The sequence below is a fragment of the Pelophylax lessonae genome (assembly GCF_965119305.1).
Source record: "Pelophylax lessonae genome assembly, chromosome: 5".
NCBI classification, from domain to species: Eukaryota; Metazoa; Chordata; class Amphibia; order Anura; family Ranidae; genus Pelophylax; species Pelophylax lessonae.
This window is the reverse complement of record NC_138772.1, coordinates 53,823,540-53,895,628: the sequence shown is the minus strand read 5'-3', so window position 1 is coordinate 53,895,628 and position 72,089 is coordinate 53,823,540.

The window sequence follows — 72,089 nt, the reverse complement described above, 5'->3', positions numbered from 1 at the left end:
GTGACAATAGCGATGATCTCTGCATTGAAGGGGGCATGTACACTGGTCACTGCATTGAAGGGGGCATGTACACTGGTTACTGCATTGAAAGGGGGCACACTGGTCACTGTGCATTGAAAGGGGGCACGCTGACGCTGGTCACTGTGCATTAATAGGGGGCACGCTGGTCACTGTGCATTGAAAGGGGGTACGCTGGTCACTGTGCATCAATAGGGGGCATGCTGGTCACTGTGCATTGAAAGGGGGCACACTGGTCTCTCTGCATTGAAAGGGGGCACGCTGGTCTCTCTGCATTGAAAGGGGGCACACTATACCTTAATTACTGAAGGCCCCTTTCACACTTTTGCGACCTCAAAGTTACGCAATTTTTTACAGCGTTTTTTGGCGCAAAGCAATGCATATTACATTTTTCTGTTTGCGCCCCCCCCAAAAATTTTGAGCACCAGCCGCCACTGGCACTGACAGAGTCCCCCCCTTCCCCAGACCCCCACAGCTGACACTGACAGAGACCCCACCCCCACTGACACTGACAGTCAGAGACCCACCCTGCCACCGCAGAACACTACGCCCGACCGACCGTCCCCTGTCCCAGGCCCCCCCATCACAGACATCCCCCCCAGAGATACAGAGAGACCCCCATGATTACAATTATTCGGACTTACCTGCTGTGTGACTGTGTGGGTTGTTGTGCACTGCATTGCAGAGGAGGACAGGTTCTGCTCTCTGGGTTCAGTGGCGGCTGGCGTGTGGCGTCACTGGCGTGGCGGCTGGGCCTGGGACGACCACGGTGAGGCGGGCGGCGCTGGCTGGCTGCGATGGGGACGCTTGGGGCTCCAGGTCCTAGATGGCTGCAACACTCGGGGCTCCTGTGTGGACTGGAGTGTGGACTGGCTTGGCTGGCTGGCTGGCTTCTTGGCTGCAAGGCCGCAGATGGGACGCCGATACACGCGGGGGATTTTCTTGCTGCGCCTCGGCCCGGGTCAAAGAGAGGGAAGAGGAGGGGCGGAGCCTTTTTATTAAGCTCCCGCACTAATCCACCAATCAGCCGTGTTCTTGTGACTTCCCGCACTAATCCACCAATCAGCTGTGATCTTGTGACTTTTTTTCTCCCAGGCGCGATAGGGCGTGGCCGCGGCTGATGACGTCATTTCCTAATCAATGTTGACGGCACCCCGAATCGATGCAGAATCGCGAAGGGTTGCATCGCGATGCATCGATGCTCGGATTATATTCCGCAGGCCTACTGTGCAGTGTGTGACTTCAGATCCCTGCCCTCTTCCACCTGGAAGCTCAGAAATATCATCTAATCTGTGTAATTTGGAAGGCTGTAGGGGAGAGAGGGCCACAGATAAACAGGTACAACTTATGTAGGAGGTTCATCACAGTGTAATACCTGAGGCCAGTCACTTCACTAGGTATATGTAAGAGTGTATTATCACTTTTATTTCAGTGTGCACAAAGTTACAAGGATACTGGATTTGTGGTAGGACCAACAGAAAGCGTAGTGAGCCTGAAGAAAATAAAAATGAATGCAGCCATCACATCTAGGGACTGGTAAGCTGCAATATATTACATTTTTGTTCTTAGGTTTAGATACATTTTAACTCTCCAGCATACACAGTGCAGTAAGTGGAAATATCACTCAATGATCATATACTCTATAAATACAAAACAAGATCTGAGGCTCCTAAACTGTTCAGCTGTATAGATATAGATGTTGAATTCAGGGATGCTGTGTTAACCGGTTGCCGACCGCCACAAGTACATATACTGCGGCGGTCAGCCCCGGCCAGGCAAAGTGACGTATGGGTACGTCACTAGCCTGTCACTGGCCTGTGAGCCAATAGCGGGCGAGCGCGCGCCCGCGGAGGTGCGCGCCCGCCCCGACTTGTTCCCTAAGAAATCAGTGCATGTGACCGGCGGACCCGATGTCCGCCGGTCACTCGCGATCGTGCACCGTGAAGGGAGAAAGGCAGGCGGCTAATGTAAACAAAGCCGCCTGTCATTCTCCCCTGTGTAAAAATGGAGATCAAATGGTTCAGCTATGTAGGACCGTTGATCACTGTTCTTACACCAGTAGCCATGTCCAATGACAGTTAGAAACACGCCCCTAGGAACATACTTAACCCCTCCTTCCCCAATAAAGTTAACCCCTCCCCTGCCAGTGTCATTTTTACAGTAACAGTGCATATTTATAGCACTGATTACTGTAGTAATGTCACTGGTACCCCCAAAAGTGTCAAAAATGTCAGTCAAGGGTCCGATATGTCCGCCGCAATGTCGCAGTCCCGCAAAAAAAATCGCAGATCACCGCCATTACTCGTTAAAAAAAAAACATCAAAAATGACATAAATCTTTCTCGTAGTTAGTAGACACAATAACTATTGCGCAAGCCAATCAAAATACGCTTATTGTGATTTTTTTTACCAAGCATATGTAGCAGAAAACAAATTGGCCAAAAATGTTAATAGATTTTGATTTTTACATTTTTTTGGGGGGAATTTCATATAAAAAAATGTGAAAAATATTGTTATTTTTGCAAAATTTTCTCTCTGTTTTTGTTTATAGCGCATGATCAAAAAATCGCACAGGTGATCAAATACCACCAAAAGAAAGCTCTGTTTGTGGGAAAAAAAGGACGTCAAATTTGTTTAGGTACAGCGTCGCACGACCGCGCAATTGTCCGTTAAAGTCACGTAGTGCCGAATCGCAAAATGGGCCCTGGTCGGAATAGGGGTAAAATCTTCCGGGGCTTAAGTGGTTAAAGTACAATCACTGGCCACTATTAGGTACACCTATTCAATTGCTTGGTAACACAAATTGATAATCAGCTAATTTCATGATGCATTTAGGCATCTAGATGTGAAGACGACTTGCTGAAGTTCAAACCGAGCATTAGAATGGGGAAAAAATGGGATTTAGGTGACTTTGAGCGTGGCATGGTTGTTGATGCCAGACGGGCTGCTCTGAGTATCTCAAAAACTGCTGATCTACCGGGATTTTCACGCACAACCAACTCTCCGGTTTACAGAGAATGGTCCGAAAAAGAGAAAATATCCAGTGAGTGTCAGTTGTATGGAGGAAAATACCTTGTTGATACCAGAGTTCAGAGGAGAATGGGCACGTTGGATAATTAAGGAAAGGCAACAGTAACTCAAATAACCACTCGTTACAACAAAGGTATGCAGAATACCATCTCTGAACGCACAACACATTGAACCTTGAAGCAGATGGCCTACAGCAGCAAAATATCACACTTGGTGCCACTCCTGTTAGCTAAGAACTGGAAACTGAGGCTACAATTCGCACAGGATCACCAAAATTGGACCATAGAAGATTGGAAAAATGTTGCCTGGTCTGATGAGTCTCGATTTCAGCTGCGACATTCAGATGGTAGGATCAGAATTTGGTGTAAACAACATGAAAGCATGGATCCATCCTGCCTTGTATCAATGGTTCAGGCTGGTGGTGGTGGTGTAATGGTGTGAGGGATATTTTCTTGGCACACTTTGGGCCTCTTAGTACCATCTGAGCATCGTTTAAATGCCACCGCCTACCTGAGTATTGTTGCTGACCATGTCCATCCCTTTATGACTACAGTGTCCCCATCTTCTGATGGCTCCTTCCAGCAGGATAATGCACCATGTCACAAAGCTCCAATCATCTCACCACTGGTTTCTTCACCATGACAATGAGGTCACTGTACTCCAATGGCCTCCACACTCACCACATCTCATCCAATAGAGAACCTTTGGGATGTGGTGGAACGGGAGACTTGCATCATGGATGTGCAGCCAACAAATCTGCAGCAACTGCATGATGTGGTCGTGAAGGAATGTATAATTTGGTTGGTAAGAGTAAAACAAGTACAGTTTTCGAATAGACACTTTATTAAATTAGGCCAAGAAGGAGGCATGGTGTGCAAGTGTCGGTTCAGCACCTTGGTCAGCTCCATGGGACAATACCTAACTCCCTATGGAATTTCTGGAGGGACCTTTTCCTGGACAGCAGAGATTAGAGATTAGACTGACCACAATCAGACAGACACTATGGATATAGAATAAAATATTTGTTTTTCCATTACATACATTTTGAGGGTAGGCAGATTCCACACTTATCTATTCTTACACTGTAAACTGACGGCATTAAACGTATGTCTGATACCAGATCCATGACTACATCACTGAATCTACATAACTGTGCTGCTCTGGAAGGCTTTATTCCTGGCAGGGACATAACTACAGATGGTGGGGACCCATAGCAATATTTTTGCTCCCTACTGTTATTTATCTTATTATCAAATATGACCACGTATTTTATAAAGACAAAAGGAAGGGTGCACCAGCCTACAGCATTACCTTTATACACCATTTATTGATAAATTAAAACAAATGTTATACTCACAAACCAATGTAAAAACAAGCTCATCAATGTTTGGCTCTGAAGAAGAGGGGATACCCCTAGAAACGCGTTAGCCTTCGTAGACCTGCATGGCTTCTTCTCTCCATAAGAAGTTGGTGCAGTGGCCCTGGCGTACCTGTTTCTGGATTGTATTCATTACCTTTTTTTTTACATTGGTTTGTGAGTATAATATTTGCTTTATTCATCAATAAATGGTGTATAAAGGCAGAGGCATAACTAGAACCTTCAGGGCCCCAGTGCAAGAAACCATGAAGGGCCCCCAGGACCCCTGGCCGAGGCCCTTCCCTTCAAGCCTGGGGCTCTTCCCACTGATTCTGGGGCCCGCAGCAGGACCCTTTCACAAGTTCTGCAGTGGGCCCCCTTCCTGCCATCTTGGGGTCTCCCCATGGTGGTGGAATGCCAGGGCCCGGTCACAAGTGTGACCTTTGCGATCCTGGAAGTTCACTCACTGGTGTCAGTAGTTTGGTATTTTAATTGTGTTATTTTTTTAACATTCTATTTTATTTTTTTACATTTTTGGACTCTGTCCATTCAGAAATGGAAGGAGCTGGGAAATTACATATTTACCGACCTCTTCCTGGTTCTCTACTGTGACACATCCCCCGCAGCAGCCGGCAGGAGAGGGAAGGGAGCACAGTGGGGGGGGGGGGGAACGGGGGAGCACACAGAGGCCCAGAGACAGCAGAAGACAAGTGAACTGGATAGGAGGAGTGGCGGGGGCAGCATACAGAGGAACCAATCTCCTCCATTTTCCTCCTGCAGCTACAGGAGGAAAAAGGAGGACAGTGATGTCTCTACATGCTGATCCCCCCCCCCCCCCGCCGCCCCTCCTATCCCTGGAGCATGGGGCCCGGATGCAATTGCAACCCCTGCAATCCCTGTACTTATGCCCCTGTATAAAGGTAATGCCCTCGGCTGGGGTACCTTTTCTTTTGTCTTTACAGTGTTCAGCGCTGGATTACCACAGTCGTAGGAGGCTAGCAAAGCAAGCCTCCTACGTAGGAATATGAACACGAAAGGTAAAAATATATATAAAAAAGTTTGATATTTTTATTAAACACAACATTAAAAAGGAGAAATATTCCCATACAAGCAGTGAAAAAAGGTAGAATATACCAGGGGCTGTCTGGCAACTTTCGCCCAGGGGCAAGTACAAACCCGAGGTCCATGGTGCAGCAACTCAGCCCACCTTCCACTCTCTCTCTTCCCTGCCTCCTCTTGACCCCCATTCCAGGCTGAAGCTCCGGTCCAGGTACTCTCTATTCACCGGCTGAATCCGGGTTCCCAACCTGGCCAGCAGGGAGCAGTTGAGGGAAGCTGGGACAGTTGGGTCAGGGCTGCTTGGGGGAGGAGAGTCTTCAGTGGGGCATGGAACCGGCCTCTGCTCAGACAGTTTGCACCATCCATGCTGGGGCGGAGGCCTGCGCTCTGTCTTTGTCTTCATCCCGCACTCAGTAGGTCAGCAGTGGGGATTTTTTACTTCTCTTCACCAGGAATCATTTAGGCATGTCTGTGGCAGAAGCGGTGCAGCCTTATTGCAGGGAATCAGAGCGGCCCGGTAGACAAATGCCCCCCTGCCCCCTGGCCCAGTCCTCCCCTGGAATATAAATATATCAATTCGGTAAGATCAAACACAACTTGTATACCCTAAAGCATGCAGCAATATTGTTAATCTGGTATGAAACAGAATATGTTGACAAGGAGACCCCAACGTGTTTCAACACAATGTCTTCTTCTGGGGGAAGGATGTCCACAATTTACCGATGTCTGTAATTAACGTTTTTATAAAGAAAACAATTCGTATCAAGAGCTTTTTACAATCAAACCACATTTCATATACAAAATATTTTATTTTACAGTTCATATAGACATAAAAAATCCCTTACATTCTATCGCAGCATGTATAGTGATTGATTTAATTGAGAAAAGGCTGCATGTCAAGGGCTCAAGGATGGAGAAGGAAGTCCTAGACCATAATTAAGGTCACACAAGAGACAGCAAGGCATACAGGGAAACGTAATCCTATTCAGGGAAAAAAACATAAAAAAATACAATAGTGATGATATATGTATACCAGTATATATATATATATATATATATATATATATATATATATATATGGATGGGCATATCCTGAACAGTGAATCCCGTCATTGAGGACACCCACATCATAATATATATATATTAGGGCTATACCTTTCAGCGATATCTGGAAAGAGAACCCCCATACAGAAAGGTCCCCTATATCACAAAAGGCCAGAGTGGATACAATCCATAGATTAGAATAGATACCCCATCTGTTCAATAATCAAGAAAAAAACAAATAGGGGCCATAGATAGAAGGTATAATAACATAAGCCAGCATAAAGCCAAAGGGAATAGCATAAATAGAGAGAGTTTTTTTGTCTTGGAGCAACACATTTAAGCGCAGAAGGTTTTTTTTATTACTTATCTTATGACCATGTATAGAAATTGCCTAAATTGCACAGATGGGCACTAGTATCCCTCAGATTATGAAAATTATGAAACGTGAAGAAAACCAACCACACATAGGACATTACGGGTTCCCTCTCATTTATATACACTGTACACCATAAATAAAATTCAATATATTTGCTGCAATACCTCTAAAACTTTCATCCTAAGATCATTAAAAACGAAGGCCTCTTGACCTCTTTAGGGAAAGAGAGCCTTGACTGATGGAGGGCATGGCCAAGAGCTTGGATCAAGCAGGAGGCTACATGGGACACAAGGATTGAACGGAGCCTTGGGTACGGGGCTGGGCCTGAGCTCAATAAGAGGACCTTCCCCAGGGAATTCTGGATCTTTTAAGAAGAATCGTGAAGAGCCCATCCTCAGCGGTGCGGATGCTGGTAATCGCACAGCAGTGATAGATCCAGTGAAGCTGAGTAGATAACAGGTGAAGCTGAACTGACTGACCGGGACAGCCGAGTACTGATCACTCTCAGTGACGCAGGAGCGTGGGAGAGCACATCGCCTGGGTTACAGGATAAACACAAGTGGACACTGACAGACGGAAGAGTGCCTGGTGAAATCCTAATCGCAAGTATAAATCTTCATCTATGACACACTGACTGCAGATAGATACATAAACCATTTCCCTGGGATTACAAATATTGCGTTTGAATAGTGATAAGAGCTCCAACTGCCAGCGAAGACTTAGCAAGGCCTTGCTAGGAGAGGGATTTCAGCACCTGCTGTCTTAAAGGGGACCTGTTATAATAATATTGGATTATTATTAGTGAGGATTAGATATTGCTAGACTTGATTCCAGAGGTTTTCAGCTAAAGTCATAAGTTAATATATGATGCCATAAACTTGACAGTTAAAGCTGATGCTATAGTAGGGTTGCAATATCCATGTGATTCCAGATATATCTTTTCATGTGACAACACTGAAGAAATTACACTTTGCTACAATGTAGTGTCAACCTTTGTCCTTGTCCGTGATGTTTTGATGTCCAGTTTTGGATCTACAGTGGTGAATAAACTTCACATGTTCACTTACATCGGTGTGCAGTCATCACTTTGTGTTTGAAGATACTGCTGGAGACTGCGGATCTGACCTGCACTTAGATTATAGATCCTCACCTGAGCGGCCTATCTGCATTTGTCTCAGATAGTATGTCTACTGCTGGACTCTTCAAGTTGCCCACTACATTACTACAGAGTGTACAATTGAGGAGGGGTTGGTAGGAGGAAGCATGGGGGCATGTTTTGTCTCTTGACGAAAGCAAAGATTTTATTACCACAGCAGACATCCCAACCTGCAAAAACTAATTTTGGGGAGGTGGCACTTCGCGCCACCCCCCCTCCCCCCACCAATTTAACACAACTAGAGGATGATCAAATGAAATGCAATCAGTATACAGAGGTTTAATTCTTCTGAGAGATTTTAAAGGAACATTCTAAAACCCACCATTCACTTCAGTGATTTGAAGTGGTCATGGTGGTAAGAGTCAGAAACCCTGCACATGCTGGGATATTTACAATTATGTGCTGGGGGCTAGTTGCACCTCTAGCACATGTGACTTACTGCTGGCGGGTACTGCTAGTGGTTACTGCTGGCAGGTACTGCTGGTGAGTATTGCAGGCTGGTACTGCTGGTGGTTACTGCTGGCTGGTACAGCTGGTGGGTACAGCTGGTGGGTACTGCTGTGGGTACTACTGGCTAGTACTGCTGGCTGGTACTGCTGGCGGGTACTGCTGGCTGGTACTGCTGTGGGTACTGCTGGCTGGTATTGCTGGCTGGTATTGCTGTGAGTACTGCTGGCGACTACTGCTGTGGGTACTACTGTGGGTTCTACCGGCTGGTACTGCTGGCTGGTACTGCCGTGGGTACTGCTGGCTGTTACTGCTGTGGGTACTGTTGGCTGGTACTGCTGTGGGTACTGCTGGCTGGTACTGCTGTGGGTACTACTGACTGGAACTGCTGGCTGATACTGCTGTGCATACTGCTGGCGGGTACTGCTGGCCAGTACTGCTGTGGGTACTGCTGGCTGGTACTGCTGTGGGTACTGCTGGCTGGTACTGCTGTGGGTACTGCTGACTGGAAATGCTGGCGGAGAGTGAGGAGCAGCGCCGTGCTGGAGGAAGCATGCAGAGCTGATGCTTCCTGTATCTCTCGGTCTCCTCACAGGCGGAATGCATTTGCTATCACTCCAACTGTGACAGGACAGAGCCGGAACTATACAAGAAGCATCGGCTCCATTCTGACAGCTGACACAGACAGCCGGGATAATATTTTTATTATTAATATTATTATTATACAGGATTTATGTAGCGCCAACAGTTTGCGCATCGCTTTACAATATGAGGGAAGACAATGCAGTTACAATACAATTCAATACAGGAGGAATTAGAGGGCCCTTGCGCGGCACTTGCGGGTGTCAGGGAGCCGCAGCCCGCATGTGGGAGACTTTGGAACCCTGTCACAGTGACAAGGTCACTTAAACTGTTCAGGCACAACAGTCCTAAAATGATAGAAATGAAAGCTGTTCTACAGTTGTCAAGGGACGACTAGCACCTGTCTCAGAAGATAACTGGAAAATTGAAAAAGCCTGCAGTAAAATGAGCAAACACTTTTAGCAGGTGTTTACTCAGTGAGCAGTGATTGCACAGTTATCGGATTACTATTAATTTAAAATCACATTAATCCCTTGTTTTTTGGAAAGATATGAATGCACTTTTTTTTTAAAAAAAATCACAAAGAGTGTTCTGTTTATATTCTTTTACATTCACATTGTGCCAAAGCGTTATCCCATATCAGCCTTACTATCGATAATGAACCAGCCACTCCTCAGATCATACTGAGGGCATTCATGTATAAAGTTGTATGAAGTTAATCAATAATAATGAATGCAAATAATTCAATCTGAGTTTTATACCAGTAGGGTAATCCTAAATCTCAGCTGTACAGATCCCCAAACATGAAAACAACGCTGACCACCAACATCTAGCTCCTGCTATGGTGTGACCCTTGAATAAATGGTAACTCCACTTTAGTGGGGGAAAAAAATAGCAAATAAAGAAAAAATAATATAGCGTATACAATTGGGACACAAATCATATTGTAATTGAATGTTATTAAAAATGACCTTTCCTTTTCAATCTGCAGCTGTTGTAATTTTCTGAAAATGCAATGCAATATGGCCACCTGGAGCTGTTCTGTACACAGAATGTATACTGACCACACCCCAGAAACATCATTTCCTACTTGTGTGATTGGCTCACCAATTTTACCAGAAGTCTGCACCAAGATACAAATCAGATTTCTGGCATCCCCTGCAACAAAAATGTCATTTTTGGTGAGATACTCCCAATAGGAACACTAAAAGGGATGCAGGCCCAGCAGATTTCGTCATTAGTGCCCTGCAGCTGCACAGGGGCACAGAGAAACACAGAGGGATTTCTTCAGAATACCAAAAGGTAGGAATCTGCAACAAAGGTTGTTATAATCCTTGCAATGTATAGAGATCACCCAGAGGGGAGTGTTTTTTCCTCAACAAAAGTGGAGTTACGCTTCAAAGGTAGATCTTTACCACTTCTTCACTTCTATAAAATTACTCCTTCCTTTTTCAGAATCACTTCAATTTTTTTTTTTGTAAGTACTTTCTTTTATTAACTACCTCAATACTGGGCACTTAAGCCCCCTTCCTTCCCAGACCAATTTTCAGCTTTTAGCGCTGTTGCAATTTGAATGACAATTGCGCGGTCATGCAACGCTGTACCTAAACCAAATTTGTGTCATTTTTTTCCCCACAAATAGAGCTTTCTTTTGGTGGTATTTGATCACCGTCAGGTTTTTTCTTTTTTGGTGCACAAATAAAAAAAGACGGAAAAGTTTGAAAAAAAAAAAAAAGTTTTTTTGTTTAGGTTATAAAATTTTGTAAATAGATATGTTTTTTCCTGCACTGATGAGCACTGATGATGCCGCACTGACAGGCACTGATGAGGAGACACTGATGGGGTGGCACTGATGGGGTGGCACTGATATGCAGCACTGATGGGCACTGATAGGTAGCACTGATATGCAGCACTGATATGTGTCACTGATAGATAGCACTGATATGCAGCATTGGTGGGCACTGATAGGCAGCACTGATGGGCACTGATTGGCGGCACTGATGGGCACTGATAGGTGGCACTGTTGGGCGGCAATGATCGGCACTGATCGGCACTGATGGGTGGCACTGATCGGCACTGATGGGGGGCACTGATAGGCAGCACTGGTGGGCAATAATGGGCACTGGTGGGCGGCACTGATAGATGGCAATAACGGCACTGGTGGGCAGCACTGATTGATGGCATTGGTGGGAAACACTGATAGGGAGGGCACTGGGGGGCTCTCTGAGCCCTGCTTGCCATCCCTGGTGGCCATGGTGGGCATCCCTGGTGGTCATGGGTGGGCATCCCTGGTGGCTTAGTGGCACCCCTCCCCCCCAGGGCTGCACTGGTAATCAATGTTCTGATTACCAGCACAGACCCCCCCTGTGATCAGTGAGTAATTAGAAATACTCACTGAGATCGAAGCCGTTACAACGGCTCTATTTACATTACATGACGGCTGTGATTGGACACAGCCGTCATGTGATCAGGAGGGCCAATCACAGGGCCCTCCTGCCGAATGATGTTGCTCTGTGTCCGAGGGACACAGGCACATCGAGATCGCGCCGCTGCGCGTGCCCGCGGCGGCGCGATCTCTCTCCTTCTGAAGGACGTTCCGGAACGTCCATTCAGAAAGACGAGACTCCCGCCCGGCCGTATATGTACTATGGCCCGGGTGGGAGGTGGTTAAAGTGGAACTACACTGCACCTGAGCATCAAAAACCAAAAAACGCTATTTAATACATTTGTAATATTCAAAGCAGATTCCTACCTTTTGGTATTCTGAAGAAATCCCTCTGTGTTTCTCTGTGCCATATATCCATGCTTTATTTTGTTGAGAAATCACCCTACTAGCATTTCCAGCCGTGGCCATCTTGACTAAGGGCAGATGATTCATGTAGCTTTTACTTCCTGCCCTTAGCTCAGGCATGCAAGCAGGAATTTTTGCAATTGCCCCTCTAAGAGAATAATAAATGTTATACTGTGCCCCAAACCTGATTAATCCAATGTCAACAATCTTAATAATTTTCTGGTATGAGTAAGCGCTGGCTTTAGAGCAAAACGCGTTGCCTTTTATGTTCCTGTCATACCTGTGATGTGATTTTAATACTTCAATAATGTTACCAAGGAGTGCAGCAATATTCCGGACTTTTGCATGTCTCTGAATATCACTAATAATTTTTCTATTTATCACAGGTTTTATATGAAGTGTCTAGTAATAGGCACAAAACAGAAATTGTGCTGGGAGTAGGGGTATATTTTACATGCCTAGACTCCCTTTAGGTCAAAGGTAAGCTAGCCCTTGTAGCATGCACATTCAAAGTGATGTCAGGGATTCCTTCACCTGTATAACTGTATGCATTTCCACGAGCCTGCAGACAACTTTATTCATATTATTTCAGGGCAGCAGAAAAAAAAAAATGTAAATATATTATTGCAAATATATGCCTGATTTGCCTTGATATGTTACAGAAGTTTTTTTTTTTTTTTTTGTTAATGAACCCCTTAATGGCAGCTACAGTGTTTGATTTTATTAATCAGCAAGATGGGTGGGCCTTATCTAGAATGTATAATTTCCGGACATTTTGAAGCCATGGAAAAAAAAAACATTTCCCTGTTTTTTCCAGAAAAAAATTGCAATTTTTGGAAACATTTAAAAAAATTCAGTGTGGAGTAGCTTTACAAGTTAGAAGTCCTTTTGTTACACTGTGAAGGTGAAATGCAGTGTATATAAAATTATTATATTTTAAATGAAAGTACAACTTATTCAGTAAATAAACTAAACGTTTTACAATTTTATTTTTTATTTCAAATGGAATAACGAGGACTATATGTGTTAAGAACATTTCAACATTACATGAGAACAGGTAACCACCCCACTTTCCCTCATAATAATATGAAAGCTTCATGCCAATATGCATTTCCATTTATTGAAAATGCAGATCCAGAAGCATATATTGCTCTTGCAAGAGATTGATGAATGTTCTCCTGATTTTTCAACTCTGGAGGGAAAAGCTACTCACACGCTCATTGTGGTCCTCATCCTTTAATTCCATAAAGTATTGTCAATGTCTTTATTGAAGCTCTGGCATGCCAGGGTGTGTTTTGTCATCCTTGTAGCATTTGGAAAAGAATATTTCTCTCACAATATTTGCAAATTGCAGCTTTGCTCTCAGCAGAAATTGCACTGTGGAAATGTTTCCAAACTCTATGTTGGTCTCACCATTTTACTGAGAGGAGGAAAAGAAAAAACTATTTACATAGCAGGCTATACAGAAACATTTTGCTATGATGGTGGAGAACATTAATAGGAGTCATTTAAAGGTTAAAAAAGATACACTAACTTGTGAGACAAATTTTCCCTCCTACCTGTCAATTAAGGCCTGAGAGGACAGAACCTATCATACTTTATCCCAAGAATCACCCAACTGTAGGAGGTAAAAGATGGAGCCCACAAGCAAACTAAACTGGAGCCTTTCCCTGCAGTGAGTGCCCCCTAGTGGCAGAAATGCATATTTATCTTGTTTGAGAACTGCATTGAAAAGTACGGTATTATTTGTATTCTGGAATATGCTTGTCTTCAGCTGAGAGAACTTGCAATAATTTAAGACTTTACATAAAATCTCAGAAATTTTTAAGGTCTTCATGTTATATTTTGAATACCATGCCATTGATATATTACTTATCCTTGTAAAAGAACATATTCCACACTTTTTTTCCCCCCAATTTTTCCAAAGAAAAAAAATGGCTTTAAAACAAAATGAAAAAAAAAAAGTTTTTTTCTATTTTTTCCCCAGGCCTTCCCTTGCCGGGATAGAGATGCCTTAACGCCCAGCTGTCACATATGTGCGTTGGTATCCTGCTCTGGGTGTTCACACCCATGCAATCTGATTCTGGTGTGGACAATAAAAGGTTCCTGCACCTCATATAATTCGTACAGGAATGTGCTGTGATTCCGGTGCGAATTACATTTGGCGAGGATTCAAAGTCCAATCACACTTAGATGTGCATGTATGGCATTATCAGGGGAAAAACCATGACTAGACAGCTAGTTCCCCCCGATGATGTGGTGTATGTGCCGTAGAGTACCCCATAGCCTCCTGGGACCCGTGATGTGAGTATCATGACAGGAGGCTGTGGGTAGAGTGCACATCATTCTTGCCTAGCCATAATTTTGGAAGTGCCGGCAGGGGTCCCCAAAAAACCTATATCCCCCCAAACAAATTTAAATTTTGTTAGATGATTGTGGCAATAAGAAAATGTTATTAGGTTGCTAGGAAGAGTAAAGCAGGCCATACATGGGCCAAATTCCAAAATAATTTTCTTACGAAAAATGTAAGTAAAATTTTCTTTTGAATTTTGCACCATTAGTGGACTGTAGCAACAGCTGATTTTCGTGCGGCCATTGAATTTGAGTGGTCGGGCATGTTAGAAATTGTTGGAAAAACTAACAAATTTCTAATCAATAATGGGAGAATTGTGCGAGAAATATGATTGAAAAAGAATTGTGCATGAGCTGTGACCTGGAAATAAAACAAGATTCCCGTTCAACCAAAATTATTTTCTGTAGCAGCATGAGCTGGAATTGAAGGCTTGGTTAGTTGAATCTCAAAATCAATGGTGGCATCATCGGATCACAAAATGCATGAAATTTCTGATTATTGAAAGAAAATTTGTTTGGAATTCGATCCATGTATGGCCGGCTTAACCGCTTCCGGACCGCCCGCCGCAGTTTTACTGCGGCATGCAGCCCCTCCAGTGCGAACCGACGTAGGTCTACGCTCCCACCCCCACTGCTCAGCGGGGACTCCGATGCACAGGGCAGGCGGCTCCAATTGGTTCTAGATTATAAGGACTAAGCTAGCCCTAACCAACATATCTATTCAGGGGAGGAGGTTTCCCTAAAAGGGGTATTGATTCCTGCTTACAACCTCTTTTAAGTACCTTACCTGGGTCTGAGTGGAGCTTTTATCTTCCAGAGTTACTGCCGATCACGTGGTACTATGCACATGCGACCTTTTCTCCATACTCTCCAGCCCTCTTCATTAATGAGGATAGAATTAGCATTTTAAGTTATTGCTATGTTAGAATTGCTCTGTTCAGGCAAATACAAATCCTATTGGAATGACAGAGCATTTCTAAGTATTGCAGTTAGTGGAATGAGAGAAGAACAGGTATGACGCGGTTGGAATGCTTGCTATGTCAAAGGCATCTTGGGAATCCCAGATATCCCAGATACAGTGCTGCAGAGATACAGCTGTGTGTTGGACCAGGACAGGGAAATGCTGAAGGTGCATACAGCACTCTCAACCTTCTCAACAATTATCAACCTTTTTTTAACTTCAGAGGAACCTTTGAAATAATTTCCAAGTCATGGAGGCCCCTCCACCCCCCCAAGCTAAAACCATATATTTTGGGAGTCAGTGTCAAAAATGCTCCCTATGTTGGTCTGCCAATGGGAAGAATGCCCCCGCTTACAGTGGAGGTCAGGACGCCACCCTGACAGACAAATATAAAGATTATTGGTAATATGCAACTGGCTTTGCCAAATAGCGTTGGCTCCAGAACTATGCAGGCAGGGCTAAACTGTGCTGGCTGCCTTCTGAAAATGCTAGCCACCAGTAGTATGTATTTGTTTGGGTTACTAGCATTGGGTCCTCAGTCCTTAGTAAGCTATTAGACGAAAGCTTACGCAGGTTTTCTCTCTTTGCGTCTGATAGTCAAACTGAACAGCAGGGGAACATATAGAAAGTGAGCATGTGTGGCTCGCCATTAAAGCCTTTGCCATTGGTTGCCTTGGCCTGCATGGGCAAAGCACAGGTTCACTTGAAAGCCAAACTCTAGACAAACAGCTAAAACAACAATAATATGCATACAACTGAACATTTTTAGCTGCCAAAATGTGGTTCAGCCAGTCATGGAAAACAGTTACCCCATGCAGGATAACAGAGCCATTTTTGTAACCCCAATTTTTTTACAGCAGCATGCAATACAGCATGGTCACTTGCAGGCAGGTGCCTAAAATGTTATTTGTAAATTCATTTAGGGGTTAAGAAGCTGTGATGTGCCTGCCCTTTTTTGGTCTGTTGTGATTCCTGTAGAAGCACTTTTCCATAGTGGGACCCTGAAATGGGGCTAAAGGTTGTTTCACTGCTACTACTTGTTGGAAACTAACTCAAAGGTACGTGTACCACAGCATGGTACAGATGATGTAACTTCTTGTGATTCGTTATTGCAACATGGAAAGCTATAGAAATGTGCTGTGGAGCAGAAGTATTTTTATCTTTACATGGTCAGGGCTAAACCAGAGACTACATCATCATGTTTTGTCAGCAGATGCCATGGATGGAAGATGCCTTAATCAGAACTGGAACTGGCACCTTTAGCCCTCGATACTGGCCTTTACTTCCGAGCATGGAGGGGCTGTGCTACTTGAAGCCTTGGAGACCCAGAGGTGCTGTGCACTATGTGTCCAAAATGCCAGAGTAAGTAAGTAGCTGCTTGGGTATGATGTACTGGACATTCCTTTTTAAAGCACAGGAGCTAGTAGAAGAGCTCTAGTATTTCGATGAGGATGAAGATGCCAAGGCTGTTCCAGAACCCACCCAACTGGACAGTTTGGTGGATGTTACAATCAATTGGAGCAGTCTGCTTGGCTCAAAATTCTTTGATTGAGAAACTGAAGAAGCCAGGTGGAAAAATGTTGGGCAAACAGTGACTGCAGCCAATCAGCTCATGATGATTATTCCCATGTGAGTGGGCTATGATTGTATCTATATACTCATGGCTTTTTGTATGTTTGGTTCCGACTATAATCTAATTCATGTTTAATTTGTGATTAATGCCTTGTACTGCTTCTACCATGATGTTTTTACCCATGTGTATTATCTGTGATTAATTTTCAATAAACATTAGTTAATTTATATATATTCTCTTGTTTTTGACAGTCCATATATACTTGGCATACGTTATCAACCAATATAGTGACTTACCTCATTTAAAGTCCTTTTATTCTTGTTTTTCAATATGAATAGGGATGGAGGTGCACGGCATCATGTACCTCATTTAAAGTCCCAAATCTCCCCTCTTTTTGTTTAGCCAATTAGTTAATCTGGATTACAGGTACAATCAAATGAGAAATTAGAAAAATGTATTTTTTGGGGTATTGTGTAATTGAATTATGGTCTCTTGTTCAGAAACAATAAAGGCCAGCATGTCCAAATAGCTATAAGAAACTTTTTAGGTAATTAGTTGCCAATGCCTGGAAACCGTCTGGTAGGTAGAAACCTCACAAGATGAACCTGACTGACCATCGCCTACAGCCAAGACCGCACCACCAAGGAGACTCCTATAAAGAGCCAAACCATTCCATGCTGTAATCCATCCTAAAATGCCTGGAATGTTGGAGCCCAAAAGATCTCCGTTGTCTTTCTGAAACTTTATTTTCTCCTAAAGTGGAGCCTGGGAACCAAGCCAGATAACTGCAACTTAGTATAGACTCACCAATCCTTCTGCTTTTACAGCAAAAAAAAAAAAAAAAAAAAAATTCCCTGTAAAATAATGCTACTTGGGGAAAAAACAAGTTTATACTTGTTGAAAAAAAAAAAAAAAAAGAACGTTGCTAAGGCCATTTTCCATTGCCGTAGCATTGTGTGATATATTTCATCCTTTCCATTTCATTTTGTATCCCCGGTGCCAGCAGTCACAGTCTTTTAGCCAAACATTCATTATGGGATTTAGAAGAAAATAGAGTTATAGCTGAAGAAAAAAAAAATCATTGGCACCGATGGCAGTCCGAAGAGATACATTTTGGTACGGCATGCGTCTGGAATTTGAGAATAATGAGAAACTGTCACTTTTGAAAAATCATATGCATCAATCGGTTCAAGGCAAAGTATGACATTTGCTAATATGCTTCATTCTTGCTAAAAATAGGTCATTTCAGAGATACTTATTTGTCGTGTTGGGTCTTAGCTGTCCATCAAATAACATTCCTCCTTTAGGTTGACATTAGTGCAAGTTGCGGGAAGGCGTGTAATCGCACACCTTTCCGCACCTGCAGCAAAAATGCGATGCAGTTTAGGATATGTGTGTGGGTACCATTAACCCTAATGGCACCCCCACGCAGTGAAAACTGCAAGCTGTTTCTTGCAGATCTAGGCACCCCAGAGGAATGGGGAACTGCTGAGAGAGGGATAGGAGTAATTGGCGCACTTTGACAGCTCTATAAAAGTGATCAGGAGATAGTGTGCAGGGGGTGTGAGAAGTCAGAAGACTTGCTATAGTTCAAGAAATATAAAGCCGTCAAATAAAGTATATAGGATGAAAGAAAAAAGAATAAAAGTCTGCTTCCTTGTAGAAAACCCGTAGAAAACCCATAAAAATCAATGCAGCAAGAAAAGTTAGACTACCCTAATGCCTGTCAGTCACACTATCAAGTGCTTAATCATAGAGACAAACATAAAGCCATCCTTTCCCTTGCTTGTAGGTCCTTAGACTTGAATTGTAGAAGCTGTACCCAAAGAACAAACAGCAGAGGGCAAAAAACTTGTATTACCTATAGGCTACCAGCAGGGCCGCTGATAAGGCAATACAGCCAGCCCTCCTGTACTGGGCCCCATCAGTTCAAAAGGGGGGCCCAGGAACTTGGTGAGCAGGAGGGCCACTGTACAGCATTTGTGCAAACATCAATCCTGTTCTGTCTTACACTGCAGCTCTGCCAACTTCTCCTCCTCTCCCTCCTTTTGCCTGCTCTGCAAGTGGATTGGCTCTAGCACATGCGCCCCTTCCATCTGCTGTCCAGGCCCCCCTGTGTTCCCCTTTCCCCCTGCAGTGCTGCCAGCTTCCCTCCTCTCCCAGCGGGAGCTGCTATGGGCACACAGGGGGATGTCATTTACTGCCCCCTTCCTTTCCTGAATGAACACAGTGAGTGATCGGTACCAGTCACTCCTTTGTCCATTCATCACTGAAGCATACTAAACTGTGTTTACTGTGCTTCAGTTTGTGAATGAGCAGGAAGCCTCAGAGCGCTTCCTATTCATTCATCTGTGCGACTGAGGCTGTAGTAGAGATACATTTATGTCCTCAGTCACTTTCAGCAGAGGGGGGGGGGGGGGGTCTATCAGGTAGGCTGTACGTGGCCCTGGGATTTCTAACAGCAGCCTTGGCTACCAGCATCTCATCTTTCCACCACCATTGACTTACAATACACTGTGTCTCTGGAGGTGGTCATCATGGTAGAAGAACAGAGCTTTGCGTCCTGTCAGAGATGTCCCCATGATGACCGGTTATCTAAAGACTGAATTGTTAAGAAGGAGGAAGCACAGATCCTCAAAATTTATGAAGCAGGGAGCTCCGTGCATTACAGGTCCTCAGGTACGGCTTCCTCCCCAGCAAGCAGTATTGAGCAGTCAAATGATGCAGTGCCTTAGATCAGTGGTCTTCAACCCTGGTCCTCAGGGCCCACTAACAGGCCAGGTTTGCAAGATAACTGAAATACATCCCAGGTGATATCATTTGCTGCTAAGTGATTGCAGTACTCTAGTCTGCATCTCTCCAAGGTAATACTTAAAATCTGGCCTGTTGGTGGGCCCTGAGGACCAGAGTTGAGGACCACTGCCTTAGATGATCTCTCAATGCAGACATGCAGCTATGAGGCTGATTGTACAGGAGTCCCTAAGCACAGGAGGCACTCTGCTATTTTTTTAAGAGGGAATTCAAGACAAAAGTTGAATCTTTCAGTACACTGCTTAGGCCCAATAGAAATTCCTAGATGTTCTACATAACTTAACTTTAAAAACTGGAGATGTCACTGAATATTGGGCAGACCCCATGTTGCCTTTTAAAAATTATTCTAGCATTCAGTTTTACTAAAATAATTTCATGATACAAGGGTCAGAGCTTCTACAATAGGGTGCCAATATTCAGATGTACCCATTGCAACATGGTGGGTAACCACATCCTTGGTCTCTAACGTTTATGGAACAAACGTTTATTTTCTGGCTGGCACTGTCTGACAACTATGGGAAGCTTCCGCCACAAAGTCTTCTGAGCACTTATATTTTTATCATCACTGTTAAGATTGTGCAGGATATATACTGTATGATACCAGTTACTCTACACATAGGGTTTTTCCTGGAACATTAGCTGCGCAGGTGGTGAGGTAGGAAATATGCGGTGACAGTTGTAGGATTGTGTAACAGCTGGCAAACATCACCTCGAAAAGGGTTCACTTCACTTCTCAGAACTTCTCTGGAGGAATTGTCATTAAATTGCTCTGTTTGATAATATCATGTACAGTCCATGTTCATCTAACCAGGCCTGTAATAACTTGCTTTCATTGTAGATTACATTTTTTTTTTGCCAAAACATTTTTTTTTTATTGAGAATAGTACAACATAAAGTATACAGCGTACAAGACACAATAACGGTCAGAGATGTATAGTAACTAAGTAGAACTACTTCACTACTGTACTTAAGTACTGAAAGGCGGTATCTGTACTTTCCTAGAGTAGAATTTTTTTCTCCTACTTCCACTTTTACTTCACTACATTTTTTCAATGATTTCAATACTTCTACTCCGATATTTTTTTTTGTGCTGCATAGTTACTCGTTACAATTATAAAAATTACCACTGCCAGAACAGTAGATGGCAGGTTTCATGAAGCTCAAAACATGTGTATTATCAGCGCATACGAAAATAAATGCTACTGTATGTATAAATAAAAGCTGCATTTGAAATAATAAAAAACAATATGATGTTCAAACTTTTGATTTCTTTCTTTAATAACTACATAACACAGTACTTGTACTTTTACTTTCAGTACTTGAATAGCAATTTTTTTTCAAAACTACTGGCACTTTTACTTTTAGTACTTCAGTAGCAAAATTTTTTAAAAAAACTACTTGCAATACTTAAGTACAAAAAATGTTGAATACTTTAGTACTTCTACTCAAGTCACTTTTTGATCGAGCACTTCCACTTCTACTCAAGTCACTTTTTGATTGAGCACTTGTACTTTTACTCAAGTATGGGTTTCGAGTACTTTATACAACTCTGATAACGGTCTTCTGGTACAAAGAAGTTGGGGTCTTTAGAAATACAACTATTGAACAGAAATGAAATAACGAAATGATAGTGACAATGTAATATGAAGGACATAAGGAAAAGAGGGGAGGAAAGGGGATGTGGATTGAAGGGAAAGAACGGGGAATTTGGGACTTTATATGAAACTCGTGCCATTGAGTCTCCATCCCTATGTATATGAAAAAAATAAGAACACATAGTGTTCAAGAAAAATGTGGGACTTTGCATGAGGTGTAACCAGTATAAACATAATGATAACAATATCACATATACATCTGCTGGTAAGCATAGAGAAGCATAGGATTGGTCATTATGTGTTTATTAAACTGTACATGGCAGATAATATTGAGTACAATGGATACGAGACAAATAAGAGGGGACATACATAAGGTACACTTGAATAAATAACATACTAAAACCATAACAAATGTTTGAAAATGATGACAGGATAAACCAAAAAATATGAAGTAACAATGAATGTTGATGTTAGGATGCATGTTGAGTATGGTGGAAAAATTGGAATGGCCTCCATGGCTCGACGCGTTTCGTGAATTATTGGGGTTTTATCTTTCAACTTTTTTGCACTAGGTGTCTCCTTTTTCCAATTGTTCTAGCATCACTTTTGGTATTATAACATATGCACCGATTTATGGTTATCTTATCCTTTCTCACCGACTACCTTTCACCCTTTTTGGATCTATTGGTGCCTTTTGGTCCCAACTTCCACACATATATTTCCTTGCTCACCTTGGTCTTGGGCTTAATGACTCTAATTGTATATTTATGGTCTCATTTCCAATATATATTTCTTTGGTACCCTTTAATCAGATTGCTACCTATTATCCAGCCCAAGACCCACCCTTGGCCATTCACATCACTCTACTGGACCTGCGGTGTGGCTTTGTGCGGAGACAGTGCCCCCTCAGTTCCCAATGGGGACGTTTCTCTGGGAGATCCTCCGTCCCATTGACAACCACCATTCCACTGTAAGCTATTTAAACTTTAGTCGTTCCAAAATATTTTTCTTTGGATGCATGATTGGTTCCATTTTACATACATATTATATTTTTTAGAAATTAGAAATGTGCCTGCTCCTGAGGAAGTGAAAATAATTCACGAAACGCGTCGAGCCATGGAGGCCATTCCAATTTTTCCACCATACTCAACATGCATCCTAACATCAACATTCATTGTTACTTCATATTTTTTGGTTTATCCTGTCATCATTTTCAAACATTTGTTATGGTTTTAGTATGTTATTTATTCAAGTGTACCTTATGTATGTCCCCTCTTATTTGTCGCGTATCCATTGCACTCAATATTATCTGCCATGTACAGTTTAATAAACACATAATGACCAATCCTATGCTTCTCTATGCTTACCAGCAGATGTATATGTGATATTGTCATCATTATGTTTATACTGGTTACACCTCATGCAAAGTCCCACATTTTTCTTGAACACTATGTGTTCTTATTTTTTTCATATACATAGGGATGGAGACTCAATGGCACGAGTTTCATATAAAGTCCCAAATTCCCAGTTCTTTCCCTTCAATCCACATCCCCTTTCCTCCCCTCTTTTCCTTATGTCCTTCATATTACATTGATTTAGGGATGGAGGTGTTTACCAGTGTTTCTAACTATTATACCTTATCCTTATATACCCAATTATATCCAAGATATCTCATTTTTATTCCCCCATTTCTTATTATCATCAACATTTGTTAGTTATTTTTTATTATTGGGATGACCCCTAGGTGGTCACCTTTGTATTTTACTCTTTTATTCAATCTAGGGTTGGTTGTTGTTATTGGGGCTGTTTGCTATCCCCGGACCGTTCCTTTATGGGAACTGCGATTCTCCCCGGCCGCTTCTGCTCCCCCTCCCCCTGCCCCGGCCTGCTGGGCGGGACTGTGTGAGGGATGTGGTTGTGGCCACGGCGAATCGGCGCCACGATTTTCCGTCCGGGGCACGACGTCATTTCCCGGAGTCGGCGTCTCTGCACGTGATCTCCATCACTGTTGATTACTGGGACACCAATCCGGCCAGCTCAGTTTGCCCGGTGGCTGTCCTCTCGGTGAACAGTTTGTGACGCTGGGAGCCATCCCTGCCGATGCCACAATGCAGGTCTACCTTTGTCTCCTGGTTCATCACCTATGTGCACTATCTCCTCACTGGGGTTCCATTTTCTTTGCACCTGATACCTTCTTCCTTTATTTTGTTTTATTATCACTTTCGGCACTTTAATCTATAAATTGGCTCACTATTTCTGTTATTGGGGTTTTATCTTTCAACTTGTTTGCACTAGGTGTCTCCTTTTTCCAATTGTTCTAGCATCACTTTTGGTATTATAACATATGCACCGAGTTATGGTTATCTTATCCTTTCTCACCGACTACCTTTCACCCTTTTTGGGTCTATTGGTGCCTTTTGGTCCCAACTTCCACACATATATTTCCTTGCTCACCTTGGTCTTGGGCTTAATGACTCTAATTGTATATTTATGGTCTCATTTCCAATATATATTTCTTTGGTACCCTTTTATCAGATTGCTACCTATTATCCAGCCCAAGACCCACCCTTGGCCATTCACATCACTCTACTGGACCTGCGGTGTGGCTTTGTGCGGAGACAGTGCCCCCTCAGTTCCCAATGGGGACGTTTCTCTGGGAGATCCTCCGTCCCATTGACAACCACCATTCCACTGTAAGCTATTTAAACTTTAGTCGTTCCAAAATATTTTTCTTTGGATGCATGATTGGTTCCATTTTACATACATATTATATTTTTTAGAAATTAGAAATGTGCCTGCTCCTGAGGAAGTGAAAATAATTCACGAAACGCGTCGAGCCATGGAGGCCATTCCAATTTTTCCACCATACTCAACATGCATCCTAACATCAACATTCATTGTTACTTCATATTTTTTGGTTTATCCTGTCATCATTTTCAAACATTTGTTATGGTTTTAGTATGTTATTTATTCAAGTGTACCTTATGTATGTCCCCTCTTATTTGTCTCGTATCCATTGTACTCAATATTATCTGCCATGTACAGTTTAATAAACACATAATGACCAATCCTATGCTTCTCTATGCTTACCAGCAGATGTATATGTGATATTGTTATCATTATGTTTATACTGGTTACACCTCATGCAAAGTCCCACATTTTTCTTGAACACTATGTGTTCTTATTTTTTTCATGATAGTGACAATGTTATGTGGTATAGCTCATGGAAACAGCGGGTGGGGGTTTTGAGATCATAGAAGGGATACGGTAGTATGTTGGAGTAAGATAGGGGTCGTCTTGTCGGAAAAGCTGATGTAAATTTTAGTAAGTTTGTTATTACTCCCTCTGTCATTACGATGAAGTTCTTTCAGCCAATGGGTTTTGGATCCATGATAGAGGATCTTAGACAGGAGCATAGTACAGTGTGGTGATATATGAGTCTCCACAGGGTACATGTTTGAGAGAGTGGATAGGAAGGAGAGCACTAGATTTTTGTCTATTATCTCCTTATGTATGCACCTGATTGAATTGGACCGGAGTGAAGTCCCATACTTCCCTATGTGGTGTTATCATCTTGCACATACCCTAATTGAGGGAACAAGCTGACTTAGACCCTTGGTGACTCGGGGGTCCAAGAGTGAGGTGAGAGGCCAAATTTACTGGTGAAGGGTTGGTGAACACATTCACTGTGGTGCGAAGCACTGGAGACTTTCTTCACTTGATTGGATTGTTGGACTTTTGTTACTCACTTATGCCTCGTTTCCACTGAGTGGTACGGTTAGGTTCGGTACGGTACGGTTCGGAACGGTACACCTTGCGTTTCCACTGCCAATAGTACCCTTTCATGATAGGCGTGGTGTAGCAGGAAAGCTGTGATAGATGATTCTCTGTCAACCAATCAAAGTTCTGCAGAGTGTAGCTCCACCCTGTTGGTACGGTACTAATGTACTTGGTACCCCAACGAAAGGGTCCCAAAAAGTGGTACAGTACGGTTCGGAATTAGGGTACCATTCACAATGGAAACGGCATAAATAGCGTACCGTACCGAACCGAGCCGTACCAGAAAGCTCAGTGGAAACGAGCCATTTGATGTACACCATTATTCTCAATTTTGTTACTGTTTAGATTTGGCGCAACACTGTTTGATTTTCTTTATGCTTTGATTGTGTAGTGTGGACACAGTCGGTGTGTGCCGCCAGTCACTTATATTCATAATTATATATTTTTGGTATAACACAATATTTCTTTCGCATATATGTTTTGTGGCACAATATTATTATTTTTGCATAGAATTGGTTATATTGATTCTTACACAATATAATTTTGCACATTTTATATGTTGCACCATTTTTTGCGCTGATATTTTTTCACTGTATTTTGTCTGGATTAGTTTTTAGTTGGTGGCAAAATTATGTTGGTATGAAATGCCGACAGCATTCATTCTGTTGTACCTTTAGTAATCAGTTTGAGTATATGCTGAAAATAGGTTTGATAGGGGTTAAGGGTGGGGGGGGGGGGAGAAAAAAAAAGGGGGGAGTGGGAAGGTGGGGGGAGGGGGGGTAGATTACATTTAAATTAAATCTGTGCTCACAGAAATAATGGGGATAGTGCCAGGGTTGGTGTTACAGTGAGTGTTAGGATTACAGAATGGAGTAATGATAGGGTTACAAGGAGGGTCAGTGTTACAAGGTAAGTTCGTTTTAGGATTAAAGTAAGTGTTAGGGTTACAAGGTGAGTTGATGATAGGATTACAGAAAGGGTTAGTATTACAGTGAATGTTAGGATTACAGAGAGGGTTAGTATTACAGTGAATGTTAGGGTTGCAGATTGGGTTGATATTAGACTGATCTTTGATTTATAGCACGTTTTCTTATTGTTTAAAATCAATTTTATTGAAAGTCCTAATTCCTTTTATGTTTAACTCTATCAACTTTTTATACTTTAAAGTGATTGTAAGAGCCGGTTCACACTGCGGCGATCCGACTTGCCGGGGCGACCTGTGAAGTCGCGGTGCACAGCGCGCACCGCGACCTCGGAGCGACACGCACGGACTTCATATCGTTGAAGTCAATGCAGGTCGCTCCAGGTCGCCCCAAAGTAGTACAGGACCCTTTTTCTAAGTCGGAGCGACTTGTGTCGCTCCTATTAGAACGGGTCCTGTGCTAATCTATGGCAGGCGACCCACGGCGACTTGTCAGGCGACCAAGTCGCCTGACAAGTCGCCCCAGTGTGAACCGGCTCTTAAGGTAATGAAAGAAAAAAAATAACAAACACGTCTATACTTACTTTCTCTGTGCAATGGTATTCTAATTACATTTTATTGAAAGTGCTAATAAATATGTTTAATTCTACCAACTTTTATACCATAAAGCGATTTTAAAAGTAATTAAAGAAATATATAACAAACATATCTATACTTACCTTCTCTTTGCAATGGAATTGACGCGAACCTCCTCTTCTCGGGTCCCCTGCTGGCTGGGCCCTCCTCTCTGTCCAGTGCACCCTTGTGTGCTCACTCCCGAGCCCTGCTGCTGCATCCATTACCACAGACAGCGGGACTTGGTCCCAACAACCCCACCCTGCTCCCTCATCACTGGCTTTGATTGACAGCACTGGGAGCCAATGGCTGCAAATGTGCACAGAGCTGGATTGAATGAGGGCTTGGGTAAGTAAAATGGGGGGGGGTCTGATGCCCAAACATTTTTTACCTTAACGCAAGGAATGCATTAAGGTATAAAATGTTAAGGCTATAGAATTGCTTTAATTCTTGAGAGTAGGTGCGTAAATTAGGGCAGGCTGGCACATGCCCCAGTGCATTACTTTGCCCAGGGGCCCATGATTCTATTAGGACGCCCCTGGACTTTGGCATGGCTTGGCTTTAAAATCACTCAAAATGTAGGAGACAGAGAACACCACCCCAACCATTTTAGCAACCTTTTAAATGCCACAAAAAAAAAATTGTGAAAAGTATCTGTGATTTAAATTTTTATCATTTCTGGAGTGTAAATTGGAGTTCCACTTCAAATCGGCGCCTGACAAGCTGTGAGTTAGGTGAAAGGCATTTAGGATCAAATATCCAGCAAGTAAACATCATCGGAATGCAAGTATGGGCATCATTAATGCATTATGTTGAAGGCAAGCTATTAAAAGAAAATATGCTTTGGGTGGGTCCCATTCTTATTTCACATGAATTCTTTGCTGTAGGGCTTGGATAAGAGCAGAACTGTCTGTGTGGGCGGCAGGTCTAATGTATATGTAGTGGAGGTAGATAAGTATACATTTTAGAGCTGCTAAACACAAGAAATATGTAGAGAGATAGACTGATTATATCGGGGCCTGTCACTATACAGTGTACCATGTACTGGGTGGGGGGCATTAAGGGGTACATTGATGTTTGCTGATGGATTGTTCATTATTATTTAAAAAAAAAAAAAAAAATGGATCGGTAATGAATTATCTATCCACTTATCCTGACTTTTTCTGCCCCAACTCCAGGCAAACAGCTTAAAGTTTAAGTCCCCCCTAACACTAAAATCCCTGCATCTACAGACCTCCACAATCTAACACTAACCTATCTAGCCCTGTAAAGAAGAAATCATTCTACATACCTTTTTTGAAGCTGATCCGGTCTCCAGCGGCGGAAGCTCTGTAGAGGACACTGCCGACAACGGCTGTGAAATGAATGGTAAGCGACATCATCCATAGAGGTACTATGGGGACTCCGTTGTTGGCTGTGTCCTCCACGGTGAAGCTGCGGCTGACAGCTCAGCGTGGGATCGAGTCCGATCGGCTTCAAAAAAGGTATGTACTGTATACTGATTTCTTCTTTACAGGGCTGGATAGGTTAGTTTTAGATCATGGATGTCTGTAGTTATAGAGATTTTAGTGTTAGGGTGGACTTCTACTTTAATACAAAGTTAACCACTTAAGCCCCGGAAGATTTTACCCCCTTCCTGACCAGGGCTTTTTTTGCGATTTTTTACTGCGTGACTTTAACAGACAATTGCGCGGTCGTGTGAGGCTGTACCTAAACGAATTTGATGTCCTTTTTTTCCCACAAACAGAGCTTTCTTTTGGTGGTATTTGATCACCTGTGCGATTTTTACTTTTTGCGCTATAAACAAAAAAAGAGCTTAAATTTTGCAAAAACAACAATATTTTTCACATTTTTTTTATATGAAATTCCCCCAAAAAAAATGTAAAAATCAAAATTTTTTAACATTTTCGGCCAATTTGTTTTCTGCTACATATGTTTGGTAAAAAAAAAATCGCAAAAAGCGTATTTTGATTGGTTTGCGCAAAAGTTATTGCGTTTACTAACTAAGGGTAAGATTTTTGTCATTTTTGGTGGGGTTTTTTTAACGCGTAATAGCGGCGATCTGTGATTTTTTTTGCGGTACAGCGACATTGTGGCGGACAGATCGGACCCTTGACTGACATTTTTGACACTTTTGGGGTTACCAGTGATATTACTGCAGTAATAAGTGCTATACATATGCACTGTTACTACAAAATGACACTGGTAGTGAAGGGGTTAACTTTATTTGAGAGGGAGGGGTGGTGTGTGTATCTAGGGGCGTGATTCTTACTGTGATTGGCTGTGGCTTGAAGTGTAGGAACAGTGATCAACGGTCCTACATAGTAGAACCGTATGATCACTGTTTCTACACAGGGGAGAATGACAGGCGGCTTGTTTATATCAGCCGCCTGACTTTCTCCCTCTGCAGCGATGATCGGCGAGTGACCGGCGGACATCGGGGTCCGCCGGTCACACGCATGGACTTGCTGGGGAACGAGCCGGGGCAGGAGCGCGCCTCCGTGGGCGCGCGCTCGCCCGCTATTGGCTCCCTAGCAAGTGACAGGCTAGTGACGTATATATACGTCACTTTGCCTGGCCGGGGCTGACTGCCGACATATATTGTCGTGCGGCGGTCGGCAACCGGTTAAAATAAATGCAAAAAAAAATTTGTTTATCTGATAAAAAATTCTTGATTCTGTTCAACTGGTCTTCCATGACCAGGCACCCATTCAAGTTAGCACAGCCAGTTGTGAGAAATTGTCAGCTCTAGAACCTGTCCTGGCCTGTGATGGACAATAAAGGAGCAGCAGCATTCAAAAGCAGGTCATCATTTTACTCTCTTCTTGTCAGGAAATGTCTGTTGGTAGGTGGACAGCACTGAGCGATGCAGCAGAGCCTAATTGGCTAACTGTGTTGCCCCCTTCCCACTCTGAGTGTCAGTGGAAAGCAAAAGGATGATATCAAGACAGAGTAAGGTTCCTTATGTGAAAATGTGATTAAAGTGGCACCAAAGTCTGCAAGTGCTCATAGAGGTCCAGATGTGAGAAATCTGTGAGCTCCCTCACTGGTGCTGCCATCTTCTTCCAGTTGCAGGGAATTCGGCCATCTTGATTGGTTGGCAAGGAATAACATAACACCAGCTCATGCACATGGGAGTTAGTTCAGTCTGGCACCAAGGTATGCAGAAAATGTACACCGAGCTGCACATGCACAGCTCAGTATACACTCTAAAGAAGACTGAGAATAGGCAGGTAAGTTTGATTTAAGGCAGAAGATATATTGCATAAATATATGCAATATATATTTATATATATATATATATATATATGCAAATATATGCATAAATAAATAGTGCGCCTGCTCACAATATTTTTACTTTTTCATTTTATTTCCCCTTTACCAACTATTAAATGAATACATAACTGGATTCATGGGTGTTTTTATATGGTCTTTGAGTTTAGCTTTTGTTACCCCGTTTCAGATAAATGTACCTGTTCTGTATAAAAACGGGCTCTCCTCATTGCCAGTGATATGATTAAATGCATGGATCACATGATCTCTGAATGAAGGAGAGGGTCAGGGTTTCGGCAGTGCCACAATTTGGCCAGCCCAATCTGAACACCCAGCTTGTTAGTTTTTTCAACACATTGACACCCTAGGAAATGTTTCTTACAATATAATTGGATGATCTGGTTGTTTGAAATAGAAATAGTTCTCTGTATAGGGGTTAAAGTGATTACAAAGTCTTGTTTTAAAAAAAAAAAAAATAACATTACAAACATGTTATACTTACCTCCTCTGTGCAGTGGTTTTGGCGGATCGGATCGGATTAGAATGGACAGGCGGTCCGTTCCCATCCAATCTCCCCATAGAGGACAGCGGGGACCTGACAGCTCTGTCTCCGCACACAGAGTGGAGACAGAGCTGCCATCCGCCTGCTCAGCGGGGGATCAGCGGATCGATCCCCCGCTGAGACGGAGCGGACAGGTGTGAAAGGGGCCTAATGCCTCGCACACAGGCATCGATAGTTGGATGTGAATTTTCGGCCAACGTCCGATCGGCCGATTTTCGGCTTGTTAGTATGATGCTTTCGACAACCGACTCCGACTTTTTGGCCGAATAAAATCTGGTGTGCAGGCTATAAAATTTTTGTTGGCCGTCAACACAACGGCCGATTTTCCGTCAGTCAGTACAGATTTCGGCAGACAAAAATCTGATGAGCAAGACTGGGCATGCTCAGAGAAGAAAAAACACACGGAAAGTAAACCAACACATGACATCACTTCTGAAGTAGATTTTTGTTGGCCGAGAAAATTCGTGTGCAGTCTAGGCACATTTCAACCAACAAAACACAACTCTGGACAAAAGACGGCCGATCGGTCGGCCGATAATCGTTGCGTGTGTATGAGGCATTAGTGTCAGTCACATTATCTAAAGATGGTATTTACAGGGGCGTAACTACAGGGGTTGCAGGGGTTGCGATTGCTACCGGGCCCCATGCTCCAGGGGGCCCAGTAGCAAACCAGTGGTTGAACTTCTGGGATTGCAAAAGTCACACTTGCGACCGGGTCCTGGCATTGCACCACTGTGGGGAGGCCCCAAGATTGCAGGAAGGGAGCCCACTGCAGAACTTGTGAAAGGATCCTGCTGCGGGACCGTAATAAAAGGCCATGCAACGAGAGTAAAGAGCCCCAGGATTAGTGGGAAGAGCCCTGGGCTTGAAGGGAAGGGCCCCGGCCAGGGATCTGGGGGGGCCCTTCATGGTTTCTTGCATCGGGGCCCTGAAGGCTCTAGTTACGCCTCTGGGTATTTATGTAATTATCTAGCAGCACAGGCACTTTATTATTTTTTTTTTAGTACATATTATTGTGGGAACACAGTCGGCGTTTGCAGCAGCATTTTTTAGGTTTTAGTGCCGGTTTACACATGTGATGCGGGAACCCTTGCAAATCCACTGCGGGTTCCCACATTGCACTCGACTCGCAGGCAGTTTACACTGCCATATGTGAATAGCTGGGGGTGTCAATACAAAGTTAACGACACCCCCAGATCAGTTCAGTATCGCAGTGCAAACTGTCAGTTTGGACATGAATCAGATCGTATAGATGTGAACACCGATTCTGGTGCGGACCAAAAAAGGGTCCTATGAGACTTTAGTCCAAATGCGATGCAAATTCAGCAATACAATCTGTATGGCTGAATTTGCAGAGCAGTGCGGTGCAAATCACATGCGATGTCTGACATTGCATATGTGTGAACCGGGCGGGTCTTAGGTTTTTATTTTTTGGCAGCGCACAGCAGCACTTGGTTCAATTTATACAGTGGTTTAGTGGTTAGCACATATGTCTTGCAGCACTTGATTTAAATTCCAGCCAGGACACTCACTGCATTGAGCTTGCATGAGTTTCCTCCGACACTCCAATGACATGCTGGCAGGTGCAGTCTATATCCTCCACTGTAGGCAGGGCAGCCATCAGAGGGGGGACAGCCCATACACATGTAGGGGGCCCAGGTGTTCCAAGGGGCCCGGCCGCCCCGGCCCCAACCAACGAGACCGAGTTGTTGTTGCTGAAGTAACTAGCAATTGTTTAAGCATGGTGGCTGCAGAGTAAGCCGATGCTGCTGAAGGGATGTCTCTTTGCTGGATTGCGCTGTCTCTTTGCTGAAAATATGAGGCTGTCTCTTTGCTGGATTGGGATATCTCTTTACTGAAAATATGAGGCTGTCTCTTTGCTGGATTGGGATATCTCTTTGCTGGATTGGGATATCTCTTTACTGAAAATATGAGGCTGTCTCTTTGCTGGATTGGGATATCTCTTTGCTGGATTGGGATATCTCTTTACTGAAAATATGAGGCTGTCTCTTTGCTGGATTGGGATAGCTCTTTGCTGAATATACAAGGCCATCTCTTTGTTGGATTAGGATGTCTCTTTGCTGAATACATGAGGCCGTCTCTATACTGGATTGGGATGTCTCTTTGTTGAATTTACGGGGATGTCTCTTTGATGGATTGGATTAATTTTCATTTAATAAGTTGTAAGAGTGTTAAAATAGAAGTGGGTGCACTGAAGGACTCGGTGGGATGGCCAGTGGGTGGATTTGGTGGGACAGCTAAAGGGGCGGGCCCTGCGGAATGTTGGTGGTCAGGTCCGGAGGGGCCCAGGCCTAAAGCTGTGTAAGGGGCCCCAAAATTTCTGATGGCTGCCCTGACTGTAGGTAGTGCTCATCTGGAGCGATACTGCAGCTGGAGGGAAACTAGGTCTCTCTATGGCTCCCATCGTTCCCTGCAGCAGCGTTCTGGTTAGCTACGCTGCATCCAGGTGACCCTGGCGGGATTCTTGGGTCACGCAGTCTTTTTAAGTCCCTGCTCCCAGGTTTTGGCACACATTTGCAAAATGGCTAGTGTAGGGAGATCATACCCATCTGTCAGGGACAGCGTTAGCGGACATGTTCAGGAGTAGTAGGGATGGCTCAGGGCCTATGTCTGCACTTCAGCAATCTCCCTTTGGGGTTGGACCGGCCAGGCTGCACTTCACCCCCCATGGCAAACAATGTCTTCAGTTTAGGCCTACTACCGCTGACTCTCTGCTGCAATAAACTGTAAGTTCCTGGTCAAGTGACCTTCCCCTCCGGGTAGTTGTACTGTTTGCAAGCTCTTCGATACATCGTTTGCTGCACTCTGGGCCTCTGTGTGTTTACTGTCACCCCACCACGCTGCACCTCCCCAACATACTGATAAACCAATTGGCTGATAATGAAATTGGCCCTAGTATGTGTGTAGGTCTAAAAATTCCAACAGCAGACCATAGTAACATATGGTGCTTTTCCCTTGCATGGTATGGCTCGGTTTGTCGCGTACCACTGCATGGTACCGCATGGTACGTGTTAGAACGGTTCGGTACGGTTTGGTACAGCGGCGCTTTTCCAGTACATGGTACGGCTCGGTACGGCTTGCTTAAACAGTACCATCTCGGTTGGGGTTCCATGCAGGCCGTACCAATACCATATCCCACAATCCTTTGCATGCAGCCTTGATTGTTTATCACTACTAGCCACTGATTGGTCAGAGAATCGTTGTAATCCCACCCACTTACTACTTTAGTGGAAAAGCAAACCGAGCCGAGTAGAGCCTATACAGTGCTAAACGTGCCGACTCGTACCACGCAGTGGAAAAGCAAACCGAGCCGAGCTGGGCCAAGCAGTGCCGAGTGGAACTGAGCCGGTACTTTCAGTGGAAAAGTGCCAATAGAAACATAGACGATTGGTGGAAGAAAAAAAAAGACTGAGTGGTCCATCAAGTTTTCCCCAATTTTTTTTTGTCTTAATTTAGATCTATATTTTTCCTTACTACTGAATGTGAAAGCACAAAAAAATTAAATATCTCTGATATTAATTTGCGAGCAGCAGAGTGAAAATTTATATACCAGAAGTGCCACCTAAAAATGTGAAAAATTAACTATTACCATTACCCATTGAATCAATACCTCTGCTGGAAGTCTATTGCAGGCATCAACTATTTAACCACTTACCAACCGCTAGCTGCCATAACCCTGGTATTTTTTTAAACGGTGGGCGGTTGGCTTTCCGATAAGGGTGGTCCCAGCGGCGGATTCACCGCGGGATCATCCTTCCGGGATGGCGGAATAGGTGCCCCCCCCTGCCCGCCGCGTCCCGGTCCTTTTCCCAGCTTACCGGACCCGCCGGGAGCGGGGAAAACGATCCGGTCCCGGATCCTCACAGACAGGATTTCGAGTGAGGGCAAGCTTGCCCTCACTCGACTCTATGGTCTTGGGGACCGGAGCGACGGCAAACGTCGTTGCCTAGCAACCGGTTTAAAGGTCCCTTTTTTTTTTTCATTTTCTTTTTTTTTTTTTCTATCTTTTAGTGTACTTGTGAGATCTGAGGACTTTTTGACCCCAGATCTCACAAAAAAGAGGTCCTGTTGTACCTTTTTCTATTACAAGGAATGTTTACATTCCTTGCAATAGAAATAAAAATGATAATTTTTTTTTTTTTTAAAACGGTGTAAAAATAATAAATAAAATAAATAGTAAAATAAAATAAAAAAAAAATTGAAAGCGCCCTGTCCCCGTTAGCTCGCGGGCCGAATCGAACGCATACGGAAACCCCGCCCATATATGTAAACGGTGTTCAAACCACACATGTAAGGTATCGCCGTGATCGTTAGAGCGAGAGCAATAATTTGAGCCCTAGACCTCCTCTGTAACTCTAAGATGGCAACCTGTAGACATTTTTAAAATGTCGCCTATGGGGGTTTTTAAGTACCAAAGTTTGCGCCATTCCGTGAGCGTGCGCAATTTTGAAGCATGACATGTTGGGTATCTATTTACTCGGTGTAACATTATCTTTCACATTGTGGAAAAAAAAATTGGGCTAACTTTACTGGTTTCTTATTTTTCAATTCAAAAAAGTGAATTTTTTTCAAAAATGGAATACCGCTGCGCAAATACGGTGTGATAAAAAATATTGCAATAATCCACATTTTATTCTCTAGGATCTCTGCTAAAAATATATATATAATGTTTGGGGGTTCTAAGTAGTTTTCTAGCAAAAAAAAATGATTTTAGCTTGTAAACACCAAGTGTCAAAAATAGGCCTGGTGGGAAAGTGGTTAAATAATCCTTTCTAGGGTTAGATTTGAACTTTCCTCCTGCCAGTTCGAGGGTCATTTCCAATAAGAAGCCATAGAAGAAAAGTAAGGTTCTAGGGTATGAAGTTCAAAAAAGATAGATCACCATGCGGTCAATGTAGTATGATGGAATGTTCTCAGAGGTCCTCTCCCTTTTTGGAGACGTTTCTCCGGAAGCGTTGTCTGAAACCTCCTCACTTGTACTTTGTACTCTAGGGATGTATAAAGAACCAAAGTGTTGAAGTGAAGTATACAGGGTCATTGACCTTTGATTCATGATGTCATGGATTCCACCGGAGAGCTGGAATGTGCTAAGATTCTTTCCTAATTGCTGGTACAACTGTACAGACCTGCCAATTCATCCTCCATGTCTCACCTAATAGCTTCAGACAGCAGAACCCAGCAAAATGACAAACCAGCCCTGTTTCCAATGGAAGAAACGATCCAGCATCTCTGCGTGCTTCACCAACCACAAACTTATGTCATTTATTTTGCTGCAAATTCGTTTCAATAACTTAGCAGTAGTATCGTCTTTTACCGTGTTAGTCATCAATTAATACAGAAAGTGGGAGTTTAAAGGGTAACTTCTTACTTTGGAAAAAAAAATATCAAATAAAAAAAAAAATAATATTCCAGATACAAGCCTTGCTGTAATTTAACCACTTCTGGACCGAAAGGTTTTACCCCCTTAACCACTTTACCACCGGAGGATTTTGCTGTCTTACGTCCAGGCCACTTTTTGCGATTCGGCACTGTGCGAATTTAACTGACAATTGCGCGGTTGTGCGGCGCCGTACCCAAACTAAATGTACGTCCTTTTTTTCCCCACAAACAGAGCTTTCTTTTGGTGGTATTTGATCACCTGTGCGATTTTTACTTTTTGCGCTATAAACAAAAAAAAAAGCGTAAATTTTGAAAAAATAACTATTTTTCACATTTTTTTTATATAAAATTCCCCGAAAAAAAATGTAAAAATCTAAATTTTTTTAAATTTTTTGCCAATTTGTTTTCTGCTACCTATGGTTGGTAAACAAAATCACAATAAGCATATTTTGATTGGTTTGCGCAAAAGTTATTGCGTTTACAAACTAAGGGAAAGATTTTTGTCATTTTTGGTGTTTTTTTTTTTTAACCAGTAATGGCGGCGATCTGCGATTTTTTTTTTTTTGCGGGAACCCTGCAATCTGTCCCTCCCTGCCTGTCACTTAGGAGATCCGCCTGCTTTGTCTCCACACTCGATTCCCTGACGATCGGAGAAGAGCGGCGGTGATAACCGCCGCTCCTCCCCTGGCCCGACTCCCGCTGTGACTGAATACAGCGGGAGCGAGCCTCCGGCGGTGCGCATGCGCCGCCCACAAGGGGAGGAGTCCAGCGACGTAGGTCTACGTCGCTGGACAGGAACTAACCACTTTACCACAGTAGAGCTTGAGTGAGCGGTCAGCAAGTGGTTAATGACCAGGCCCTTTTTTGTGATTCGGCACTGAGTTATTTTAATGGACAATTGCGTGGTTGTGCGACACTGTACCCAAATAAAATTGATGTCCTTTTCCCCCCACAAGTAGAGCTCTTTTGGTGGTATTTGATCACCTCTGCGATTTTTATTTTTTGCGCTATAAACAAAATTTCACAATTTCACAATTCTGAAAAAAAAAACCCCAATATTTTTCACATTCTGCTATATAACATTCCCAATAAAAAAAAAATTTAAAAATCAAATTTTTTCACCATTTTAGGTCAATTTGTTTTCTGCTACATATTTTTGGTAAAAAAAATCCCAATAAGCGTATTTTGATTGGTTTGCGCAAAAGTTATCACGTCTACAAACTAGGGTAAAGATTTAAGTAATTTTTATTTATTTATTTATTTTCACTAGTAATGGCGGCGATCTGCGATTTTTAGCAGGACTGTGACATTGCAGCGGACAGATTGGACCCCTAACTGACATTTTTTGGGGGGACCAGTGACATTACTACAGTAATCAGTGCTAAAAATATGCACTGTTACTGTACTAATGACACTGGCAGGGAAGGGTTAATCTCAGGGGCAATCAAAGGGTTAAGTGTATGCCTAGGAGGTGTTTTCTAACTACATGGGGTAGGGACTTGTGGAATCAACACAGAGACCTGTGATCCCAAATAGGAGGAACACAGGCGCTCTGTGTTCATTCCAGAGAGAACAATTGTCTGCTGTGTTTACAACAGCAGACCGTCTTTCTATCTCCACGGGGAGCGATTGCGGGTGCCCGGCGGCAATCGGTGCTGCCGGCTCCATGGATCGGCTTCCCCGCTGCCTAATGGGGTGCTAACGGGCCTCTGGAGGCGCACGCACGCCCAAAGGAGCGCTCCCACGAACCGCCATGCAGGTACGGCGATTCGTGCACCTGAGCCAGCCTGCCGCAGTATATCTGCAGGGCCGGTCGGCAAGTGGTTAATGTCATTCAAAATTATATTTCCTTTTCAGTCTGCAGCTGCTGTAATTTTCTGTTAAAAATTATAAACAAAAAGTTTGCAACATTTCTGTAAATGATGTAATATGGCAACCTAGAGGGTTCTGTAGGATGTTGTCCAGATTCCAGAACGACTGGACTGGCTTACAGATTTTCACATAAGTCTGCACTTAGTCAAATTTTAGGCATCCTCTGTAATGGGAATTTCAGTTTTTGTGAGATACAAGGGTTAAAGTCTAAGTTTATTCAAAATAAAAATCAATGAGATGTGCCCACCTTGCTGCTTTTATTGAAAATTTTCTCCTCTAATCCCCCACGTCCACTGCCGTAATCTTCCAGTGTAGTGGGGGTTTAAAGAGCTGAGGGACCTAACATTTTCTCTTATCAGGAGTCGCTATTTTATATATATATTTTATTTTTTACCATCCGTATAATTGTTGACTATATTGTGCATATAAATCACATAGACCACACCTGCTGCTTTTTTTCCCTTTGGTACCGCCCCCCCCTCCGGTCCGCCTCCCTTGCTGCTATATAAACCCTTGTGTATTAGGCTCTCCATTATTGCAGTGCCGGGACAAGATCAGCCAGAAACCAGGGCAAAGATGCCAAATTGCTCCCCCCCTTCATTGGGCGCCAGCTTACGAGAAAGGGGGGAGAGAGAACACAGCCTGCACCTCCTCCCAGCTCTCCCTTCCTTTCTTTGCCACTTCCAGATCTGAGCTGAAAATGTAGTGATGCTCCTGTCACCCTTATAGTAGAGGGAACTTATGGCACTCTTATCCCTACAATACACGCTTAGCCCAGGGCAGCCGTCCCTTCTGTCCACCCCTTGTTCCAGCCCTGTAATATTGGCATGAAGAAGGAGCCAATTGCACTCCTCTCCGAAACACATCCTTTTTGGTCACTTCCGGGCACTTGTGGTCCATGCTGCCCCCGGTTGATGTCACATCTGGGCCTTGTGTTCTACACTGTTCCTGGCAGCAGGGCCGCTCTTCCTAGTGGTTTCTCCTTGCAGCGCCCCTCTGCTAGCTGACTGGGATCCAGTTCAACTGTCTGCACACTGGACTACCCTCAGGACTGCCTATTGCTGGACTTCACATCTTCTTTACTATGATGACCCTGATGAGCCTTCCCCCATTTTAACTTCTAGTAGACATGTTTTTATTCTTGGGCAACAAATAAATCTTGTGTTACTGCACTTAGAAGCGCCTTCTGTTTGTTTTTCCACCAGGAGTCGCTATGCCTGCCCTTTATGCACCCCTCGTCCATTCATAGAAGGTGAACTATAGCTTCTATGAATGAAACACAATCTATCAATTAAAGAGGCAGACCTTTCATTCATCCTTCCCTCCTCCATTCATAGACCATTCTTCATTCATAGAAGCTATTCAATTTTAGCCTGGTATCTTCAGCTGAAGTTTTTCTTTAATTTAACCATCATGGGCATCACTGTAAGCCTACTGGGCTCCACTGAATTGCACAGTGCTGTGAGTCTAGCTATTGGAACTTGCTGATAGGAGGAGAGAAGGTGAAGATAATCTCATCAGCAAGCTTCTGCTCCTTTCTATCCAATTGCAGCTTTGTAAATATGCACTTATTAACAGAAATCAAACAGAATTTTGAATAGGTGTTCTATCGCATTGAAGTAAGGACTATTTGCAGGCCAGTCAAGTTCTTCCACCCCAAACTCACTCATCCATGTCTTTATGGACCTTGCTTTGTGCACTGGTGCACAGTCATGTTGGAACAGGAAGGCGCCATCCCCAAACTGTTCCCACAATGTTGGGAACATGAAATTGTCCAAAATGTCTTGGTATGCTGACGCCTTAAGAGTTCCCTTCACTGGAACTAAGGGGCCAAACCCAACACCTGAAAAACAACTCCACACCATAAACCCCCTACACCAAATGATTCAGACCAGTGTACAAAGCAAGGTCCACAAAGACATGGATGAGCAAGTTTGGGGTGGAGGAACTTGACTGGCCTGCACAGAGTCCTGACCTCAACTCGATAGAACACCTTTGGGATGAATTAGAGCGGAGACTGCAAACCAGGCCTTCTCATCTAACATCAGTGCCTGACCTAACAAATGCGCTTCTGGAAGAATGGTCAAACATTCCCATAGACACACTCCTAAACCTTGTGGACAGCCTTCCCAGAAGAGTTGAAGCTGTTATAGTTGCAAAGGGTGGGGCAACTCAATATTGAACCCTACGGACTAAGACTGGGATGCCATTAAAGTTCATGTGCGTGTAAAGGCAGACCTCTCAATACTTTTGACAATATAGTGTATATTTGTATGATTTAGACTTGATTGAAATAACTTGAAGAGTCTTGAAATTTTTACAGATCATACATGATCTTCTTTTGTTTTGATAATTTGAAGGAACCTTGTAAATATCTAATGCTTTTAACAATTATTTCATTCCCATTAAGTAATTTTATTGGCATCAGATCAAAGATGGAACTAGGTGGGGTTAGGAATAGTTTTGCAAAGCATTGCTCAAGACATTCCTCATCCCTGCAGCATTTAGATCAAGGTTGATGAAACGGGCACTGTTTATGACATTTCTAGTAGAACTGTAGCAGAGTGCCCCTTGAATCACCATACTCAAATGCAGGTGAAGGCTCCTTTAACTCTTTTTCCCGAAATCCCCTGGGTTCCAATGCCCCCCCTGGGCTCATGTTTCCTACCCTCTGGAGCTCAGGGAGACCACACTTGATGAGGTAAAGGTGGCTGGGCATTTGATCTGAAGCCTGGTGTCCTCCACTGTTAGCCAGGTTGAAGCCCAAAAGCATACAGCTTCTATGGCAGACTGCTTGAATTTACGTCAGAGCACTGAGCTTTAAGTGGGATGGCTTTGTGTCTCCAGTCTGTGGTACCAGTCTTGAGACTCCTCCAACTGATTGCCTGTGGTACCAGTCCTTAGACTCCTCCAGCTGACTGCCTGTGGTACCAGTCTTGGGACTCCTCCAGCCGAATGCCTGTGACGCCAGTTCTGAGACTCCTCCAGCCAAATGCCTGTGGTACCAGTCCTTGAATAGAAAAGAAATTATACCCCAAATGGGACTTTAAGGGCAGACTAGAAAGGGAGTAAAGTAGTATGACAAGGTATAGTAAACAAATTACACAAGACTTTATTGTTTAACAATTATAAAACATGACCATGTGGTCAATTGGTAACCGCATAGATAAAAACAAAGGGTATGATGACAAACCATATTATAAACAAAGGCACTCTATGACTCAAAAATACATCGGATTCGGAATGCCTGTGGTATGAGTCCTGAGAGCCCTTTAGACAACCACCAGTGTTAGAAGAACTGGGCTGGACTTCACTGTAAAGGGGGATGCTGTCAGAAAGGATAGATTTGCTTGTCTACTGTACTATTTGCTGAAATAGTGGTTGTTCTCTGGTATGTCTGGCTACAGAGCCTTGTAGAAACTGTGCAGTGCTGCCACCTTGTGTTCTTACCAAGTAGTAGTCACAATGTTTTGCACAGCTACATAATCTGTTGAACATGGTTCTATGCTGAATGCATACTCATTGCCACTATTAGTCTAGGTTTGTGTGGGCAGCCAAGTAGGAGACCAATAGCATGCAGTTTCTATGAAAGACCCAGCCACTGCAGAAAGCACTTCTCCTGTTGCTACCACAGTACTGCATCCCAGTGTGTGGGCAGCTAGGTAGGAGCCCAATAGCACACAGCTTCTATGGAAGACATTTCAAATGGGATGGCCCTGCATCTCCAGCTGCCCACCTGTGGTACCAGCACTGAGGCTTCTCCAGCCGATTGCCTCTGTTACCATACCTGACCTGAATTTATCTGTGAGGGACACTGTCAGCGAGAATAGGTCGGTATCTGTCTTTGTACTATACTACTAACTGAAATAGTGGTTGTTTTCTAATATCTGCGGCTACAGAGTCTTATAGAGACTGTGCAGTTCTGCTACCTTGTGTTCTTAAAAACAGTGACATTGCTTTGAGGAACTCCTGTTATGCACAGCTACATAATCTCTTGAACATTGTTCTGTACTGACTTCATACGTTTTGCCATTCTGAGTCTGTCCATATTGTTAATCCAACTCTGCACCTATTTAGTAAACTCCAAGTTAGAGTTACCCTCTGTCTGATCACTCGGCTGATTATGCATCCTGTTACAGAACAAAACAATTAGGTCAAATTTTCTCAATACAGTTGATTGCATTATGGAATCAAAGTTCATTGGATGAAATTAGTATGGTCAGCACAAGAGCCACATGGAGCCCGAGAATAGGGGTTTTGGTTATGGAAAAGGTTAGATATAAATTGCCCTACCTGGAGTCCTTCTATAATGTGACCTATTGCTAACACAGTCATTATACAAAATATGATGTAACTGCAAACAAAAATATGAATTACAAGGCAGCCCAGGTATTGCATTTCCTCCCTTGCTGTGACATGCCAAGCCATTGCTTTATTAGGATTGTAATTGAGAGTAACTTCAGTGAACATTACATTTCCCCGACTTTTATCAAGTTACAACAAATATTTGGCTTGTGTTTCCTGCTGAGTTGCACCCTCCATTAATCTCCATGCTTCACGTGCTGCTTCCGACTAGGCTAAAGGCTCTTTTCCTGCGTAGTGCCTCTTCTGTGAGAATTAAAGGGGAATGACTGTGTATTTTCAGGGTGACCTTTAAGTTTTCGTACTTTTGAGGTTTTCACATTTTTTATTTGCTTCCTGGTCCATATTTTCCTAAAGGTATTTAGCAAACACATTTGGAGATCTGTAATTGTGTTGCAGGCAAGTATCTCTGTATAGAAGAGGTACAACTGGCTTTTTTGCTGAACAGCTGCTTTGATAAAACCAATTACAGGATGGGACAGCACCACATCAGCATGAAAAAACAAGTTGTTCCATTATTTGAGGTTTTAAAGTGAATTGTGCAAGTGTCATATCAAAGCATAACTCCAGGCTGGGCACCTGCAGCCCCTTCCATTGTTGGGATATTTGTTTGAAAGATTAACACCTATGCAGACTCTCAAACACAAAGGATGGTGTCGTGTAACTAGGTTGTTCCAAAACTCTCATACCTCCCATCCTGTTCTTGGACAATAAAATCTGCTTTTCCGTAATGAGAAATTGCTTGAGTCTCGAGCTGTAGAATTTACGCTCCTATGCTTGGGCCATTTTTAGAATTTGCCTTACAATTTTTAGGCCATTCTTTAGAATTAGCCTTCCTTATTTATGGCCATTTTTTGGACCATTCTGTTGAATTTTCCCTCTTATAATTAGGCCATTCTGAAGAATTTGAATGTCTATGCTGGGCCATTCTGTAGAATTTGCCCTTCTGTGCTGGGCCATTCTGTAGACTTTGCCCTTCTGTGCTGGCCCATTATGTAGACTTTGCCCTTCTATGCCGGACCATTCTGTAGACTTTGCCCTTCTATGCTGAGCCATTCCGTAGAATTTGCCCTCCTAGGCTGGGCCATTCTGTAGAATTTGCCCTCCTAGGCTGGGCCATTCTGTAGCCTTTGCCCTCGAATGCTGGGCCATTCTGTACAATTTGCCCTTCTATAGTTGGGCCATTCATTTTGTGCAGACTTCCCAAGGCCAAGGATGAGATTATGTAACTGAAACAGGGTGGTTCCACAACTTTCACACCTCCCATCCTGTTCTTTGACATTAACATCTGCTTTTCTAAGGTGAAAAACTGTTGAGTCTTGAGTTGTAAAATTTGCTATCCCATGGTTGGTCCATTCTGTAGAATTTGCACTCCTATGTGGGGCCATTCTATAGAATTTGCCCCACCAGATCTTTGAGGGTCATTGTTTTAAGTTTGTAGTAGTGATGTTCAATTCACTTCTTTATCGCCTCTCATGCGATAGCAAGAGGTAGACCCTGGTGGTGGTTTGGATGTGTCCACAGCAAGGAAGCACAATCCCGCCGCTGCCACCAATGTGACAGACTTCTGACAAACTTCTGATGAGTATGTCCGCTGTATGAGCTCCCTAGCCTGGTGCCAGGACAATATCTGATCCCGCAGCCCACCCAGTCACTAGTCAGGTTGCAGTGGATAAAAGCATAACACTTTATTGAAGAACAGACAGAAGTATATATACCCCTGGGGACCATCCCCCCTCGTTGTTTGTACAGAGACACAGGTTGGGGTAAACTGTACATCCAATAACATAAGGCACAGGTACATTCAAACATTTCAACAAATCTTATAAACAGAAACTGGGCATGCAGCGAGCTTTGTCAGTGGGAAGGACACTTGAGGAAACTTGACTAGGGAAGTTGAGATCCCACTTATTTACCATATTACCTGGATCAGTACCCAAGCCCACCCCCCTTTACCTTCAATTGACAACACTAACTCAGCATTGGGAATTTATGACCGGTTCAGCCTTTTAGTAAACAAAACCATAAATAACAGAAAAACATAAAACAGTCAAACCAATCCAGATCAAAGAATGGTTGGAGATCCTTGATGATACCATCTCCCACAACTGTACAAATAGTGGTACCATTAATTTAGGTTCTGTCCCCAGCCTCCAAAACACTGCCTCAAGGACTATCCTTACTGACCACAGACCCCTACCACCCCACACTACCCAGCAGGTCTAGACTGAAGCAGACCAACCATAGGACTCCATACCTGAGATGGGTCCCACCATTTTACCATTTGACACCATGTTTTGGACCCTCGTCAAGGACCCCAACTGCCAACGTCCAACCTCCTTAGCAGAACAACAGAAAACGGCATCACCAGGGTGGGCGGGAGAGACGTTTCTTCTATGATCTCCACTCTGCAAGTTAAGCCCCTTCACTCCTCCGCTCCAACTACTCTCTCTCCTCTTCCCATCACCTCCTCTGTTCTGCCAATGAGGTAAAAGTCCTGACCTCTGATATACCAATTACTAATTTAACCCCCTACTGCCTGGTTTTCCTTCCACCTTGTCATGTATGCCCACAGCTTATCATTTCCTTCAATTTCCAGGCATGTATTTCCCCTTTCTTAGTCTACCTCTGGTCTTCATGCTTGGAACATGCATAATACAAACAGTAAAGAGGGTGGGGTAGTGACCGACATTAACTCCATAGGCCTGACTGGAAGAAGTATGGCTGCCCAGTACCTTAGGAACATGGTACGGCATTCACACTTTATATCTGAGTAACCAAATGCTGTATGGCCAGTGACAGCAATGTTATGTAGAATGTCAGCATTCTAAACATAGACAACCTGGCTGGTTCAGGGGCCGGTATCCCAGTGAAGAAAAGGAAGTTGAGACAGATGCTAAATGGGACTGGTACTGTCACTGCTATGAAATGTCTTCAACATTACAGTACAGAACAAACAAAGTTGATTATAAATAAAGCCGGCCTAGATGATTTGAATATTGGCTGGTTCAGCAGGGACAGGCCGAGATTTGAACCATGTATGGGCAGGCTGAATGTACCCAAGTTGATGGATTAATCAACTTGGGTTTCAAGCAGCCTGTTGGACTTTGCATGTGATTATTGCCAGTGGGTTTTATAGCCACTAGCAGAAATCACCATGTTCTCCCCGCTGGAAGAGCACAATGGGATTCCCCCATCAACACTGATTGTGGTTGCAGGCAGTGGTGGCCCATCTATTAGGGGCGCAGGGGCGCCCCCTCCCCCCCATCCATGCATCCGTCCCCCTATTCTAAAAGCAGGGTGCCGGATGCATGGATTCCAATGAAAGTTTTTTTTTTTTTTTTTTTGAAGCACGTGATTAGAGCCAGAGGCTCTAATAGGCTTCAAAAAGGGTGGGCTGGGGGTGCAGAGCACTGTGCCCTGAGCCCACCCAGTTGTATGACAATAGCGAATGAACATTCGCTATTATCACACTGATTCTCCTCCCAGCCAATCAGGAAGTGGGTCATGAGTCCCCTTCCCCGATTGGCTGCAAAGAGAAGTGATTTTACTGGCCATTGGCCAGCAAGAAGGAGGAGAAGCACAGCCACTCGGGGAAGGAAGAGGTAAGGATGCTGGCTGTCCAGCTGGCCAGCCATCTGTCCGTCGGGGGGGTGGATTTGTTTGTGGGCTGGCCGTCCCGCGGGGTGGTGGATTTGCCGCCCACCCAGATTATCATGCACCAGGGGGACTACGAGTTGCAGGAAAGAAAATCGCTCTATCTATGGCCGGCTTAACTACTACTGCCTTACTTTTTACATTTTGTGTCGTTTTTTTCTTTGCCCCAGGCAAATTGTGCTTTAATCCTCAACTCAATGTTTGTACCGAATAAGTCTGAACTGTTCCTTTAAACAAATTTAAAAAGGGACGGTTTTAGATGTCAAGCAGCATGCCACACAGGGAAGGCACAATGCCGAGGAGGTTATGGAAAATGCACGTGAAAGCTGATTCGTCACCTCCATCCATAATGAGAATGTATCTGAATGTTTAGACAGTTCCATTTATCATGTGCAGGCTCGGTGCAGAGCTTCAAAGGGCATCCTTCGCTCTCAGCCTCTCACGAATTATACTCAAATAAATATTTGTTAACAGCAATCAATTGACAGAGGAATGCGCCCTTTCATTTTTGCGGCTTCAAAATGCATTAGCTTTGCTGGGACACTAAACAATCACCTAATTTATTTATCCTCACAATGGGTGTAGAGGAAATTAATTATCTAAGAAGGAGAAGAGAGAGTAGGCTTGTTTTTATGAGTCACCTTTGTGATTCTTGCTTCACAGCAAAGCAAAAAAAAAAAAGAAAAAGAAAAAAAAAGCAATTGTTAGAGGGAGGGACATTTTACGGTTCACAGAGAATTATTGGTAAAATTAAAGTCCCCTTTTAAAACACATACGGTAATCTCCTTTAATACAGCATAGCCAGACAAATGCAGCAATATTTCCCTATTACTTGTTCAATTCCTGTTCTTTAACCACTTGCTTACTGGGCACTTATACCCCCTTTCTGCCCAGGCCAATTTTTAGCTTTCAGTGCTCTCACACTTTAAATGACAATTGCGCGGTCATGCAACACTGTACCCATATGGAATGGTTATCATTTTTCCACACAATAAGAACTTTCTTTTAGTGGTATTTATGCAACACCATACTCAAATTTCATTTTTATAATTTTTTTCTACACAAATAGAGCTTTCTTTTGGTGGTATACAACCACCATGGGGTTTTTATTTTTTGCTAAACAAACAAAAAAAGATCGAAAATTTTGAAAAAAAAAAGTTTTTCATATTTTGTTATACAATTTTGCAACAGGTTATTTTCTAATGGACACTGATGGGGTAACACACTGATGGGCACTGATAGGCTGCACTGATGGGCACTGACCAGGGGGCACTGATGAGGTTGCACTAATGGGTGGCACTGATGGGTGCTGATAGGCGGCACTGATGGGCACTTATTGGTGGCACAGAGAGGTGGTACTAATAGGCAGCACTAATAAGTGACACTGATGATGATGAGGCACTGATAGGGGGCACTGGTGGGCACTAATTAGCAGTACTGATGGGCTCTGATAGATGGCACTGGTGGGCAGTGATCAGCAGCACTGGAGGGTCTCTAACAGAAGCCAGTTAATGGCTTCTTTATTTTCTTCACGCTGACAGCTGAAAAAAAAAAGCCCATAACCAGTTTCTGTTTACATCTGTGATCAGCTGTTATTGGATGACAGCTAATCACATGGTAAAGGGCCCGCTGTGATTGGCCCTTTACCCTGCTCTGTGATCTGCCAAGTCCCAAGGACTCGGCAATCACAGAGCGCCTGTGAAAGAATGGGAGGACATCCATTTATGGGCATTTTAAGGCCAACCTGTAGCCGTCTTTCGGCTATAGCGCGGGCTCCAAGTGGTTAAAGTCTAACTCCCGGCAAATAGCTAAATACCTAGCTAAAACACAGTGCATTCATAAAGTATTCAGACCCCCTTCCTTTTTTTTTCTATTTTGTTATGTTGCAGTCTGATACTACAGTTGTTTAAATTACTTTTGTTTCTCATTAATCTACACCGAGTACCCCATAATGACCAAGTGAAAACAGAATTTTAGAAATGTCTGTGAATTTATTAAAAAGAAAAAAACGAAATATTATATGTACTTAAGTATTTAGCCTCTTTACTCAGTACTTTGTTGAAGCACCTTTGGCAGCAATTACAGCTTTGAGTCTTTCTGGGTATGACGCAATATGCTTTGCACACCTGGATTGGGGGATTTTCTGCCATTCTTCTTTGCAAATCCTCTCCAGTTCAGTTAGGTTGAATGGGGACCATCAATGGACAGCCATTTTCAGGTCTCTCCAGAGATGTTCAATAAGGTTCACGTCAGGGCTCTGGTTGGGCCACTCTGAGACATTAACAGAGTTGTCCCTAGGCCACTCCTATATTGTCTTAGCTGTGTGCTTAGGATCGTTGTCATGTTGGAAGGTGAACCTTTGGCCCAGTTTAAGGTTCTGAGCGTTGTGGAACAGGTTTTCATTGAGGATATCTTTGTTCTTTGCCCCATTCAGTTTTCCCTCAAACCGGACCAGTCTCCCAGTCCCTGCTCCTGCAAAACACCCCCACAGCATGATGCTGCCACCACCATGCTTCACTGTTGAGATGATATTGGGCAGGTGATGAGCAGGGCCTGATTTCCTCCAGAAATACGTTTAGAATTGAGGCCAAACTGTTCAATCTTGGTTTCATCAGACCAGTGAATCTTTATCCTCACAGTCTGAGAGTCCTTCAGGTGCTTTTTTTCAAACTCCAAGCGGGCTTTCATGTATTTTGCACTGAGGAGAGGCTTCCGTCCAGCCACTTTGCCATGAAGAACCGATTGGTGGAGGGCTGCGGTGATGGTTGTCCTTCTGGAACTTTTCCCCATCTCCACACAGGATCTCTGGAGCGCAGTCGGGTTCTTGGTCACCTCTCTTACTAAGGCCCTTTTCCCTCAATTGCTCAGTCTGGCTGGGTGACCAGCTCTTAGAAAAGTTCTGGTTGTGCCAAGCTTCTTTCATTTGTGAATTATGGGGGGCCACTGTGCTCTTGGGAACCTTCAGTGCTGCAGAATGTTTTTGGTACCCTTCCCCAGATCTGTGATTTGCAATTATTCTGTCTTTGAGCTCTGCAGGTGGTTCATTGGACCTTATAGCTTTTGTTCCAAAACAGTATGCACTGTCAGCTGTGAGGCCTTTTATAGAGAGAGGTGTGTGCCTTTCCAAATCATGTCCAATCAATGTATGTAATTTATCACAGGTGGACCCCAATCAAGGTGAAGAAACATCTCAGCAACGATCAAGAGAAACAGGAGGCACCTGAGCTAAATTTCAAGTGTTGTTGCAAAGGGTCTGAACACCTAAGTACATATCATATTTCAGTTTTCCTTTTTAATAAGTTCCCAGACATTTCCAAAATTCTGTTTTCACTTTGTCATTATGGGGTACTGAGCGTAGATCAATGAGAAAAAAATGAACTTAAACAACTGTAGCATTAGGCTGCTCATGACAGACAAGGCTACCCTCCAGTGGGTACCCCAGCAGGTTACCAGACTATAATGTGCATACATGGAAGGAGCGCCAGACCAAAAGATAAAAGAGTTCAATTTAATTTACTGGTATTGTGCTAAAAGACAGTCAACACGTTTTGGGGTTCAAAGGAACTCCCCCCTTTATCAGGGATTCAGTTGAGCGTATAATCTTATTTTAAATGCTCATGCAGACACTGTTGGCAAGCAATTATTCTAATCAAGCAATTAGCTTCCCTGCACATTTTCCATTCAAGGTTCTCATTTTTAACTGAAGCCCTGATAAAGGGGGAATTCCTTTGACCCCTGAAACTTGTTGGCTGTCTTTTAGCACAACACCAATAAATGAGATTAGACTCTTTTGGTCTGGTGCTCCTTCCATGAATGTAAGTTTTTTTATGGTAACCTGCTGTAGGTACCCACTGGAGGGTAACCTTGTCTGTCAGGTTTTGATTTTTTTATCTTTTGGTCTGGTGCTCCTTCCATGTATGCATGTTTTTTTTTATAAAAATTCCATATGAGAGCAGTTTTACCTGTCAAAGGATTGTATTTTGTCCATCCAGTCCCGATATTTACACAGCTCTGCCACACTGCAGAGCCCTATCTGGCAGGGAGGAGACCTGAATTTTTTTTAATGCTACAGTCAAGTAATACTTACAGGTCTTGTCACTTCCCCAACTCACTGGACAGTGAAAGGAGAAGCATCAGACTGCTAGGCACATCTCTCTTTTACTCTGATCTCTCCTTTTATCAGCATGTTACTCGTTAACACATGAGCATTAAAATCCACATTTTTGGCTACTTGTGATGCTTCTCCCTCTCCCAGTCTAAACTCTCCTGTATAGGGGATTGCAAGATGCTGATATAAAGCCATATCTACTGTATTTTCTTGGAGTTCAGGTTTAAAGTCCTAAAAAAGTAAATATTTTTTGTTAAATAAACAAAACAGAATCAGTGAGTGTTTTTTGGAGGCAGAGCTGCTAGCAAAAAAGGTGACATCATAATGTGGCAATAAAAATATCAAATAAAGATACGTGCAAATGAACCTGAAACAGTTAAAATGACAAAGAACCGTAGTTAAAGGAAAAAAAAAATCCCCTGCAAGGCAATGTTATAATGTGCTAGTATGCATCAAATGAAGCCTTCCAGCGGCACGCTGTCACCACTGAGAGGGCTTCCATCTTCCCCCAGACTTCCTTCCAGGTTCGCTGTCTCCAGCTACATGAGTGGCTGGTGCGTGATGATGTCACTCCCACACATGCGAACGGGAGCAGCCGTTTATGGCAAAGGCTCTGAAGGTCCAGGCATGGTATGCTGGACCTTCAGACTCTGTGCAGGCCAGTCAAATTCCTCCACCCCAAAATCGCTCATCCATGTCTTTATGGACCTTGCTTTGTGCACTGGCCTAAATCGAGTGTTGGAGGGGGGATTATGGTGTTGGGTTGTTTTTCAGGGGTTGGGCTTGGCCTCTTAGTTCCAGTGACGGGAACTCTTAAGGCGTCAGCATAACAAGACATTTTAGACAATTTCATGCTCCCAACTTTGTGGGAACAGTTTGGGGATGGCCCCTTCCTGTACCAAAATGACTGCGCACCAGTGCACAAATCAAGGTCCCTAAAGATATGAATGAGCGAGTTTGGGGGAAGGAACTTGACTGGCCTGCACAGAGCCCTGACCTCAACCCAATAGAACACCTTTGGGATGAATTAGAGCTGAGACTACGAGCCAGGCTTTATTGTCCACATCAGTGCCTGACCTTACAAATGCGCTTCTAGAAGAATGGTCAAACATTCCCATAGACACACTCCTAAACCTTGTGGAAAGCCTTCCCAGAAAAGCTGAAGCTGCAAAGGGTGGGCCAACTCAATTTTGAACTCTACAGACTAAGACTGGGATGCCATTAAAGTTCATGTGTGTGTGTAAAGGCAGGCGTCCCAATACGTTTGACAATATACTGTATGATTCCTGTTAGGGTTTTACTGTGATGCCCATGGAAGAGTTTTCCCCTTTTTACCTGTTGGCACAGAAAGTGGTGGAAAATCTCTTTGTTCGGAACCAGTGGCGGCCGTTGTGTTGGGGGCCCAGGGGCGCCGCCCCCCTATCCATGCGTCCAGCCCCCTAATCTGCATGCGGGGCGCCAGACGCATGGAGTTCAATGGGGCTTTTTTTGCATCAGCTGATTAGAGCCAGATGCTCTAATAGGCTTCAGCAAAGGGTGGACCCAGGGCACAGAGCAGTGCGCCCCGGGTCCACCCATTGTGTTTCAATAGCGAATGAAAATTCACTATTGTCACACGGATCCTGCTCCTGGCCAATCAGGGAGCTGGTCTAATACCTGATTCCTTATTGGCCGCAAGGCAAACCCCATGCCATTGGCCGAGGAGGAGGCGGGAGCAGGAGGACTCGCGGAGACGCGCCGGGGGACTGAGAGAAGCCGTCGGCCCGCCACCGCTGCTGATCCAGGTAAGTGCACTGCTCTCGGGGCCACACTGCATTGAAGGGGGCATGTACGCTGGTCACTGCATTGAAGGGGGCACACACGCTGGTCACTGCATTGAAGGGGGCATGTACGCTGGTCACTGCATTGAAGGGGGCACGTACACTGGACACTGCATTGAAGGGGGCACGCACGCTGGTCTCTGCATTGAAGGGGGCATGTACGCTGGTCACTGCATTGAAGGGGGCATGTACGCTGGTCTCTGCATTGAAGGGGGCACGCACGCTGGTCACTGCATTGAAGGGGGCATGTACGCTGGTCACTGCATTGAAGGGGGCATGTACGCTGGTCTCTGCATTGAAGGTGGCATGTACGCTGGTCTCTGCATTGAAGGGGGCACGCACGCTGGTCACTGCATTGAAGGGGGCATGTACGCTGGTCACTGCATTGAAGGGGGCATGTACGCTGGTCTCTGCATTGAAGGTGGCATGTACGCTGGTCACTGCATTGAAGGGGGCACGTACGCTGGTCACTGCATTGAAGGGGGCATGTGTGCTGGTCTCTGAATTGAAGGGGGCACGCACGCTGGTCACTGCATTGAAGGGGGCATGCACGCTGGTCTCTGCATTGAAGGGGGCATGTACGCTGGTCACTGCATTAAAAGGGGCATGTACGCTGGTCACTGCATTGAAGGGGGGCACGCTGGTCACTGTGCATTGAAAGGGGGGTCACTGTGCATTGAAAGGGGGCACGCTGGTCTCTCTGCATTGAAAGGGGGCACACTATACCTTAATTACTGAAGGCCCTTTTCACACTTTTGCGACCTCAAAGTCACGCAATTTTTGACAGCGTTTTTTGCCGCAAAGCAATGCCTAATACATTTTTCTGTTTGTGCCCCCCCCCCCCCCCCCCAAAAAAAATTTAGAGCACCAGCCGCCACTGTTCGGAGCACAGATATCCTGGACGGATGAATATGCAGTGCCGGTTGTTGCATTCTTACAGCTGGCACCCATCGGAATACCTGAAACGTGTCTCCATCTGATTAGATGTAGGCAACATTTAGCCAAGAATTTTCAACACGGCTCCTTCAACAAAGAATGATTTAAAAATTGACTTTTGTAGAACAAGGTGGTTCTGACCGGGGCCAACCAGGGAATACATTTTGGCTGATTCTGCAGAAATTCTATCCTTGTAGATGGAGCCAGCTTAACCACTTCTGGACCGGAAGGATTTACCCCCTTAATGACCAGGCTATCTTTTTTTGCGATTTGGCACTGCGTTACTTTAACTGACAATTGCGTAGTCGTGTGACGTAAAATTGATGTCCGTTTTTCCCCACAAATAGAGCTTTATTTTGGTAGTATTTGATCAGCTGTGCGATTTTTTTTTTTTTTTTTGCGCTACAAGCAAAAAAAAAGAGCAACAATTCTGGAAAAAAAAAAACAATATTTTTTACTTTTTGCTATAAAACATTCCCAATAAGAAAAAATTAAAAATCTATTTTTTTCATCATTTTAGGTGAATATGTATTCTGCTACATATTTTTGGTAAATAAAATTCCAATAACTGTATATTGATTAGGTTTTGCAAAAGTTATCGCGTCTACAAACTAGGGGAAAGATTTCTGTCATTTTTATTTTTTTACTAGTAATGGCGGCGACCAGTGGTTTTTAGCAGGACTGCGACATTGCGTCAGACAGATTGGACACCTAACTGACATTTTTGACACTTTTGGGGCGACCAGTGACATTACTACAGTAATCAGTGCTAAAAATATGCACTGTTACTGTAATAATGACACTGGCAGGGAAGGGGTTAACACAAGGGGCGATCAAAGGGTTAACTGTGTCCCTAGGGGGTGTTTTTTAACTGTGAGGGGTGGACTTACAGAATGAACACAAAGACCTGAGTTCCTAAATAGGAGGAACACTGGACCCCTGTGTTCATTACTGACAGAACAGCGGTCTGCTGTGTTTACATAGGCAGACCGCCACTCTGTCTCCACTGGAAGAGATCGCAGGTGCCCGGCAGACATCGCGTCCACCGGACCTGCTGATTGGCTCCCTCTGTGGACCTCACTAGCTGTGCTGTGAAACGACGTACAGGTACGTCGTTTCGTGAGACAGAGCCGACCTGCTGCAGTATAAGTATGGTGGCTGGTCGGCAAGTGATTAGGGAGTATGTAAACCCAAAATGTATTCTTCCTGATATGTGCCCGCTGTACCATGTACTTGTATGAGAAAGTCCCTGTTCTCTTTGTATTTCTTCCTTTGTGTAATCCCTGGTGTTCCTGCCATTCCTCCTGTTTTCCTATTAAAAACTGACCACACTAGACAAGAAAACACAGTATGCTCAACTTTTTAGCTGTGCTAACTCAGCCTGCTCTCCTCCAATAATGAGGTTTGTGCTGACATGCCCTTCCCCTCCACACTTATTCATTGTGAGACCAGTGTAATGCTGTTTCTCCTCCCCCAGCTCTCTAAGCTACTTATGCATAGAACAGAGGGAATGTAATCACTTATATATAAGCATAAAAATGGTATTTATAATGTTTTTTTTTTTATATATCTATACACACATTTTTTACCTTTCTGACCCCTGACCCTCTGCCTGGACAGTGCTGATTGGCCCTGTGCTGATCACATGCACCCTCCCAAGAAAAAAAAAAAAAAACTCTCTAGCAATACACACCAAACTGAGCATGTGCAGAGTGTCCCCAGGGCTCTGTACTATCAGGAGATGGATTGGTGACTGTAAAATAAAGGGAGGATCAGAGAAGACAGGATCAAACAGCCTTTTCACACAATGCAGAGGATTACCACCTTAGTGAGTACAACGAGCATGCTTTACTGCATATACAGACTGATTCTACTGTTGTAGGTTTAGTAACACTTTAATTTTCTCACTAAAATTCCACTTTAGGATGAAGGAAGATGAAGAGGAGCAAAGGGTGAACTGTTTTCAATTCAAATCTGGGTGACAACAGTGCTCCTCTGTAGAAACAGTACATTGACAGAGAGTTGTAACACAAGAAAAAGAAGTGCATTAAGCCCCGTACACACGTACCGATCGTCGGCCGAACGATCGGCCGTCTTTTGTCCAGGGCTGTCGTGTCTGTTGAAAAGTGCAAAAGACTGCACACGAATTTTGTCGGCCAACAACAGCCGACTGCAGAAGTGATGTCATGTGATGGTTAACTTTCCGTGTGTTTTTTCTTTTCTGAGCATGCCCAGTCTTGCAAATCTGCTGTCTGTCGGCCGAATTCTGTACTGACTGGCGAACAATCGGCCGTTCTGGTGTTGGACAACAAAAATTTTAATGCTTGCAAGACAGATTCTGTTCGGCCGAAAGTGCGCTGTCGGAAGCATCATACTAACAAGCCTACAATCGGCCGATCGGTCGTCGGCCGAATCTTTTCGGCCGACAATCTGCACGTGTGTACGGGGCTTATCTGGCAGGATCACCAGGTAGAATAAAGTGAAAGAAAGCCTGAAAATGGCAACGAATGCCGCTACCACTAGTAGGTTCTGGTAAGGTGTAATATATTACATATTTATGTTTGAGTTTATATACACTTTAATGGGTGCAGTAATGCATGCCTTACCATACATCAGGTATTTAAATAGACCCTAAACCAAACCGTTCTCAGGGGTTGATTGTCTAAGCCCAGGTGATTCCAATCAGAAGGGGAGAAGAATGTAGGAGCAGAGCATTCTCTACCTCTCGGAGAAGGTCACGTCACGGGGCGGCATATGTTTTCTGAGGCTGAACTGAAGGCCGTATTGTATAGAAATAATCAGTTTATGACTTCTGGCAACCAAGACGGTGAATCAACCCAGTAACAACATAAACTTTTATATTTATCGCAAGAGGCAGACCACAGCACACCTCCAGAAATATCCTGGCCTCATTGCTAAAGTCATTAACCCTAACGTCTCCTGTCTGTAATTCCCAAATATTTTTTTCCTAGCTTTAACAATGTTACCTGTTTGTCAGAATACAAAAACACTTGATTTAGTGTCGGTTCACACTATGGCGATCCGACTTCGGGGGCGACTAGTGAAGTCGCCGTGCACCGCGACTTCGTGGGCGACTTGCACGGACTTCACATAATGGAAGTCGATGCAAGTCGCTCCGACTTCGGTCAAAAGTAGTGCAGGAACTATTTACTAAGTCGGAGCGACTTGAGTCGCTCCTATTAGAATGGTTCCCATAGCACTGAATGGACCGCGACTTGTCAGGCAACCATGTCACCTGACAAGTCGCGGTAGTGTGAACCGGGACGTAAACTCCTATGTATACAGCTGCCCAAAACACAATAACATTAAACTACTACTTTAAAAATTACCGATAGGCTTTAGCTACTGGTCATGGAGGAAGCCCCTTCTCTGCATTGTCTATGTTCACACACAGAGTCATTGCCTTGACTTTCTTCTCTACATTTATGCTTCCCCATGTAGCCTAACGCCTCGTACATGCGCATCGATTATTGGCCGGGAATTTTCGGCCAGCGTCCGATCAGCCGATTTCCGGCTTGTTAGTATGATGCTTCCGACAACCGACTCCGACTTTTCGGCTGAAACAAATCTGGTGTGCAGGCTATAAAAATTTTGTTGGCCGTCAACACAACGGCCGATTTTCCGTCAGTCAGTACAGATTTCGGCAGACAAAAATCTGATGAGCAAGACTGGGCATGCCCAGAGAAGAAAAAACACACGAAAAGCAAACCAGCACATGACATCACTTCTGAAGTAGATTTTTGTTGGCCGAGAAAATTCGTGTGCAGTCTAGGCACATTCCAACCAACAAAACAACACTCTGGACAAAAGTCGGACGATCGGTCGGCCGATAATCGTTGCGTGTGTACGAGGCATAAGAGTAAGATCAAATTCCCCTCGTGACTGGGATGCTTGCCGCAATCCTAGTGGCCTTTGTGGTCTACCTAGTTGTGGGTGGCCCAAGGCCTGATAGTCCAACCATTTCCTCACTTACTCACTTTTTCACGTATCATAGCCATACCCTCAGGGGAAAACACCACCTTCCCTTTAGAACAACCTGCAACAGTCCATAGAATGTTGACATGGCTCCCCTGTACAGTTTCTAGCACCTCCCTGACACCCCAAAGGCAGCATAGCTCCTCCAGAGGGTGGGTTAGCATTTCACCCCAGGGCTTGGTCTATGGCTAAAATGGAGGGGACTGAGAAAGAATATTGGGCACCAGTCACTTTTGTCTTTTTAAAGTTTTATTGCAAAACAGTTAAGGTGGTGAGGGTAAGGGTCCCAGATACCATAGCAGATCACTTGCAGACTCTCCAGATCTAAATCAATGTTCAGCTTCACAGTGTCAGAACCTTTAGGCTGACCCAGCAACAGTATAAGCACTTCCCCAAATTTCAGTGCGTCCTCCAAGTGAGTCACCAGGACCTTCTGAGAGGCTTGCATTCTTCTTGGCTCTCTCCAGCAAGAGTCTTCGCCTGGCTCTCCTCCTTGGCACAGCTTCCTTCAGACCAGGCAGGCCAGTTTCAGGACCACTTCAGCACACATTAGACCCCCAAACAGGCTGATGGACCTAAAAACAGGGTTCCATTCAGCGGCACATCCCTAGACCTCACCCAAGAGAAAAGAAAGAGCACATAGCCTGTCCCAAATAATTATATCCTCCCCCAGTATGCACCAGTGATCTAAATCTCCTACTGGATTTGGCAGATGGATTGGGGACAGTAAAAGAAGGGGAGGGTCAGAGAAGACAGGATCAAAAAGTCTTCTTACACAATGCGGAGGATTAACCCCATAGATTGCACAGTGAGTAAAACAAGCATGCTTTACTGCATATATAGACTGTATGTACCCAAAAAAAAAAATGGTGATAGTCAAAGAAATTTCTTGATGATAGAACAGATAAGGTTTCCAAAATAGTTCCAAATAAATGTATAGTTAACATGCCCTAAATAAACTGCTTACCACTTGCCAGGTACTATATTCTCCAAAAGACCCCATGATCTTGCTGCCCCCATGGACCCTTTATTCTGTGCATTGGTGTTGAAGCCTTAGGCATTCCTATGGGTAGCTGTACTCATGGTGGCCTCCAGCAGGTTTCTGGAATATGGCTATCTCCATAGGAATGAACAGGCCACAGCACCCATGTGTAGAAGAGGAGCCAAGTCTGTGTCAGTGGTAAGATTTTTGAATCCAGGCTGAAGGTAAGAATAAGTATGGACTCCTTGCACTCAGTGGGGTGGAGGGCTTTATGTAAGGACAAGAAAAATAAAGGTGCAGTTCTCTCTTATAGCATAAAAAGGATTGTTCTCCGAATGAGTTTGGTCAGAGAGCTATCTGATAGCAATAATCTAATGGACTAGACGACCTACCCTATAACAGTCATTGCCAAGGTTTTTTGCTGGCAGTTTACCAGTTAGTAAATTAGGTGTTAGAGGCTTAAATGTCATTCACCACCTCGTAAACTTTCAAAACCTTTTATGGTTATTATAACCATATATGTAGGCAGGTTGAAATATGTTGCTTTTAGTGAATTAGCGGCTGGCCCAGGCCAGGAGAAAGGGTTAAGTCTGTAAAGCTCAGCTCCCCAGCTTTTTGGTCACAACCAGCCCACCTGTGCAATAAAGATGGACAAGGCTGAGGTCCATGAGTCTTAGGTCTCTGGTACAGGGTTGGTTCTGTTCTTGGTTCATAGTATCAGGGTTGCAGACCATAAGGCACTGGGATTCTCGAAGTACATCCAAGCCATTGAGAATACCAAGATGGACCATAATTTCATGGAGGTGTGCCTGGGCAGCCACACTACTCTAGTTAGCTTAAGGAAAAGAATGTTATTCATATTGAACTGTTTGCCGCAACTTGGTCAGTAAAATTACATTACTGTTCTGAGCCTAGTCTGAAGTTATTCAATGGAGTGCATATTGATTCTGGAGTATCTAAAGAACCAGGGTCTGTAAAACATAACGGGGTATGAGGCAACACCACTACAAAAGGGTTAATTTGGCAAGACAAGGAAGAGGAGTGTAGTTGCTAAGGGTAACCAAGCTGAAGTTCACAACACAAAACAAACAGTTGTGAGGCGTGGTACCTGCTAAGCTGACAGGTCCTCCAGTAGTGAGGGGGTCGTTATCTGTCTCCCTCCCTAGCCATCGGTAAAAAATAGCAACCGGACCCAAAAACCGCATTATTGAGATCCATGGCTTTGTCACAAGGTATGGGAAGTGAAGTTAACAATAGGGATGATCGAACTTTTGAAAAGTTCGGTTCGACCAGAACACCCGAACTTCACGAAAGTTCGGTTCGGATTTCAGAACCCCATTGAAATCAATGGGACCCGAACTTCTGTAATCAAAAAACACCATTTTTAAGCCCTAAAACCCAATAAATGCCCCTAAAAAGTGCCTAGGGTTCTGGGTCATGCCCCATTAACTATTAATCACACAAAAAAAAGTTCTTAAAAATTGTCATTTTTGATAAAAAAGCCAATTATTGAAAAATTAAAAAAAAAAAAAAAAAAGAGATTTTTTTGATTTTTACTTTGGATTTAGTATCTGGGGGGTCTAAAAGGTGTGCATGTGAAGTTTCAGCTCTGTAGCATGTCCAGAACCATGGAAAAAAAAAAGATAATTTTTCAGTAGAACAGGGATGTGGTTCGGGAGCCTCCTTTAACTTTAACACCTATATGATCTTTTTTTCTGGTTCTGGACATGCTACAGAGCTGAAACTTCACAGGTACACCTTTTAGACCCCCCAGACACAAAATCACACAAAAAAAGTTCTTAAAAATTGTCATTTTTGATAAAAAAGCCAATTATTGAAAAATTAAAAAAAAAAAAAAAAAAAAAAGAGATTTTTTGATTTTTACTTTGGATTTAGTATCTGGGGGGTCTAAAAGGTGTGCATGTGAAGTTTCAGCTCTGTAGCATGTCCAGAACCAGAAAAAAAAGATCGTTTGTATTAGAAAACTTTAAGCACAGGAATATGGCTTCTCTGCTGTAACACCTTGCCGGTTTAATAGCAGGCATTTTTTTGGGTTCTTTGCAGTCAGGAAAAACATCTGAACTTGTGTATAGTAGTACTGTGCACAAGTTCTGATGTTTTGCCTGCCTCCAAAATTCCCCAAAAAATGCCAGCAAAAACACACCTGGGCATTTTTTTTTTTTGACGCTAGCGGTTTTTTTTGGCATTTTTTGGGGTTCTTTTGAGGCAGGCAAAACATCTGAACATGTGTATAGGGGGGATATATAGACATATATGTCTGAATATATACCCCTAGACATATATAGGTGTGATAGTAGCAGAAATAAATGCTTGCGCTAATGAAATCATTTACAGTAATATATTTCTGCTACTATCACACCTATATATGTCTCGGGGTATATATTCAGACATATATGCCTATATATACACCCTATACACATGTTCAGATGTTTTGCCTGCCTCAAAAGAACCCCAAAAAATGCCAAAAAAAACGCTAGCGTCAAAAAAAAAATGCCCAGGTGTGTTTTTGCTGGCATTTTTTGGGGGGTTTTGGAGGCAGGCAAAACATCAGAACTTGTGCACAGTACCACTATACACAAGTTCAGATGTTTTTCCTGACTGCAAAGAACCCAAAAAAATGCCTGCTATTAAACCGGCAAGGTGTTACAGCAGAGAAGCCATATTCCTGTGCTTAAAGTTTTCTAATACAAACGATCTTTTTTTTTCTGGTTCTGGACATGCTACAGACCTGAAACTTCACATGCACACCTTTTAGACCCCCCAGATACTAAATCCAAAGTAAAAATCAAAAAATCTCTTTTTTTTTTTTTTTTTTTAATTTTTCAATAATTGGCTTTTTTATCAAAAATGACAATTTTTAAGAACTTTTTTTGTGTGATTTTGTGTCTGGGGGGTCTAAAAGGTGTACCTGTGAAGTTTCAGCTCTGTAGCATGTCCAGAACCCCAAAAAAAGATCATATAAGTGTAAAAGAGGGGTCCCACCATCCCTGCTCTACTGAAAAATGATCTTTTTTCTGGTTCTGGACATGCTACAGAGCTGAAACTTCACAGGTACACTTTTTAGACCCCCCAGACACTAAATCCAAAAAAAGTCATGCCTGCCTCCAAAAATGCCCGATAAATGCAAGAAAAAGCGCCGTAGAGAAGCCGTATTCCTGTTCTAATAAAAATTATAAGAAAATGCTAATTTTTGGGGGGTTCTGGACATGCTACAGAGCTGAAACTTCACATGTACACTTTTTAGACCCCCCAGATACTAAATCCAAAGTAAAAATCAAAAAATCTCTTTTTTTTTTTTTTTTTTTTTTTTTTAATTTTTCAATAATTGGCTTTTTTATCAAAAATGACAATTTTTAAGAACTTTTTTTTGTGTGATTTTGTGTCTGGGGGGTCTAAAAGGTGTACCTGTGAAGTTTAAGCTCTGTAGCATGTCCAGAACCATAAAAAAAAAGATCGTTTGTATTAGAAAACTTTAAGCACAGGAATATGGCTTCTCTGCTGTAACACCTTGCCGGTTTAATAGCAGGCATTTTTTTGGGTTCTTTGCAGTCAGGAAAAACATCTGAACTTGTGTATAGTGGTACTGTGCACAAGTTCTGATGTTTTGCCTGCCTCCAAAACCCCCCAAAAAATGCCAGCAAAAACACACCTGGGCATTTTTTTTTTTTGACACTAGCGTTTTTTTGGCATTTTTTGGGGTTCTTTTGAGGCAGGCAAAACATCTGAACATGTGTATAGGGGGTATATATAGGCATATATGTCTGAATATATACCCCTAGACATATATAGGTGTGATAGTAGCAGAAATATATTACTGTAAATGATTTCATTAGCGCAAGCATTTATTTCTGCTACTATCACACCTATATATGTCTAGGGGTATATATTCAGACATATATGTCTATATATACCCCCTATACACATGTTCAGATGTCATGTCTGACATCAAACATGTCCTCAAAAAAGCACTGGCAGTGGCAGCCCCTGCAGCATTAAAAAATGCTTGCTGGTGAGAAGCCACATTCCTGTCCCGAAGCAGAGAAATGATCATTTCTCTATAGCGGTCACCCTGCTATGGAAGGGTTTTGTCACCCTGCCATAGCAGTCACTGTCAGTTAACCCTACACTACACTACGGTCCCCTGACACTTAACACTTTCCCTACAGAAACTAAATTTTTGAAGCTAACTTAAGTGTAAAGGAGCACTCTAACTACACTAGATATCCCTTTCCTCACACTAAAAATAGCTAAATGACACTTTTAAAGTAAAATTAACAGAACTGCTTCCACTCTCTTCCATGTCCATTATAACAATGCTGGGAATATGGCGGGGGCGATCTTATATACTGGGGGGCGTATTCACTAATGATTGGTCTAGGGACCCCCTAGTCACTCCAATCACATTCCTAGCATTCTTCTGCCCCCTCAATTGGCTTTTGCTAATGGTTCTGGTCCAATCACGGGCTTTTAAAGCCCATTTCCTGAAGCATTGCATTTTGGGCGGTTCTGGTTGCCGAATTCCGAACTTTTTGGGCAAAAAGTTCTAAATTCGGCCGAACCTCGAACACCCAATGTTCGGGCCGAACCGATGGTGGACCCGAACCGTTCGATCATCCCTAGTTAACAAGTGCACACATGAGGTCCACGTTATATGAACTGTGGGACCCCATTCTGTTGCTGGGAGTGAGGTAACGATGGACTGGTGGATTGGGCACAGGCTCAGCATGTCCCTCCTAATGCAACATACAAGTTACAGCGTGTAGTGACATGGGACAACACTTTCAGGGTAACTCTGTGCTTTATTACTGCACACAGTAAAGGCTCATCTCTAAGCCCAGGAACTGCCAGATTGTTAGATTGTTCACATGACTGCAGTCTCTGCCTGGTTCTGGGCATTAATAAGTGTGCCCACATGTACCCCCATATGCAGAGTGATTAGACCCCACTCACAACATGGCGTAGTTGGCCACTTACATACTGTATACTGTATAAAATAGATGAAGCTTTAAGTGACCTAGTGGGTTGGTTCTGAACATTATAGTATTTACATAATCACTGACCTCTATAACTGTGGGCATTTTGAAGCAATTCATCCTCAAAGTTCACTGGAGAAGCACTGAATTTGTCTGAGTAATTCTCTCAGTAGCTCAGCTCCTCCCATTCAGCAGAAACCCCGCAACTCAGGTTATCTTCCAAATATTTGCTCAGTAGCTTAATGCAACTTGCTTTCCCTCTCAGAGTTTACATTAGAGATCACAAGGGTGCCCGGTCACTGCTGTGAGAGAGAGTAGAGGTAAGAGTAGGCTAAATCACTGTTGGTAGGGAGCAGCAGAGCTGTGCTACTGAGTCAATGCTGGGAGGTCAAGTGGGGGAGATGAACTTTTGAGAAAAAGGCATGAACAACATTAGAGCTTCTGCTTTGGACTTTGAGGATGAATGTTTCCACAATGCATGCAGCTACAGAGCTCAGTAAAGGCTTATTTTCAAACTAATTTGCTGCTTGTTAGGAATATGTATATACAAATGTTGTAAGCCTGGCCACAGTTGCACTTTGCATCAAACTTTCAAGCTAATCTTACCTGATAAAGTGGCCCCAGGTCCTTTGCACTTCTAGATTACTTTCAAAGCACACCAGGACCTTAAAAACCCTTGGGCTCTGTTGTGTCAATAGTGACCAGAGATTCATGGTTGCATTCTGACTCTCCTCTTCCTCCTATCCCTGCACCACCAAAAACAATGGGTGGCCTCACTGGCAGTGCCTATTTTGATTGACTATATTTTTTCCAGAACCACAGGTATGCTCTAAAGCTGTTAACAGCTGCAATAAAACATGCTAAGTCATCCAAATTCAAGCCTCTTGTTTTACACCGAGATGTTCTGTCTCGCCCTTTTTTCCAAAACATGAAAATAATTTCTTGCTGAGTAATGCAGTCAAAGTGTCATTTTGCTAAAATAGAGAGATAACAGGCAGAATCCTCCACCACTGTGGATGTGTTTCTGGGAAAATGTTTAATATAACCAACGTAAACATATATTTAAAAAAAAAAAAAAAAATTAGCTGGCTAAAACTTGAAAGGCCTTCATAATTTATCCCATACTTGGGAAAAGTGCTAAGAAGATGACATAATCCTATTACTGCCTGGCTGGAGTTAGATGTGCAGTTACATTACTGTACCTGGAATCATTTCTGGTCTACAGAGTTCTGTATGACAAGAAAAAAAACAAATCTACATTTGCAGGTTGGATATCTCTTGGACGGTTGGCTGGTGCTTGTCTCCATTCTGGTTGCTCTTCCATTTCCCATCTTGTCCTCAGGTAGGGATTTAATAATTTGCCATACATGTGTGTAGCACCCTCCTAGGTAGGTGCTAGGAAAACACATTTGGTGGCTCTGTTCTGCTTATGAGAGCCAGATTTGTTAGTTTAGCCTGTCCCATGTTTCCAGGTGGCATTTATTGGGTCTAAGGGAACATCCCCACTGTATCCAATAAGGGAGCTTGTTGGACAGTGGAGTAAACCTAACCAATAGTGCACCAGGGTTTATGGCTGTCTCTTAAGCAAAACCTTTCACAGCCAAGGGCAAAGTGAAGCAGCGGCCTTGCTGTGACTAGCTCAATTTCAGCGTTACTCAGCGTTAACCAGCGTTAACCAGCATTTATTCAAGTCGTCCCTATTGTGCATACTTTCATTTAGTTGGAGTATCCCACTCATCCCTTCTCCTATCCAAGTTCCAAATAAAACATAAAAAACACAGATACTGGACTGATTCTCGTCTGAGGTAAAACACTTGGGAAAATGTCAGAATAGTCTCCCAACTATGGTATCAATGGAAGGAATAGTGTCCCATTATTGGTACCAGTGGGAGGTAATAGTGCCCCATCATTGGTATCAGTAGGAGGAATAGTGCCCCATCATTGGTATCAGTGGGAAGAATAGTGTCCCATCGTTGGTGTCAGTGGGAAAGAATAATGACTCATTACTGGTGTCAATGGAAGGAATAGTGCCCCATCGTTGATCTCAGTGGGAGCTATAGTGCTCAATCATTGGTGTCAGTGTGATGGATAGTGCCCCATCATTGTTGTCAATGGAATGAATACTACCCCATCATTGGTGTCAGTGGGAGGAATAGTGCTCCATCATTGATGTCAGTGGGAACTATAGTGCCCCATCATTTGTGATAATAGAATGAATATTGTCCCATCATTGCTGTCAGTGGAAGGAGTAGTTCCCCATCATTGGTGTCAGTGGTAGGGATGATCGAACGGTTCAGGTCGACCATCGTTTCGACCCGAACATTGGGTGTTCGGCCGAATTCCAAACTTTTGCAGAAAAAGTTCGGAATTTGGCAACCAGAACCGACCAAAATGCAATGGGACAGGAAATGGGCTTTAAAAGCCTGTGATTGGACCAGAACCATCAGTAAAAGCCAATTGAGGGGGCAGGAGAATGCTAGGAATGTGATTGGAGTGACTAGGGGGTCCAGAGGCCAATCATTAGTGAATACGCCCCCCAGTATATAAGATAGCCCTTCCTAGCATTGTAATACAGGGACGTGGAAGAGAGTGGAAGCAGTTCTGTTACTTTGGCTCTCAAAGTGTCATTTAGCAATTATTAGTGTGAGGAAAGGAATATCTAGTGTAGTTAGGGTGTTATTTTCCACTTTAGTTAGATTCAAAAATCTAGTTTCTGTAGGGAAAGTGTTAAGTGCCAGGGTGACCGTAGTGTAGTGTAGTGTAGGGTGAACTGACTGCTATGGCAGGGTGACCAAACCCTTCCATGTCAGGGTGACCGCTATAGAGAAAAGATTGTTTCTCTTAGAACACTTATAGAACAGCGATATGGCTTCGCCCCTGTCATCCTGCTTTTTGCTGCAGGCGTTTATAGGGCTTTTTTGAGGACATGTTTGGAGTCAGGCATGACATCTGAACTTCTGTATAGGGGTATATATACACACACACATGTATGTATATATACACATACACATATATAGGTGTGAAAGTAGCAGAACACTATGCTTGTGCTAATGAAATAATTAGCACCCATATTGTTTCTCTGCTATTAAACCTATATGTGTGTATGTGTATAAATACATAGAAGTGTGTGTGTATATATACCCCTATACAGAAGTTCAGATGTTTTGCCTGCCTCCAAAGACCCCAAAAAAATGCCCAAAAAAAAACGCCTGCTGCAGAAACACACCTGGGCGTTTTTGTAGCTGGCTTTTTTTTTGGGCATGTTTTGGGCGTCTTTGGAGGCAGGCAAAACATCTGAACTTCTGTATAGGGGTATATATACACACACGCTTATATGTATTTATACACATAGACACATATAGGTGTGAAAATAGCAGAAACCTACGCTTGCGCTAATGAAATAATTAACACCCATATGGCTTCTCTGCTATAACACCTATATGTGTGTATGTGTATAAATACATATAAGTGTGTGTGTATATATACCCCTATACAGAATTTCAGATGTTTTGCCTGCCTCCAAAGACCCACAAAAAATGCCCAAAAAACGCCTGCGCCAAAATAAATGCCCAGGTGTGTTATTGCAGGCGTTTTTTTTGGGCATTTTTTGGGGTCTTTGGAGGCAGGCAAAACAGCTGAACTTCTGTATAGGGGTATATATATACACACACACTTATATGTATTTATACACATACACACACACACACACATATAGGTGTTATAGCAGAGAAGCCATATGGGTGTTAATTATTTCATTAGCACAAGCATAGTGTTCTGCTACTTTCACACCTATATATGTGTATGTGTATATATACATACATGTGTGTGTGTATATATACCCCTACACAGAAGTTCTGATGTTATGCCTGCCTCCAAAGACGCCCAAAAAATGCCCAAAAAAACGCCAGCTACAAAAACGCCCAGGTGTGTTTTTGCAGCAGGCGTTTTTTTCGGGCATTTTTTTGGGGTCTTTGGAGGCAGGCAAAACATCTGAACTTCTGTATAGGGGTATATATACACACACTTATATGTATTTATACACATACACCCATATACAGTGGGTACGGAAAGTATTCAGACCCCCTTAAATTTTTCACTCTTTGTTATATTGCAGCCATTTGCTAAAATCATTTAAGTTCATTCTTCTTCCTCATGAATGTACACATAGCACCCCATACTGACAGAAAAACACAGAATTGTTGACATTGTTACAGATTTATTAAAAAAGAAAAACTGAAATATCACATGGTCCTAAGTATTCAGACCCTTTGCTGTGACACTCATATATTTAACTCAGGTGCTTTCCATTTCTTCTGATCATCCTTGAGATGGTTCTACACCTTCATTTGAGTCCAGCTGTGTTTGATTATACTGATTGCACTTGATTAGGAAAGCCACACACCTGTCTATATAAGACCTTCCAGATCACAATGCATGTCAGAGCAAATGAGAATCATGAGGTTAAAGGAACTGCCTGAAGAGCTCAGAGACAGAATTGTGGCAAGGCACAGATCTGGCCAAGGTTACAAAACGATTTCTGCTGCACTTAAGGTTCCTAAGAGCACAGAGGCCTCCATAATCCTCAAATGGAAGACGTTTGGGACGACCAGAACCCTTCCTAGAGCTGACCGTCCGGCCAAACTGAGCTATCGGGGGAGAAGAGCCTTGGTGAGAGAGGTAAAGAAGAACCCAAAGATCACTGTGGCTGAGCTCCAGAGATGCAGTCAGGAGATGGGAGAAAGTTGTAGAAAGTCAACCATCACTGCAGCCCTCCACCAGTCGGGGCTTTATGGCAGAGTGGCCCGACGGAAGCCTCTCCTCAGTGTAAGACACATGAAAGCCCGCATGGAGTTTGCTAAAAAACACCTGAAGGACTCCAAGATGGTGAGAAATAAGATTCTCTGGTCTGATGAGACCAAAATAGAACTTTTTGGCCTTAATTCTAAGCGGTATGTGTGGAGAAAACCAGGCACTGCTCATCACCTGTCCAATACAGTCCCAACAGTGAAGCATGGTGGTGGCAGCATCATGCTGTGGGGGTGTTTTTCAGCTGCAGGGACAGGACGACTGGTTGCAATCGAGGGAAAGATGAATGCGGCCAAGTACAGGGATATCCTGGACAAAAACCTTCTCCAGAGTGCTCTGGACCTCAGACTGGGCCGAAGGTTTACCTTCCAACAAGACAATGACCCTAAGCACGCAGCTAAAATAACGAAGGAGTGGCTTCACAACAACTCCGTGACTGTTCTTGAATGGCCCAGCCAGAGCCCTGACTTAAACCCAATTGAGCATCTCTGGAGAGACCTAAAAATGGCTGTCCACCAACGTTTACCATCCAACCTGACAGAACTGGAGAGGATCTGCAAGGAGGAATGGCAGAGGATCCCCAAATCCAGGTGTGAAAGACTTGTTGCATCTTTCCCAAAAGGACTCCTGGCTGTATTAGATCAAAAGGGGGCTTCTACTAAATACTGAGCAAAGGGTCTGAATACTTAGGACCATGTGATATTTCAGTTTTTCTTTTTTAATAAATCTGCAACAATGTCAACAATTCTGTGTTTTTCTGTCAGTATGGGGTGCTATGTGTACATTCATGAGGAAGAAGAATGAACTTAAATGATTTTAGCAAATGGCTGCAATATAACAAAGAGTGAAAAATTTAAGGGGGTCTGAATACTTTCCGTACCCACTGTAGGTGTTATAGCAGAGAAGCCATATGGGTGTTAATTATTTCATTAGCGCAAGCATAGGTTTCTGCTATTTTCACACCTATATGTGTGTATGTGTATAAATACATATAAGTGTGTGTGTATATATACCCCTATACAGAAGTTCAGATGTTTTGCCTGCCTCCAAAGACGCCCAAAAAATGCCCAAAAAAACGCCAGCTACAAAAACGCCCAGGTGTGTTTTTGCAGCAGGCGTTTTTTTTGGGCATTTTTTGGGGGGCTTTCGAGGCAGGCAAAACATCTGAAATTCTGTATAGGGGTATATATACACACACGCTTATATGTATTTATACACATACACACATATAGGTGTTATAGCAGAGAAGCCATATGGGTGTTAATTATTTCATTAGCGCAAGCATAGGTTTCTGCTATTTTCACACCTATATGTGTGTATGTGTATAAATACATATAAGTGTGTGTGTATATATACCCCTATACAGAAGTTCAGATGTTTTGCCTGCCTCCAAAGACGCCCAAAAAATGCCCAAAAAAAACGCCAGCTACAAAAACGCCCAGGTGTGTTTTTGCAGCAGGCGTTTTTTTTGGGCATTTTTTGGGGGGCTTTCGAGGCAGGCAAAACATCTGAAATTCTGTATAGGGGTATATATACACACACGCTTATATGTATTTATACACATACACACATATAGGTGTTATAGCAGAGAAGCCATATGGGTGTTAATTATTTCATTAGCGCAAGCATAGTGTTCTGCTACTTTCACACCTATATATGTGTATATGTATATATACATACATGTGTGTGTATATATACCCCTACACAGAAGTTCTGATGTAATGCCTGCCTCCAATAACCCCCAAAAAATGCCCAAAAAAACGCTTGCTACAAAACCGGCAAGGTGTGAAAATAGCGGAGCCATATCCCTGTTCTATATTAATTCTAATACAAACAAACTTTTTTTTTCTGGTTCTGGACATGCCACAGAGCTGAAACTTCACAGGTACACTTTTTAGACCCCCAAACACTAAATCCAAAGAAATCTCATTTTTTTTTCAATACTTTTTTCAATAATTGTCTCTCTATCAAAAATGACAATTTTTTAGAACTTTTTTTTGTGTGATTAATAGTCCCTGGGGCATGACCCATAACCCTAGGCACTTTTTAGGGGCATTTATTGGGTTTTAGGGCTTCAAAATGGTGTTTTTTGATTACAGAAGTTCGGGTCCCATTGATTTCAATGGGGTTCTGGAATCCGAACCGAACTTTCAGGAAATTCGGGTGTTCTGGTCGAACCGAACTTTTCAAAATTTCGATCATCCCTAGTCAGTGGGAGAAATAGTGCCCCATCATTGATGTCAATTGGAAAAATAAGGAAAATGTATACCTGTGCTCAAATCCCAAAAGCTTGTACATGTATTTAAACTATCAAGTACTAAAGAGGTGTGACCCCATGTTAACTACAAATTCTGGATGGACCCTCTGCACACTGCTATAAACCCTTTCCAGCATATATGCAATGAAAAACAGGGATTTTTGGTTCACACATATTGTAATACATGCTTAAAATGGCCAACTGCGTCAAAGTAATCCCTCTTACTGCCAGTCCTACACTGCTCTGCCACTGCAAATGCTACAGTGGACACCATGCCAACCTGGGGCATAAAGACACAAGGTTGGGGAGAGCTTCTAGGTTTAGGTCTGGTGACTGACCTGCGTTACAACAGAGAAAAGATATACCTGTACTCGATGATGGTTTAAATACATGTACAAGTTATTGGGTTCGAGCACAGTTTTTAATGGGGATACATTTCTGACCGTTTTTCAATTTAAAAACGCTTTTAAACGCAAATGCAGCTAAACGCGCATAAACGCGGCATGTAAAGGTTTTTAACTAGCTGTCAAGTTCCAGCACTCAGAAGAGGTTTTCAAATGTCCCGTGTACATGAAGCCTAAAACTTAGTCCAGTTCTCGGTAGCCAATGTCTTCAGGCAACAACCCTGCAGCCTCCTGAATGCCCCCTTTTCTTGTTATGCCGAACAGCAGCCTGCCCTTTTTTGTCTCCCATCTGCTCTGCCAGACTGTCAACAAGGATATCCGGTCCAGAGCAGAGGAGACACAGCGCCCGCCAGGCAGAGAGGCGGGACTCTGTGACTGCGATCACCTATAGGCCAGCCCTGCTGCCCGCACATGACCCCTATCACATGACCATGATCACAGGGTGCTCGCCGCCCTTCGCTGAGCTCAGACAACTGAGCCGGTTTAGAGAGCGGCGATCAGAGCACAGTGAGAAGGAGATGGTGTCAGTGTATATATAAGAATAGGCGGGCGGGTGGCCGGCCAGCTTTCCCCGGCTGATGTGCACTCTAGGCCAGTGCCTACCTCACCTATAGGTGGTGCCGGCCCTGTAGCTGTCAGTGGGAGAAATAGTGCCTTAAAGTAGATCTATAGGCAAAACTAAGGGAGGTAAGGGCAAGGGAGGGTTATAAACCCTGTCAGATTTTTTTTGCCATCTGTGTCTCATTGCAGAGGTTTCTGTTCACTTCCTGTCCCAAAGCCAAACAGGAAGTAAGACTAAATCCCTGCAAGTTAAGGGAATCCCTTGCGAACCCCCATGTCCCCTGAACTTGTGTCTCTATTGGAGGATTTCTCCTCTATTACTTTTCTGGGGAGAACCCAAAATGTGGGATTTTCTTTTACTTTCACTTTCAATGATAATGGTAAACAGGACAAAGAGAGAGGGTGAATCTCCCTAATGGGGGCACAGACAGCAATAAAACTAGCAGGTATTCTAATCCCTCACCACTCTATCCACAGGGAAAAAAAACGTTTTGCTTTTAGTTATACTTTAATGTTAGTGTCAGGAAGGAATAGTGCCCCATCATTAGTGTCAATAAGAGGAATAATGCCAAATCATTGGTGTCAATGGCAGGAATAGTGCCCCATCATTGGTGTCAATAGGAGAAATAATGCCCCATAATTGGTGTCAGTGGAATGAATAGTGCCCCATCATTACTGTCAATAGGAGGAATAATGCCCAATCATTGGTGTCAATGGCAGGACTAGTGTCCCATCATTGGTGTCAGTGGTAGGAATAGTGCTCCATCATTGGTGTGAATAGGAGGAATAATGCCCCATCATTGGTGTCAGTGGAAGGAATAGTGCCCCATCATTGGTGTCAGTGGGATGATTAGTGCCCCATCATTAGTGTCAATAGGAGGAATAATTCCCCATCATTGTGTCAGTGGAAGGAATAATGCCCCATCATTGGTGTCAGTGGGAGGAATAATGCCCCATCATTGGTGTCAGTGGAAAGAATAGTGCCCCATCATTGATGTCAGTGGGAGGAATGGTGCCCCATCATTGGTGTCAATAGGAGGAATAATGCCCCATCATTGATGTCAGTGAAAGGAATAGTGCCCCATCATTGGTGTCAGTGGGAGGAATAATGCCCCATCATTGGTGCCAATAGGAGGAATAGTGCACTAATGTTGATGTCAGTAGTAGGAAGGAATAGTGCCCCAGGGGCTAATTACAGGCAAGCAAATGGCCACATCTGGCTGGGGGGGGGGGGCCTGGTCTAACCCTTTCCTGCTGTATCCAAAACTGTAAAACATGTTTTGACTGGAGCTTTACTTTACTTATAGCATATTCCTCTGGAGTGTAACTACCTCCTTCAATAGCTTTATGTACTTCCATACATCCTATATTCCCTTGCGGGAAAAGCAATCATTTCTTCCCCAGAATCAAATTCCATCATCTGATTACCGTTCTAGAAAGATGCTTGTTATTTGTTAGTGAATCGTGCTTTGACAGGTAAAGGTCTGCATCTCCTCTGTAAGAAGTCTCAGCTTACGCAGCCTGTGCAAAGCGCACTTTTTTATGGTAATCTCCCAAAATGTTGATTCTTGAATAAAGATCTGTTTAACCAATGAAGGGCGATCTGTGACTGTTCCAGGACATCAGCAGAT